Source organism: Hydractinia symbiolongicarpus, chromosome 6 (genome assembly GCF_029227915.1).
Source record: "Hydractinia symbiolongicarpus strain clone_291-10 chromosome 6, HSymV2.1, whole genome shotgun sequence".
In the NCBI taxonomy this organism is placed as follows: Eukaryota; Metazoa; Cnidaria; class Hydrozoa; order Anthoathecata; family Hydractiniidae; genus Hydractinia; species Hydractinia symbiolongicarpus.
The window spans coordinates 30898066-30970154 of record NC_079880.1 but is presented as its reverse complement, the minus strand read 5'-3'; the positions used below and the strand labels follow the sequence as shown (position 1 = coordinate 30970154).

Here is a 72089-nt window from a genome sequence, read left to right as displayed (position 1 = left end):
ATCAGCCATCAATCCACTAAAAAATTAAAAAATGATTTTGCTTCACGTCCATTACCACCCAGGTGCTAAATACAAGGGGCGTGAAGTAACTCAATGATGCGTGGAGCTGACGCCCGTTTCTTTTCTTTCTTATTAAACGCATATGCTTTTTTCACTTTCACGTTTCGATAACGTCAAACTGGGGGATTACACAGCCTAAAAAATGCTTCTGTTCAGAAACCCAAAAACTTTATGTTCGCGTTTTGAGTTTAAAATTGCCAGACTTGCCTGATCTATTATTGGAATAGCAAATATTAGTTATGCCACATGGAAATAGAAACAGGAAGCAATTTCTTCGTTAACTAAAGTCATCTAAGAGACGTTAGTAAAATCTTTTAAAAACACATGTTAAAATTATATTTTTAATTTATAAAGTAGCACGAAGCTTTTCGTAACTGAGTTGAGGACTTGAAAATGTAACTCAGCTACGAAAAGCTTCGTGCTACTTTATAAATTAAAAATAAAATTTTAACATGTGTTTTTAAAACTTTTCTTATTTATTTGTTGGCTGATTTATCATAATGTTAGTAAAATCAATACAGTATTACGTGCTAGCACAAAAGGTCATATTACTGGTGGTTTATGGTATATTATGTATCTTTGAATTAAAAAATGTCAACTCACAAAATCACCAATAGGCTCAAACAATAATTTTTCAAACCTTGTTGAGAAAATAATTAGTACTTCACTTAAGTCTGATTTTGCAAGGTGTAAGGTTCTAAATGATTATTGGTTTTGTTTGATCACAGGTGGATTTTATCATTTTTCTACTGCAAAACGTGTTACTTAAAATTTTAAGGAAACGATTCCAAGAAATCTTGTTAAATCATGTTCCCATGTTTCTCTCCTTTTCTACAGAAAATGATTCATCACCATTGGGTGAAATAACAGAGAACAACAATACGGAAGATCCACTTCAAACGCGACCGTTACTTACCGACGGCCGACGTGCAAGCTCTCTAAAAGACATGCGACATTTAACGCCTCCGAGGGCCACATTAACGTCTTGCCGTCGTTTGTCAACGAGTTATGAAGAACTGGATCCGCTGCCATTTAACGAAAAAGTAGGCGAAGAAAATTACCCACAATCCGTTAGGCATTCGTCAACAATAAGTCGGAGAAAACCGGCAATCCCTCATTCTCACAGCTGCGAAGGAATATCCTCAAACGATCAAGAAAAACCTGTCAGATTAAAACACGCGGAAAGTTTCGACGACGTGGCTGTTGGTCAAATGCTTGCACAAATGGTTAATCCTGACAGCAACGGCTTACGTAGTTACGACAGAGATTCGTTAAAGACGTCATCATCAAGAGATCTAACAGACCGGAATGTCAGAGACGTTGTGAAGGAATCTAAGGTATGGCTATCAAGTTGGAGAATAATATAAAAAGAAAGCAATTGAGATTTCAGTTTTTATATACATTGTTTGCACTTCTTCTTGTCAGACGAGTATTCACCTGCTTATTTGGTTTGTTGTTTTTTAAGTTTGCTAATGTGTTTATCTGCAAAACACGTCAAGTAAAAATGCTATAAAAAAAGACATATTTTAAGACTTTAACACTTTTTCAAAGCTAGCAAAATAGTAGTCACTGTGAGCCGCTTTTAGCTTTTAACTGTATCCTTCCTTATGTTTGAAAGTGTGCTCTAACTTTCTTTTACAAATTTTTCCACAAAAAGGTCTTCTACAACATTCTTTAGACATTACGCTCTTCCAGTCCATCATTAGAACGCAGGCTAGCTCAAGCACGCTTAAAAGCTATAAAACGAGACGAAACAATGCGCAGACTGGATGACGACTTTACTCGAGCAAGAGAGATCATGAACAGATACAAATCAACCGAGTCGTTAAATGGAGGTTTGTCAGCAGAAGAAGAGGACGATAAAAGAAGAACCTGGAGCAAATGACGAAATAAGAAAATTTTCTGCTCATCAGAGTATCGTTTAACAGACTTTATAAGTTTTTGCATTAGCTATAATACGAATTCAGTCTATAAGCTTTCAGGTTTTTTTAAGAAAATCACATTCTGAAATAAGGAGAATTTGCAGATAATTGAAAAAACTTCTTTGTTTTGCAGTATGCTCTGTTGGCGTGAAAAGAGGCCAACGTTAAACAGGAAAGCACATGGTTGCTGATCAAGCTTTTCGCCTGCGTCTAAAAAGCCTCCTAACATAAGCATTTGAACAAAGTACGTGGTTCCTTAATAAAAAAAGGTATATTAAACAACTCAAAAATTAGAAATGTATAAATTACTAGAAACTAATATATCTTACATCTTTTATTAGCATTTTTATTTCTTTTTACTTATTTTCAAAGAATACTTGTGCTAACCTGTACTAAAAAAGTAAACAAGTATCTTAATTTTAAAGGAGAGGCGAACAAAAAATTATTTTTTAGCAAGATGAAAAAATTTATAGATTTCTTAATTCTAAAATCTACTAAGATAACTACTCTAATAAGAAATAAATATTTTTCACAACTAAGTATCCATATATCTTCCTGGCAACAATTTTGCAGAATTTCTATGGCTCTATGGGGTTGAAATAAGTAGGTTCATTTTGGATGTACTTACCAGTACACGTCAAGAATAAGAGCTTTGACTGAAGATAACCAAGAATATTTTGCGTACTATAGTAGTAACAGCTTTTTATAACCTTCGTTTAAACTTCTTTGAACAAGAAATATCTGTCATAACCAACAACAATATTTTTTTCATGTTTTGAGTCCCTCTTCCACAACATTACTACCAACTTCGAAAGATGAAGTTTGTTATGATGAAATTGCGCCAAATCTGAATAAATATACAGACCGGACATATTCAACGACAAATCAAACGCACAATATGGAGGCTACATCTATATATTTACGAATCTTTATTTTCCCTATCATTTTTACTCACAAATTTGTTCAGTAAGTTCAGCATGTTGTTCAACATTTTTGCTATTTTGATCTTTAACTTTACCTTGTTTAATTATTTTGTGCGTATTGACTCGTGATCATCACAATAAGAAGAAATATATTCCATTGTTTTTTCATTTAGTCCCCGTTTAGCAAATGTGTAAAAATACTCAATTATAAATAATTCAGCACTCACAAAGATGTAAACAAAACTGGTATTTGTAACAGACTGATTCATATTTTAGGTCTAGTGCGTTGTCGTTCTGCAAAGTTTTAGGTTAAAATACCTTCTGCAAAACTCTGCAAAAATTTTCATTCTTGGTCTTTGTTTCAAGACTTTCTTTTTTTTATGATGGCTGTAACATGTAAATTAATTTATTTTGACGGTCTGCTCCATAATAAATCAATCGGTCAAGCCAGTCGGTCTGGTCTTCAAAATCAACATCAACAACAATCAAATCATGAATTCTTATTCAGCAGCCTTGCCGTGTGCAGTTCGCCTTGCTAATGTTAACACGTTTTACCCGACCTCTTGAACCGACCTCTGTTTAACAATATTGCTTTTACTAGCCGGGAAACCCGGCGTCAAACCACCGGGTTAAGCCACAAGTAAAGGTGTGACCCGGTGTTGAACACTTTCTGGAGCGCTTAATAACAGCCGTAAACTGTGCCAAACGCTCAGATGGAGTGCTTTAGTACAGGTATGCAGTATGTCGTAAATTGAGTGAAACGCATACACCATAATATTTTTAAAAAAGATAACTTTCCCGCAATGATAGCTTAAATAAAAACAGAGTTTAAAAACCGTTGTTACTGTACAATAGAAAAACGATCAGTCAGTATTACTTTATTTTGTGGAATAAAATTTTGTTAAAGTTAAAAATTTATTCGTGACACCGGCCTGATCGCTTAGTACAGTTAAACAGTGTTGCACAGCATATAGGGATAATACCGTTTTAAAATTTTTTTCTCGCTGACTCCCAGGACAGTTTAAAAATTAATTGTCACAGTGGGCTGACCTTAGTATATAAACCGTGTTGCACATGCACATAGGCGTAACAGCCTTTTACAATAAAATAGTCTGTTTTTAAAACTGGACTAACCGCTTAGTATAGTTGAGCAGAGTTCAACAGGCATAATATCCTTTTCCAGAAAAACTTCATTGCAACACAGTTTAAATAAAAACACATGGAACAGCCTGTCGTTACCCATCCTAAAATAATCGCTCAGCCATTTTATTTGTAGAAAACGTTTTCAGGGAAATAATAAAAGATGTAGCTACCTAGCTAATTGCATTTAGCATAAGAATTATTGCTTAAGAATATTGTTGTAGCCACACTGCATCATCTTTATATATACTCTCACTTTTCAGCCAAAGATATGAGCTAGCTAAATGGCTACATCCTCGATAAAAATCTCTTTTACCAAATAGAATAGTAATAAGTAAGGCTCTAGCTAACTACCTAGCTAGCCTTAAAAATATTCGTTCCTAGCCAAAAATCCTAAAACTGGTGCGTTTAAGATCTGTATGTAGCTAAAAAACGTGACAATACTTTATCTTAACACTTTAGAACATAAAAAACAAGTATTGCAACAATAAAGAGCTTATAGAAGACAAAAATGTGAAAAAGATCTACAAACAACACTTACCACCATCATTTTAAAAACTAAAATGGCCGTCATGTTTTGTTCCTCATGTTTTTTCTTTGGCATGCCCAGGCCGCGACAATCTTGGATTTGTTTCAGTAAAACCGTCCTATTTGTTTTCTGTGGCTCCTGAGCGGAATCGGCGATTAAAGTCACGGGCGTAAATTATTATTAAAAATGGTGTATTAAAATAATGTATTCATTTTAATCTTGAATTAAGGCTAAAATACACGGTAAGTTTAAACGGACCGTTTAGTTGTAAGAAAAAAACTTATAAGTTTCGTTGCAGGTAATATACCTGTCTACACGCTAAGATAAAAAGTATAATTTTTTAAAAAACTCTCTTTTTACAATAAATACCAATAATAAATACTGTTGCGGGGATTGTTATAGCAGCAGCAGGGCAAATGCTGAAAAAAAGCGGTTATGATTTAAAATTAAAAAAAATATGAAAAATATGCTCAAATCTTTAGTTTAAACAACAGCTCATTAGCTCGTCCAACTTTTATAAAACTTATAAAACCGAAAAAGGTTGTGCATCTTTGCTGTTTAAATATACCGCGCATATACCGTTCACTGTTGCGACTGTTACATATTGTTGAAGTAATTACTTTTCCAAGATACCTGAAATAAAAACAGAAATTACAAACTGTTGCAACTTTATCATAGCAAAAGCAATCGATGAATATTATTTTATTTTGCGGCATAATTTATTGCAAAAGTTAAAAAAACATAATCGTGAGACTGGGCTGAGCGCTTAATACAGTAAAATGGTGTTGCACAGGCGTATATAAATAATATCCTTTTTCTCGCAGACTCTGTTTAAAAAAACACATGAACAATTAAACATAGTTGAATTGACACATAGACAATAGTACCCTTTTCCAAAAAACGTTTATCGCAAATTCGGTTTAAATAAAAACACAAGAAACAGTTTGTCGTTACCCGCCCAGTTAAAAGTATCACTCGGCCATTTAATTTTGCAGAATAGGTTTAAAGTCATGATACTAACAATGGGTGAAGCTACCTAACTGCATTTAGCATAAGAATTCGTTGTAGCTAGGTAAAAACTGTATTTGACTATACTTTCACTTTTTAGTCAGAGGTAGCTAAAAGAGGAGCCAGCTAGCTAGGTAGACCCAACTTCAACATAAAAATAAATAGCAATAAACCAAACTAAATTAAACATTAAAAGAATAGGGATACATGAAGATACCATGCCTTTAAAAGCAGGATGCTGCCTTAAAATCTACGTTTTTAGCTAGCTAGAAACTTAAAATTGATTTGTTTAAGATTTATACATGGCTAAAAAACGTGATGAAATATTCAACTTAACATGTAAAAACACACAGAAAATAAATATTTTTATAGATACAAAGTATTCGGAGGGAAAAGTATCGAAAGGAGACCTGCAAACCTCACAACATCACTTCCAAACCAAAAATGGCCTTCAATCATGTTATCGTTGTTTATCCGATTCTGGCGTGATTCTGAAATTATTCCGAAATTAACCTGCGTTCAACCGAAAAATGGAGGTCCGTAAAATACGGGCCCCGAGATCATTTTCCAAAAAAAACAACCAAAAGCAACCATTTTGAACACACAAAATACGGCTATTATAATAGAGAATACCGTCTTTTACTTTTTGCTGGATTTAAGTCATATTAGTAGGCGGTTTAGGGCCGATTCCACCCTGCAATTTTTCGAATATAGCGCAGGAAGCTCAGAAGAATTGATAAGACTATTTTCGTGTTTATTAAATTTGCGTCCCTGCAACGTCGATGCAACGTCGTGCTGTATAAATCTGACGTCGGAAATTGCGACCTCTAACCGACGTCAGTTTAAAAAAGAAATGCAACGTCGAAATCGTGATCCAGTTGGAAAGAGCTTTCCAACTGACACAAAGACGTCTCCATTACGTCAAAAAGACGTCCTTCTATGACCAGGTAAAACGTTATTACGACGACATGTATTTGCTATAATTTCAATAAACGACGACGTCATTTACTGACGTCATAAAGACGTCTTTAAAAGGCATCATATGTGACGTTTTCAAGACGTTCCAATGAACTTAATGTTAAGTTTAAAAATTGCTAATCACTGCAGGGTCGCGGGTGATTCAGTGATGCCAGAAAGCTTCATTTTTTCAAACACTTTTTTACCTTTCAGGCCGTGCATTAAATAATTTGGCAACACTTCATCAGTGCTTAACTAAAAATTATACAGTAATTGATATAAAGAATTTCAAAATTTATAAATAAATTATATTTCAAATGCTGCCTTGTTCTCCGAATCTGCAAAATTCAGTCTATACAAATATATTCGGGTTAATTACAGTGTGAAAGTAATTCTGATGGTCGCTCTGACGTCCCTACCATCGAGTGTTGATGACGGCTTCAACACTTAAAAAATGATTCATGTGAGATGAATTATGTTAAGTTGCGTTGCAGACAATACAAGTCCTTTGGCATTCATTTTTAATCAATTTTTTCCGGATAGATAAACTGCGATGAGTTTTGGAAAAAGTGTATTTGCAGATAAAAGTTAATTCTCCTTAAATTAGCAATGCCTTAATGACCCATCGCAACGATACCTAATGAGTTTTCATAAAAGTAATCAGAAACATGCGGGCCAAATTTTTAGGTCTCATACCTCCTAGAGCGCCAGATATTTGATATTACTCTTAAATTTTTTATTCCTCTATAATCAGTAAAATATAACTTTTGTTAGCACTATGCTCAGAACTTGGAACTTGCAACTATTTCATCACAAAGAGTCATTCTAGAAAAGTTTTGAAACATTATAACCTGTTCAAATTTTCGGTCGGTCCTAATTTTTAGGCATTATGTCATAAGATACTTTTATTAAACTACCACAGACTTTAAACAGAATCTTAAAATTCGTTCTAGAACTGGATCAGAGCCCGAAAGAATCCTGACATTGAGAAAGCTTACAGAAGTTATTGAGAGGTCAGGGGGTTAGGGTACGCAGAAATAAAATGAAATATTATTAGTTCTTTAAACTTGCGACCTTCCGACTTTTTTTTAGTTTCCAATTCTTCTTATTTGTACATACCTCTTTCTTCTCAGAACATCTGAGTTTTAGCTGTGAACGTACTCCTAGTAATATTTTAACTGAATATACGAAAAAAGTAAATACACTTTGTGAATTGAGCCTCCCGAGCATAATGTTTTTTTACAGAGCACAATCATTAGAAAAATTTCAGAATTATATATTTGGCATAGTTTGGGAATGTAAATAATTTTTTTTATGTAATACGACCTAGAGCAATGCTGTGAAGTGATCAGAAAAGCCCTTGCATTTTAACACTTTAATACTAAGAACAAGGAGTGTAAAGTTCAACTTGTCAAACACACTAAGAAAGTTAATTAGTTAATGTATATCTTTATTCTGAAATCACATATGTGTAAAATGTGTGTTTTAAATACTGCTTAAACTACCCTTGTTGTCTCACTTCTCTCACTTCTTTCATTCCGACGAAAAATATTTTTTACCGTTTTTGTTTCTCAAAAATCACGTGCGTGGATTGAGCGAAAACATTTTTAAAATGTTTGCTATGAAATGACAACAACAACAATAACAGAAAATGATGTCGATCGAAGATGTTGGACTTTATTTGGAATGTAGCCAAACCCACTAACGTCAGCAGGTCAACCAGTTTCTAGACTCTGCCTGTGTTTTTGTAGATAAAGCGCTCACTATTGCTGTTGCTTCAACTGCTATATTACAGCTAGCTAACTTAGAAAGTCAACAACATCGCTATTGTGACAGTGACAAACATTTTTAACCAGTTAGCTTGCTATCTAGCTAAAAATGTTAGTAGTGAAAGCGCCTTAAGGATACATGATAACACCTATTACCCATATGGAGATACTGACTAATTTTTTCTAAACTTCGAAAAAAAATATAAGAAGGAATATACTTTCTGAAAGCCAGATAAATTTTCCATCGAATAGTGTTATTTTGTCATCAAATAATGAGCTTGGAAGACGTAAAGGCCAGGATACACTTGTATAATATCATTAAATATTAAGTAGATATACAATAGGTAAACATAGGTTATTGAGATTTATTAACCCGAGGTGATTTATATTCAACGACGCGCAGCGGAGTTGAATATAATATCACCGAGGGTTAATAAATCCAATAACCTATGTTTACCTATTGTATATATGTTTTATTATATACCCAAAAGAGATTGTTATAATTAATATTACTTATTTTGTTTTGTGTTTGTTTTGTTTTCGTTTCATTATCACAGTTAATTACGATAAAAATTAATGAGGCGGAAAGGATAAAATCAAAACATGCGTTTACGAATGTTTTGTCAAAACTATTGTTACGTCACAAGCATTGAATAATACGGGTGGAATACGATTATTTATTCAATGGCTGTTTTTGCTTACGGGTATATAATAAATTCTATAATACAGTTATAATTTTTCTACAATATACTTATAATTTGTTAAAATATCGTTATAATTTCATTTAATTTCATACCATCGTTGCCACAACAACGCTAGCAGATAATAGATCTATTGTCACACAAACTAACTAGGCATTCGAAACCAGATCACCACCAATATTATTAAAATCAAACTCGTTTGATTTTATTCAAGTATTATAGCCATGCAGCAAATTACGAGGTTATGACGCACATGCCAGGTGTTAAAATTATACATATTATAGCTATATTATAAGAAATTATAACCATATTTTAAACATATTTTAAGAAATTGATATTATAAGTAATATTTCAGTTATATTGTACAAGTGTATCAGGCCCTTAAAATATATTCGAACAACTTTTTCAAGTTCTGGTTCCGGAGCATAAAAGGTACATCATTTAAAGCATACCGTATAAAAAAATCACACAATTCAAATCTATTTCATTGAGTACTAAGACGTTGTCTCGGTTTTGTTTTTTAAGGTCTAGTTTCGAATTTCTAGCTTCGTGCTTTTTTGTTGTACCCTTTAAGCAGACAGTGTGTGAGAGTATGCTGCGACCTTAGAATCCCGCTCACTGCCAGGCAGTATGTTAGTGATGAACAAAGCAGTTCTTCTTCCATGTGACCTACACGGATTATACTCGTCCAACGATCGGAGGTCCGATCGGTGTTAAACATTTCCTGTTGAGAATTAAAAATACGCTCACTGTCAGGCAGTATGTTTGTGATGAATAAAGTAATTCTTCTTCAATATAAATTAAATTTTATTGAAGAAACTGAGAAAAAAATGTTGGTAATTATACATTTCCTCCTGTTAAAAATTTATATTATATTTAAATTAAAAAGATTTTCAATGATATAAAAATAAAAATTTTGTTTCATGTGTATTTAACACCAATAGCACTTTAAAGCACCTTAACGCTGTTAACACTATTAGTGTGAAAAAAGCCTAAAAAGTGTAAAATGATGGTGTTGATGTGGCTGGTTTTAGCGAAGCTGTAAATCTAGCTATAAGTGATTATTAGAAGCTGTTAATGTTGTAAAAGTTGTTGAAATTGTACAAGGTCATTATTAACTCAGTCTCGCTGATTTAAAAGTTTTTTTGTCACATTTTGTGACTGCAATAAAAAGAAAATTGCGACAAACCGCACAATTGATTGCTGGTACAATAATTGGGAAGTTATCCTTTTTTTTCTAAAACAATATTATAACTTCCGACAACAAAAAAAGATATAATAACTGCCAGGTAATCACAATGCGCAAGACTGTGTGTCTGATTTAACAATTTTCCGTCGAAGGATGAAAAGTCAACCAATTTGGACATTTAAGGCATTCTTCTTTTTTCCCTAGATTCAATTTCCCGAAACTTTTTACTTGCATTGTTTATGATTGCTGCGAACCATGTTATTCTAAAATAGATTAGCTTAAGAAAGACAAGACATTCCAAACAAGTCTGAGCTGTAATGTGAGAGTAAAGCGGTATTGTAACTGGCTAATAAATTATATATGTTTGACATATATTTTGTAACAGCAGCTTGCTAGCTAGTCAACAGAAGTGAACATATTTTTAAGGGAGTGGTAAAGTTTACATTGGGGCGTACATCGTCGTGCATTTTTCAGTGAGGTATTATAGTTAAAATTCTAATTGATTATACCACTTTGTAAGGAGAGATGATTGGGTGAAAAATAGTGAAAAAATCGCCGATACAGTACCTTTTAAATCGAATCAATAGCTTACATTATCTTATTTTCAGTGCCGTCGGAAGCTTAGCTCTCCTCCCTAACCAGTAATAAAAGGTAAAAGAAAGAAAATAGTTGTTTTCAACCTCTAACCCGCCCTACATAACTGCCTAAGAAAAATTTTCGACATCTTTCGGCTGTGGACTATTTGTCAGGTGATGTTTTTTTTGACATGCCGAAAAATGGCTAAAAAAACAGTCATGTTTAAAAATTAAGTACAAGATTGGAGCGAAACATTTAATTTCTGTTATCAATCATAATTATAATAATTTATATTTCGTATAGTGTTCAAAACACCAAACTGAATAAACAAAACAATATATATAACCCTTTATACCTTGGCAAAACTTTAAATACAACACCTCAAGATATTGACTGACCATGATTTTTTTAAAAAAATATACAAATGCCTAGATATCTTTCCAATCTCTTTCAAATAGCTTAAAAAGGGCGACGCAAGTAAAATAAACACAAGGAATCTTTAAGAACAAAAAAAATAATTCGGCTTCCCATTTGGCGGTTCAAGGAAACATTCAAAACAAACATCATACATTGTAAATATTTTTTTCCTGAAGGTGAAATAATTCTTCTTATAAAAAAACGTGCCAACACTTAAATTGTTTCAATAACCAACACATTTTTGTAAAATAATTCTAACAAAACTTCAAACGAAATTTTGTTCCTAGCAACAAAACGCCTCAAATTGTGACGTTACAATAGACATATCAGGTTGTTGCTATAGGAACTCTCACAGTAAGTTAATTCTATGTTAGATATGCTACAAACGCTTTAGAAATCGATAGAAATTAAGCGATCTGATTGGCTCTTTTGGTTGGATTTCTTAACTCAACATTTTTTACGATAATTTGCCATACACGGGTTACCACGACTTTTATAGGGATAGTGATAAAAAAAAGTTAAAATTTTATTATTATTATTATGGAATAATTATTTTTATAGCTTCACCATTGACTTCACTAAGGTAAGGTGTTTTTTACAACACAAGATGTATAAAAACACATCCTTTCGTACATTCGTATTGTTTTCCATTCGTACTTCTCTGTGGTAACATCAAGCATTAATTGATCCAGCGTGGCTTAAGGTCTCAGATCGGACTTCATACCATCAGTTGTAACGAGCAATTTTGTAAAAATAGGTTATTCAGGAATAAAACTTAACCAAAACACGTTTACTATGGATTAGATTAAATTTAACGAATCTTTTTAGTAAGCACAATTTTTGCGTTGTTGTTGAAAGCAAGTTCAAGCGATTACTATTTCAACCATCATCATCTTTTTTGGTAAGAAAGATGCCTTCGAATATGCGATATATGTTTCTGACAAGTTTAGTTGTCTCCTCGACATATCTTTACTTCTACTACGCACCTTACTCAAGCATTTCAGTCCATATATATACAAGCTCATCATGTGATGAGTATTTGCCACCTATGCAATGCTTAAAAGAATATAATGATCCATGTCAGACGTTCATTGATTGGACCTTAAAGTCAGACAATAAAACTCTGCATACAAAATTAGAATTTAGCGAATTCATGTTTGACATCAAATCAACTATGGAAAAGAGCTACATAAAAATTATTACTTACAATAAATTAAATCAAAGCAAACTGATTGGTGGAGACTTCTGGTGGATGAATGTGGTTGGTCCATCATCATTTCATGTTGAATTGAAGGATAACAACAATGGAACGTATGAAAGTTTTTTTAGTTTTGTAGAACCTGGTAATTATACTGTCACGGTTGAGTTGATTTGGAGTTTATGTGATGGTTTGAGAGACCCTCCTTCGTGGTGGTTTAAGAGTGGTAAGTCATAATAAACCATAAATAAAGATCACTTTTTAAATTACTTATTTAGTCTTTTTTAGTTCCCCTACCACAATCTATGTAGTTGTAATGTTATACCCGGGACCCGATATCCTGACAATGATACCCGGGACCCGAGACCCAATACCCTAATACCGATACCCGATACCCTGATTTTTTTGATTTTTTTGATTTTTTTGATTTTTTTGATTTTTTTATTTTTTTCAATGATGTTTTATTTTAATAAAAATCCTAATTTTTTCTGATTATTTTCTGGCTTTTTAAACGTAACAGAGATGATACGTTGGTTTATTCGAAGAAAAGCGCACGTTTGATAAGTGAATAATTAATGAGAACGTCCAACCTTCAACAACAGTGAATAAAACCAGCACCACCTGTGCCAACAGATAACGGTTATGTCTTGTTCCTTCTCAACTACACCCACAAAAATGTATCAACTTACTATGGTTGTGGAGGGAAATTTCAGTCAAATATTCCATCGGATATATACAAAATTGAATCGTGGTTTTGAAAAGCAAAAGGAGTTATTTCGATCCTACATCAAAAAAAAAAAAATATTATCTAATGAATTTAAAAAAGTCTATTATCAATTTAATCATGTTTAAGCAGACAAAATAATTTTTTTGATGCTAGTTGAATTGTAGTTCCTGGTGATATAAAACCATTGTTGAGCCAGCAGCATATTCACATATTACGTTTAACAAATATTCCCCTATTATAACGAAGAAATATACATATCAAAATGTGTTTTTATATCTTTTATATTCAACAACAACAACAACAAAAATGATAATAAAAAAAATCAGGGTATCGGGCCTCGGGTATCCATATCAGGATATTGGGTCTCGGGTCTTGGGTATCGGGTATCGGTGTCAGGGTCTCGGGTATCGGATTTTGGGTCTCGGGTATCACATAGGGTATCGGGTATCACTTTTCTCATATGCCGTTATGTACAACAAAAAACCACCTACGGCTAACAGGTAAAAAAAATGGAAAGGAAGATATTATTAAAAACCCATAGTCTTTTTATATAAAAAACGATAAACATAGTCGCTAACCTAAAGGCCGGGGCAAATCGAGGCACCTTTTTGAGCAACACTACCCGTCAACATTTGTTAAAGAACATGTTGACTCGATTTGCTATAGCCATTAACACTTCTGGCAACATTTTTCAGTATTTTCGAATTATTTAATTGCAAATTCGAATGTTCTAGCACGAATTTAAATGTTTTTGTTCGAGTGTATACACGACATGTATGAAAATAAGATCAAAAAATAGAGATTATTCACTTTGATAATGGCGGAAGTCACTACTTCAGCTGATCCTGCAACTACCACTGCTGGTAAACAAAAATTTAAAAGGAACGATGAATTATTGGAGAAACTGCTTGACCTGTACGAAGAAAGACTCCGTCCGCTTTCTTTTTTCATCGTCATCTATTACCAATGCCAGCAATAAACATGCTGCAGCTTCCTTCTCCGCCATTTTGAAAAAAGAGAATGAATGGTCACGTTTCAGTAGAATGTAGTTGCTCAAAATGTTGATGAGAATGTTAACGAGGGTATAGCAAATCGTATCAACATGTTGCTCAAAATGTTCACGAGAATTTTGACTGAGAATGTTGATCGATTTGCCCCGGCGTAACATATGTTTTTCACAGGGGATGAGCAAGGCAAATTTCAGAAGCGGGGATCGTTGGGTGTCGACACATACATAGGTAAAAAAAAAGAGTTCGCATTTACTATATCAGAAAGCAAAACAAAGAAAAGTTTGCATAACAGAAAACGAAACTTTGTCAAATTCAAGAGAGAATGCCAACCAATCAATTCTCCTTGTGGATATTGGAAAAACCATCAGCAATTTATTACACCTCACAATCCTAACATCGTTTGTCAGGATAATATAAAGCCTCCAGAGAATTCGACAATTTGGTTTTATGGTGATTCCATGCAATTGTTGACGTATCGTTACTTTATAAACAAAACACTTTGCAAGAAATTCTTCAAATGTGGTGTTTCATATAATTGGAACTACCCAAATCCTCCTTCCAAGGGTATTTTTGATAACAAAGACTTCAACAAAAGCATTATCTTAAACTCCATTGGAAATGTCCTACTGCAAAAAGATATGAGGCAGCGTTCAAGCGTATTTTATGTCAACTTTGGTGTGCATATTTTAATGGCTATACCTTTTAAACAAGCTGTGGATCTGTTACAAAGTTTTGTAGAACTTGTCCAAACTTTAAAATCAAAGTTGGGTGAAAATTTCCCAAGGATAATTTGGAAGACAACTACTCCGCCATTTCGACGGGAGTATTATAAGTACAACGAAGATTTTAGAAGATTCTTAACAAAACAGGTTAGCTTTTTTATTCCTTACATTTCTGACACGTTTCGTGTCTAGGTTTTTACAGCATTCTTTATATATAAAAAGGTCAAAATTTATAAGCGCTTTAACAGAATTAAGTTTTTGTTGTACAAGTTTAAAATGTAAGACGGAAATTCAAAACTACACCCTACTCCTCTGCACACAATTCCACACAGACACAGTTGGTTTTAGCAGAAGTATTTTTAAACCCTAAGAAAATAACAATGCAGCGGGTCCATTGCTAGTTTAAATAGGTGTGCTTATAAACAAACGAACGTCGACGTTAATTTGACGACAGCAATTGTTTATGTCGTGAAATCATTACGGTAACCGTTTCATAAAGTTTTGCTAGTCCGAATTTTTACTTTAAAAATTTATGCTTCAAAACGAGGTCAACGTCAAAAGTTGTTAGTTGCATTTTCCTTTAATTTGCAGCTCTTACATATCATTTACCTCAGCGATCCTTCAAGAGGGAATTCTATAAAGTCTATAGGAGCTTTTCGAAAACTAAGAAATGCACGAACATCTAAAACTCAAAATCACCGCGAAATTTAACTTTTGGGGTTAAGCAACTTAGAAAATGAGGTTAGATTACCGCAAAGGTTTTTTCTCTGTTATCAATAACGGTTTTGAAATTGACAGAAGAGCAGCCACCTGAGAAATCAGTCCCATTCTCTTGTTGAACGCTAAGCAGAAAGGGTTAATTCACACTTTTATAGTCTCTGGCATGACTAGACCGGGGCTTAAATCAACTTCAGTCCTGGAAACGAACGCTCTACCACATGGCCGTCAGTCGGTAAAGCCTTCTTTCTCAAGTTATTTGGAGCAGGATAACTATTTTCATTTAAAGATGCCACTAATGGATACTTTAGCATAAATGTTTGCACTCTTCATTATTAAACCTTTATTTTAATTTCAGAGAATGATTTTATGGAACACATACTGCAAAGAAATGATGTGTCGAGCAAATATTCCTGTCATAGATGTTTATTACGTCACAGCCTCGTTTACACTTGGAGCAAAAGATGGTCTACATTTTGCTGATCATGTATACGAAAATGCGATGTCAGCATTTGAATCTTATGTGTTGAACAATAATGGTTACGTGGAATGAACCAGGTTTGACAATGTTCAGCTTAAAGGACATATTTCTTATAGACAATTTTACACTTCATGGTACATATTTAAAAAATATATATAAAGTCCATTCTTCCGAGTTGTTATTATATTGATTTAAAATAATTTTTATAAGTAATTATGAATTTAAAGAAACCCAGTTGCAGCTAGTTTAGGGTGTCACGATAACCACACTTTTCCAAAAAAACACGGTCAAACTCTCATAAACAATATCATACACAATTTCACAACTTTTCGTCACGCCTCATTGCACAAAATTCCGCTAATAATCATAAAAAAATCAACGCATGCGCAGTAAAGCTCATTGCTATCATACGCAAGTGGAGTAAAATCCCTAATAGCGGTGCTTAGTCATGCATATCAAGGGTAAGTCCCTAACGCAAGTGGAGGGAAATTCCCGGCTTGCTCGGCAAAAAATTAAGCAAATGCCAAAGCACCATATTTCAAAAAAATCAGCAAACTATATAGCACCGTGTCAGCACCAGTGGTAGCAACTCGCGACGCCCTTGCCGATCGACTACAGAGTGTGTGGGATACCGTTGCCTTCTACTACAACAAGGCAAGGGAACGAAATTCGGGAGGGACAACGCTTCACGACGAGATTAAACAGGAGGCAGGGGAGGACTACGTGGAGGATATTGAATATCAAGGCCCCGAGGACGATATCCAGATGTTGGAGGATGGAAATAGGATTAAATCATGGCCTTTCAGCAAGCATCTAAACCAACCTCTTAAGGACGCGATTATCCAAAAAATTACACCACACGTGGACATGCGCGTTAAGGTTGTGTACAGCTTTAGCTTTTCGCTGTCAAGTATAGCGGAAATCGAAGCGTTCGTAGAAAAAGCGAAATGAAGCGCCTCGATCTGGAGGATCACGAGTTTTGGACTAAGGCTTATTTATCACCCATTAGGACCACCGAGACCCCTGGGGCATATGAGGGAAAAATTGTCTTCGATCACGTACAGATCAAGGTGATAAGCACGCGTGTATCCCTCTTTGGATGCAGCCCTCTCCCGGATTGGTTGCGAAAAAAAAGGTACATTTACGCCATGGATGGTGAAGATGCCAGAACGGACAACCTATGCTTCTGGAGATGTCTTGCGCTAAAGAAGCGGGTGGATGTAGTAAAGGGAACAGAACGTCTAACAAAAACAGCCCCCGTCTAGCCCGAGAGTACTACGAGAACCCTAAGTTCAAGCGTAAGGACCTGCGCCCCACAAGGCTGGTGGATTTGGAGGGCGTTGCCAAACAATTCAAGATCAACATCAGGGTCTTTGAACCCAAGACAAACTCCAAGAAGGCACCCTGTCGACTCGTCTATAGGCAAAAGCAGTACAAAAAGAATTATATGGCATCAATCTAGGTATGCTGGACGGGTACTGTTTCTACATCAAGGATTTAGACATGCTGGCCTAACAGAAATGGAAATGTGAGGTATGCAAACAACTGTTTACCAAAAGCAACCGCCTCACGCGACATAAAAGGAACGAATGCGAGGGCGTCAAGACGACGATCATTTGCAAAGGGGGGAAGGTCAAACGTATGCCGGGAAGGGTCGAGAAGGTCTTTTACGATGGGAGTTTTAGCTATGATGCATCAAAATGGATAGGATACATGTCAAAACAAACCGGAAAACATATTCTTCATGCACTCTGTAGACATGGTGGTGAGCGCGATATACGCGATGGTAAGAAGGAGTGGAAAGTGGATGGGTATGAGCCTATTTCAAACACCTTTTACGAGTACAACGGTTGTAAGTGGCACGGATGTCCCTGTTTGTCCGACAGACCAAAGCGGACAGGGCTCATTACGCTGCAACCATGTCTAAGAAAAGGATGATACGGGAAAAGGGCTACGACAAGAGGTACTTTTAGAAGGAATTTAAACCCTACCCCACTACCTGGTATTTGAAGCCCTCCTATCACCTTTAAATTACCTGCAAACCTTTGATCTGACGTATCTTTCAAGACATGTTCCGATAAGTGTTGGTATTGGCGATAGTTTGAATAGTCACCCGACGTTCATCGGTCACGAGGACCCCAAGATCCTGGTTAAACAATCTGTGGAGGAGCTGGAAAAGAGGCATGCCCTCATTGTGAAAGAGGTCGAGAGAATGTACCCGAAACCTGACGATTTTGACATGCTCTCCAAAAAGAACCAGGAGTTGTGGGGTGAGTGGGTAAATCAAGTAGCTGTAATTGGGTTTAATTCCGACAAGTACGACATCAACCTGATCAAGCAGTATTGTGTCGAAGAGATTGCGCAAGGCGATAAGATCAAGCCGGCTAAGTGGGAAAAACACAGTCGAAGAATACGAGACATTCCGCGCCGAGTTTTGCAGTTTTTACTGGTTGCGTGAGTACAACAGAGCCGATGTGAAACCCTTTATTGAAGCCGTGGACAAGACAAGGTTGCAGAATTACGATGACGAGATAGATATTCTGAAGGACACGGTCAGTATTCCGGGAGTGTCGATGCGCTACGTATTGAACAAGTCTCTACGGCTGAACCCAAAGTTAGAGCTATACGCTCCGGCAGACCCATGCAGACATAGGTGTAAGGACTCTTGTTATAGCAACACGTGTAAGCCCTGCAAGGAGGTACGGAAAACATGTGAAAAATGTACGAGGAATGAGGTCTACGAGCTCCTATGGACGGGGATGATAGATGGTCCCGCGATCGTATTCTGTAGATACCACGAACGAGACGTGACGGGTATCAGATCTCACGTGTACAAGGAAATGCACAAGTGCAAGACCATTATAGGGTATAATGCAAACATGCTCTACCCGAGAACCCTGATGCAAGACTTTCCTTGTGGGAAAAAAACAGCTGATCAAAGCGGCCCTTTAAATGGTTCCCGGAAGAGATTGCCGATGCACGACGACAGGCCGATAAAGACCCCGACAAGCGTATTGCGGGAGATACGGCAAAGTTGAAAGGCAACAGCTTCTACGGAAAAATGATTGAAGATTTGGCGAGGCACGCAAATATTACGTTTACGAGGGATAAAAAGGAGGTTGATGAGACCTGCAAAACCCGTACCTAGATGACCTTGAAGAGATTGGGGATGCGTATGAGGTAAGAAGGGGCAAACACAAGTGTACTATCGATAGAGCCTACCAGTGCGGTATCGCGGTATACCAACTCGCGAAGTTGTGCATGCTCGAATTTTACTATGATTTTCTCGACAAGTACGTGGATTGTCGAGACTTTGAATAGTTTTATATGGACACTGACAGTGCGTATTTTGCCATCTCTGGAGATGAGTTGAGGGATGTCGTTCGCTCCAAACTGCTTGACGAATATGGTGAGGATGTAAAAAACTGGATCGTCACTGATAAGTACCCAAGTCGAACAGGAGGGTTATTTAAAGCGGAATTTATTGGCTTTCGATTGATTGCCCTGACAGCTAAGTGTTATTTCATCGAGGGTAAAGAAGGTAATAAATTCTCATGTAAGGGCATGTCAAAGAGCCAAAATGCTGTGACCTGGAGTAGATACCTTGGTGCGCTGTGGGTTTAGACATGACCAAAAACGTAGGTTTTCGGGTACATGAGCAGGGTATGATCACGTACGAACAAAACAAGCTTGGGCTCTCGGCGTTTTATGACAAGCTGGTTGTACATGACGATGGTGTACATACCTCTCCGCTTGTGGTTTAAGCATTTTTGAATAACGAGGTTTTCCAAAAGCTGACCAAAGTTTTGTAAAGGTAGTACTTTACAAAACAAAAACAATATGGAGGGGACCAGAAAATGCACGAACTGTAACCAAACCCTACCACTATACAAATTCCAGGTGATCCAACGTAACGGACAACGAATGAGGACATGCATCCCCTGCCTCGATATCGACAAGGCCTCAAGGGAGCGTACCAAATGCCTACATAAAAAACGAAGAAAACAATGCCCCATATGCTATCACCCTACCTATCAGGATAAGATTATTTTGAACAGGGTTCATAATGCCGTAAATTATGATATAGAGATAGCATCCCAGGAATATATAGGGTGCGATATTATAACATTCATGAAGCACATCTAGGCCCAGTTTAAAGGCAGGATAAACTGGGGAAACAGAAGGCAGTGGCAGTTTGATCACAAGGTGCCACTAAAGTACAGGGAGAACGGGGTATACCCTAGCGAAGAGGTGCAAGGTTTCAGATAACCAAACGAAGGGCCATCGTTATATTTCTGAGTAAAATGTAGCCTAGCGCTGTTGATCAAACACACTTGCTATAAATTGAGGTGTGTGTAGTAATCGCTATTTTTCTGGAGGACGGCCTTAAACTTGCCGGATATATGATGGCAGCGATCTTGTCGCTGTCGCTGATACCCCCAAAACAGACCGAATGATAAAGTTTCTATATCTCCTGGAGATATAGAAATATGGAGGAGGCTAAATATTTTTCCAAGTGTTCAAAAAATCTCTCCTCTTGAGCCAGTTCAAGATCAAACGAGACGGCAAAACAACGAGTACATGGATCTGCCCCAGACGCCGCATCTATATGCAGTCATTACATTACTTCATAATTGTACTCCAGGATCATATAAAGGCCCAGTTCTCTGAAGGGATGTGAGAATTTCGAATTACATGTACATCATAAGACACCCTTTAGATACCAGAAAACATTTAAATCTCCAACGTAAAGGACCCGCACACGGCAATCTTCACAGGGCCTACTTCTTGCGGAAAACACAGCATGTATCGGATCTACTAGAAAATGAGTATAAGAAGCACTTCCACAATATTGTCATTTTGTGTTCAACTATACGGTACCGTCGAAAGGTCCTCACTTTAGAAGGATAATTATGTGTTCCTTGTAGAGCCTAAGGAATAACTCTTCCAATGGAGTCAAAAACTATCCTCATTGTTTGCGGGTGAGGAGAGTCTCTTCATAGTCGACGACGTCATAGCTGACGAAGGCCTTGACACGCATCGGCAGTCCCTGCTTGAATTGGCTATTTCGAGCCGGAATCACAAACGCAGTCGTTGGCTCTTAACGCAGTCTTATACCGCCTTGCCCAAGAACCTCAGGAGGCAGAAGAAGGCCCTATTTTTGTGGTACCCCCATGAGCGCAGTGACATGAAAATGATAGACGAGGAGACGAATTTGATCCCCGACTAGAGCGAGATCAAGGCTAGGCTGAAGGGGTCCGGGCACGCATGCTTGTACGTGAGATTGGAACATCCGAGAATCTGGAAATGTCGTTATGTTAAGTTATGTTCAACGCAGGAGCCATTGAAATCCTGGCCAACAACCAGGATCAAACTATGTTTAAACGCCCCGATTTAAGATGTTTCCCGGCCACAGAGAATCGTTACCTAAATCACTTCACGTTACCCGACGGTGATGCACGGGATCTATTCGAGGGAATATATGATGGAACATCTATGGACCGGCCGCATATCATTGATATTGATATGTCGTAAGTATACACTAATTTTCACTATTCTTGTGGGTAGTAAAAACTGTATTCAAAAGTGGGGCATCTCCCATAGCCCCCTCAGGAAGAGGGAAAAAGCCTCATTTAGTGGTGGGTTCCCAACCCCTCCCCCATTGACCAGTTTGGCTTAGAGATATAAGGTGTTGAAATATCAAAAAGGTGGAAGCCTATGTACAAAAAAAATTTGCAAGGGATTATGATATTCATGGACCTGTACTGCGATGCTGTATAAAGGCACCAAATTGAATACCCTACCTACCTAGACCTTTTAAACAGGGTATGGTCAGGAAGGAAGGCATGGGGTGCGTTTGCAAGGAGCGAGATTGATTGATCTCCAGGATGATATTCAAACCCTAGGACGGTTAAAGAGAATAAGTATGGGGCACTCTGTTACGAGGTTATCAAGGATAAGGCGTTGAAGTTGTCGGATTTGGCCGACTTGACAATAATAAGCAATATTCTCAATTTTTCTATACCAGATAGGCGATTGGTTGATATTGATTTGGATATTGAGCCTGATGTCATCAAAGGTATCGTTTGTGGGTACCCATTCTATACCGAGCCCCCTTTGCTGTATATAAGAGATCCAAATAAAGAGTTGGAGGATAAACCCTTAGAGGTACTCTTGAAGATACTCTTTACCAATCCTTCACATGCTCCGGATGCACCTGAACATCCTCCGGGATCAGCATGAGTTCTTCCGAAACAAAGCTCCTTTCGGATCATTCTTTAGGTAGTACAAAATACGGCTACCCGATAATATACGGTCCAACCTATACATTTTCCTGCTCCACCAGGCGTCGGTGGCGCGTCTTCTTTGATCACCGTGCTCTTCCCCGGGTTGCAGAAGGTATAAGTACAATCCATCCTCAGGTAGGGGTTTCTCTTCGGGATATTCCTCGCTTTATGCAAGTGGTACCTCGTGGAATTTGATCGCCTTGTTAGGTTTCATGCCAATAATGGTAGTCTTGGTATTGTTGAAACCCTTCACGATGGTATACAGATGCTTGACCCAAATGATACTAGTCTCATCAGAAGCCAGCTCCTGAGCATCTTGAGGCTTAAAGAGCTTTTCCGCAAGGACCTTGTTGTAAGATTCCACAAAGGCCGTGAATGTATGGTGGTACTTTGTGGTGGCCCGCCTAATTTCCACACCCTTGTCCTCTAACAGTTTTGTCACATCCGATTTGAATTCAGAGCCATTGTCACATTGAAAAATTTTGGGTAGTGTAAGGGTCCGGCTTTGTAAATGTCCCTGATCATGTCGGCGACTTCGCTGGCCTTCTTCGTTCTTTATACCTTGAAGCTACGTCAATCCCTGTGAGTATGTAAGTGCGGATAATCGATCTTTTTCTAACCTTTGATATGCCTTATAAATAAGTGTTGCCTACTCAGCCAATGAGTAACCTTCTATTGGAGAGGCCAGCTTCTGCAGCGAGTAATTTAATAGCCTTGCGGCCGGTCCATAGATGTTCCATCATATAAATTTGGCTTAGCTTTTCGGCCTCTTCTTCCGTAACGATATGTGATGCTTTTGACATGTTTATTATATATGTCGAAAACGTTCTTACAGATACTTGTAAGCCACGAACCCTAGCAGAGATAAAGAGCCAAGGATGAAGGTCAATTCACCATCTTGTTGCTGCTTCGAGGGTGTGTAAAAATCTTTCAATTGGGAGGGGGGGGCTTCTTTTCTGAGGAGATGTAAAATTTGTACATGTCATCATCGAGCTCGCAAAAGGCTCTTACCGGCCTTTTTCTGGATCTCCCTTTGCCTGGTAAACCCGTCAAGCTTATCCTACCTTTTGGGTATCCATTGGGCCTGAGCCCCGATAAGCTTTTCAACGGCCTTGTCATGACGCTTACGCTCTGCCTCACCATGCCTGAGAGCTTAGGAAACAAGAAGTTAGTCCCACTGAACGCCAATACGTTGATTGCCGCACCTGCCACGATTACGGCTATAGTTGCCATATTTATTTCAATACTCCACACGATCGAGCCTACCACCTAAGATGTTCATTTGCACCGGTTCCATCGGCCTTTTTGGTAATGTGCAGTAATGTCCCATCGGACAGACGTTGTAATGGTCTTCCAGAACCATGGAGTATATCGTCAGGAGAAATACTGAAATCGATGAACAACGCATACCTCTCATTGAAGAATTGCTCAATGGTGACGCTACTATCATGGGCACCGAATATGTTGACGACTTGTTCGAGCATGTCTTTGGGAAGCATCGCATGGGAATAAAGCTCATTGGGCTCTCCTTTCACCGTCACTGATATCTTTTCAATTTTGGGGTTATAAAAGACTTCATTGACACCAGCATAGGGCTTCACCTTCCCGGGGTCTATGAATAATAGCAAGACGCCCTTTAAGGATTTGGGTCAGAGTTTAAGTCTGATGTGACCAAGCTGTTAGAAGCCAAAGGTGCCAATATTAAAAGGGCAACTACTAAATATCACTACACGTTCACAGCGTTCGTGGAGTCCTACAACAAAATACTCGCACAAACGCTCTTCAAGCCCCAAGATGCCCAGGAGCTTGCATCTGACAAAACCAGTACTACATGGTTCAAACACCTATACAATATTGTAAAAACCATGAACAATTCCAAGACAGCTATGATCGGAATGAAACCTTCATCTGCCATCAAGCTTGATGATGTGCCACTTGCAAAAAGCGAGGAATGTCCTGAGGAAAAGCCTTTGCCTGATGATGGCCTTTACCTCTACCTCTTGCAACCTGGTGAGGAACATGGTGAAGCCAAAAGACGTGCAACGGATGCGTGGTGGAGCAAAAAGACGTACAGGTTGGATCATATCGTAACTGGTACTCGTCTCCTATACTATCTCGACGGAGGTCCTGATCGTAGTTTCGTGGCAGAGGAATTGCTACTGGTACCCGAGGGTGTTGAAATACCCCCCCCCCCCCCCCCGAGCATGTGAAAGATTGGTAGGGCTATTTCACCAGTTCCCCCGTAGCGGGGGAACCACTCAGTTGATACTTAATGTGAACTAATGGTTCACATTAATACCTAGCGAGCAAGATCCCTTTAATCATCAATCGGGTGAAGTCGTGTATAATTATAAGGATGTAGGGTGTAGTATGGATAGCCATAGACGATTCCCTTGATAACATTTGGCTCGCTGCCCTCAACCCTATCACCTTTGCAAATGATCTTTGTCTTGATACCTTTGCATTTGTTATTCTTGTATCGTGTGAGATTTTCGGATCTGGTAAATCTTTGTGTACAAACCTCGCATTCCCAATGCTGCGTCAATACATCCATCTTCTTCATATAGAAACAATGACCCTGCAGCATACCAATATTGATCGTGTCTAAGTTTTTTTTGTTGTCCATAGACAAGACGCCATGGAGCCTTGTCGGCGTTTGTCTTTGGTTCGAAGACTCTGATATTAATTTCAAATTTTTTAGCGATGCCCTCCAAGTCCACGAGCCTCGTAGCACGTACATCCTCCTTCTTTAGATTATGTTCCTCGTAGTACTCGCGGGCTAACTTAAGGGCCTTTTGCGTAATATGTTTTTCACGTTTCTTTCGATTCTTGCGGTAATGAACGGCCAAGCATCTCCAAAAGCATAAAAAGCATAAAAAGCATAAAAAGAACGGACAGCTCGTTCTTTCGTCTGTCTTGTCAGAACTATAAATGCACCTCTTGATGCGCAACCAGCCTGGCAAAGGTCCACATCCAAGTAGGGGTTCCCTCGTAGAAATTATCTTGATCTGAACGTGCTTGAATATTATTTTACCTTCATATGCTCCTGGTGTCTCGATAGTTCTATCTGGTGGCTAGTAGGCTTTCGTCCAAAGTTCGGCATCTTCCAGATCCAGGCGCTTCATCTCGCATTCATCCATAAAAGCCTCGATTTCAGCCATGCTTAAGGTGTTGGAGGAAAGAAAAGTACCTATAATCACTCCCTACTACTACTCAACACCTGACCTAGTATTTTAGTTTTGGTGAATACAACAAGTGCTTCTTCATATTTCTTTGTATTAATTAAACATTTTCCAAAATAATATTGACTAATTAGCGCTTCATGATTTCTCTCTTCTTTTCTAGTTTCCCTTAGAAAGATTTTGTGAGCTTCTTGGACCTTACCAAAATCTAACCAGCAGATGGCTCGATTAACTTCTAATACTGGAAAATGGGGTGTGTTGGCACCATACGATCTTGTCAAAACCTATATGCAGTTCTCATACATTGAGTGTTAACGTTGTGTTTTTGATTGAAATTTTTTCTCAAACAGGTAACCCACTAATTATAATTGCTATCTGTCTGCCTTCCATACCTTTTTTTATCGATTTATGGACTTCGTTGACAGGGTCAAGATGGTAACAAAGGAGCAACATCAAACCAAATTGACTTCACAAAACAACTTTCTAGTTCCTCTAGCTCTATTGCTAGCTCTCTGTTATTTTGTTCTGATGCTGTTAGATTTACGATACTCTGCTCCAACAGATGTGCACCGTTTTTATTTTATAATATTGTTGATGTACTTCCGGGTATAACCGAGCGCTTCCATAGATCGTCCGACAGAGTTTAAATGCTTTCGAAAATCTGCCTCTTTCTTCTTCAACCTACTATGCGAAAGTTCGTTACGAGAAAGATGTATACGAACCACGTGCGCAGATACAGATTGGTCAGTTGTTAGTGGGTAACTATACCAGCCAGTTTTAGGACGTGGTATCTTTATCACTACTCGGAGTAAAGCATACAACAAACCAACATCATACATATCCGGATCTGTTGCGCCAATTGGAGGATACAATATCTCGAATTAACTTAACTCTCATTGTTGACTTCCAATACCTTTCCAAAAATTATTGCTTTAAGAGGTTGGTGGATTCGTCCAACAGTTTCAGCAATCTTAAACCTCTTTCTTCTTTTTCGCCTATCAAATTCATTTTCTGGGGAAACTGCTAAAAGAATACCAATTGACACAATAAAATAAAAACATTCAAAAAAAATTTTAATGGCATCAAGTGCACTGTCGTCAAGGTCTCTTCGCTGCATCATGGCACCTTCTGGTATTAACAGATCGTAGAACTTTGTTTGGATTTTCACAACTTGTTGAATTTGAACTACAAAAAATCTTTTATTTTGTCACCATTGCATCAAATTTTTTAGAGCGCAGTTACTTACCCTGAACAAACTTTAACTGTGTACAAGTATCTTGATGTAATGAAAACTTTTCACTTTAGTTTTTTGTGTTTTGAAAAAAAAAGCTTATTTTGTCATAGTTGTTTTTCAGGAATTACGCCACGCTTCGTCAATCAAACTTGTGTCGTATTCTTTAAAACACAGAATTCTAATTTGAAGTTTGCTTTTAATTATTGCTTATAATTATTGGTTTTAATTATATTAACATAATGTGCCACTCTTCTCTGTTCTAGCCATAAACTTATACAGTGTTACCAAGGTAGTCTCTAAGAATAGAAGTTAGAAAAAAAATCGATCAAATAAATTCAATAGAAGTTTAAAAAACAGAAGATCAACCAATTAAATTTAATGATCTATAGATAAAACAAGGACGAAAGAGTGTTTTTTTTTTCAGATAATAGTTTCAGCATACGGCAAATGCGGGACCCGGGATCCAGTAACCCAACATGGTGAAATCTAGGTAACAGGGCAAATTTTTTATAAATAAAAATATTACGAAGAACAGAATGCTACATACGTAAAACATGGCGAACACTAAACTTTGTTTTATACAGTGTTTAATTAGTAAAAAATATAATTATCGATACGATAGTGCCAAGAAATTTACACACGTAGGTAAAAATGGATAGACTTTTTTAAATCCACTAAAAACAAACAATGGAGATAGCAGTGCAAAACGAAAAACGTCGAAAGCATTAGTGTAGTTAGTTTTACATAAGATTGTTAAAAGAGATTGTTTTAGCTGGACAGGGTAACGGCTGTTTTCTGTGTTTATATATTTAAACTGAAATTGCGATAAGGTTTTTTAAAGAGTACGGGTATTACGCTTATAAGACCACTGATGCAAGCGCCTTGTACACAGATCTTCGACATGGTTTACCTGTATTAAGTGCATATCTCAGTGTCAAGATTAACTTTCGAACTTTCACGGAAATTATTCCGCAAAATGAAAGAATGCTGATCAACTGTTTTTACTATGGTTGGTTTATTAGAATCTAGTTTATTTGAAAATATATTTTATATTTTTTATAAACCTATTTTGGCCAATATTTAAGAACACAATAAGACCAAAGACCAAAGAAATTTTTTATCATAAACGGGACAAAAACGGGGCAGCAGAATCACAACAAGGAAACATCTTCAATACTCGAAAATTCGAATTAGACTCTGCAAATTTTCGAACGATTTGAAAGAAACATTTTCCGCTCGATTAAACGACTAACTCGAAACACACGCTTTTTGTTTTCGTTTTGCGAGGAGGAGCTTTATATTTTTTAAACATTTTTTTCAGGATTAAAAATATTTTTTTAACAGGTAAGTTTTTCTTTTGTCGACATCATGTGTTACATATTTCTTGTTAATAGATATTAGTTTTGGTAGGGCTGTGCTGTATTCCTAAACTTCCTTTCAAAACAATCTAGTTTATAAGAACTTTGAAGCCAGATTCTACAAGAAATAAAGAACGTACGTACTCGGTCAACAATAATGAAATTTCCATAATAACTCCACCAAATATTCTCGTCGGGCAACTTTTTTTCAAGGGCTCTTTGTCGTTTTTACTGTGGGTCGTGCTGAGAGCTTATTTTAGAATTAGAAAAGATATATTTTGGCTTTTGTCACAAAATTCATTAAATTCGTGACAAATTTATTCATGCAATAAACTTGAAATAATGTGGAATGAATTTTCGCAATAATTTTGTAATGGAAATTTTAATGAGAACGCAAGTTTAATGTTCTTTCCGAAGTTTTGAGTTAAAGCAATCATCCTGGTTTTTACATAAGTAATATGTTGTTAAAACAGTATAAGCAATACACGCTTTTTATCTAAGCATATACTCCACAAGGATTTCAAGTTAATAATATTCTAAGAATATGATCAACTTGAAATTCTGATTGGGCTGCATAAATAACAGCACCTAAGGGGGGGGGAGGTCTTTCAATCTTAACTGGGCAATATCAGTGTTTTTTTTGTTCCAAATTCTTATACAAAAATGTGTGCACCTTGACGTTTAATGGGATCATTACGGTGTGTGTGGACTGGTGTGAAATGATAAATTGATAATAACACGAAGAAAAGCAGAAAATATTATACATTATAAAATGTAAACATGAAAATTGAATAAAGAAAGCAATTATGTTCGTAAGGGTAGGGTAAACTTGATTCGAGAATAGAAACCATGTCATCATGATAAATTCAAGTTGTTTTTAATGACGTTTAAAAATTTAAAACAATAAATCTTTTCATGAGCTTAAATAAACAATAGTAGTATTATTACCAGACCCCTATATCACAAATGTGTTTAGACACTTCTCTATTGATGTTATTAACTTCAAATAAAGCGTAACGAGCCATGGGAGAAAAAGCTCAATGGCGGAGGGTGTAATCATAATATCAAAAAAGTTCAGTAACGTTTTACTGAAGACATAGGTGACAAAACGTACGGACATTTTCTAAAAGAGATTTATTTATATGTAAGTTAATAATTTTGGTTTTATTCTATTTTTATATAAGTTTTAACTACATTTATTTATATTTAATTACATTATAAATAGTTCTTACCTTAGATTTTTTAAAAATTTACCAAAATGGATTTTTACCCCATGAGCATTAAATATTTATAAGTTTTTTGTCGCATAATTTTATTGCAATTCACATTGGCAGTTAAAAGTTTTGCTTTGTGTTATCTCAACTAAAAAAGTTTGGCTCGCTAGTTAACTCACAAAACATATTGGAGATTGAAATAATAAATAAACTTAATCGCTAGAGTCGAAAAGCATTTTTAGCTAAAACTTGTACTTTTTTTATAAAAACTAGGAAAGTTGCGCTAAGATGTTTTTATTTTTATTTTTTTTTGATATTATTGGTATTTCTGGACCTTTTTAATTGTTCTAAAACAAATTACAAATAATTGCCACGTATAATCCAATTACAAGTTTCGCAAAATCGCAACAATTGATTCATTTATTGTGGGGGTTTTCAGTAAAATTTCAACCTCGCCATTGATCTTTTTTGGCACCTATTCTCCAGTAATTCTCAGCCTCATTTCTCTAATAAAATTATCCTTTTAAAAAGTGTATAATGGGGTAAAGCTTTATTGATTTTCAGAACAAAAACGTTTGTACATACTGTATTCCTTTTTTTGAAAACATTACAATTCTTATATAAAAACAATATGTACGTACTCCATTCTTCGCTTTTTTTTCAACATAACGTAAGTTTATCAGAAGGTCAAGGCTGAGATTTTGGCAAAAACTGAAAACATTTGAGAATATGCTCGACCTGAATTCTTTACAGAAAAAAACAAATAGAGTCACCTGTTAACCCTATTCGGTCCGGGGGGGGGGCGGATTCCGCCACCCCTGACGGTTTTTTTTTAATAACTCCTGATTGCTTTCCTATATGGCTATGATACTTACTGAGTTTCAACATTTATCTATTAGACACCTGCATGCTAAATTTTTAGGTCCCATACCTTTCGGAGGCTTTAATATTGGCCATTACTCGAAACTACCTCTAAAATCTCTATGAAATCCTTATAATGGGAAAAATATAATAACTCCTGTTAGGATTATCCTTAAAACTTGAAACTTGCAACACAACTTTGTTTCATCAAGAAGAATCATTTTGAATAATTTTGACACGTGACTAATCCGATTTCCCGATTTTGTCGGATTTTACCCGAAAATCGGAAAAAACGGATATTCGGGCAATTTTTGGCAATTTTTTTTTCTGATCAATGTAAAAACCGGAAGATATGTCAAAAAAAATTTATTTAGCTTTCAGAAACTTCAAACAGAATGTAAAAATTCACTCTAGAACAAAAGTAATTATATTTTAAGCAGATAGTGGCATTTTTAACAATTTTCAAGCTTTTGATAACGTCACATGGAAATATGCTGACGCAAGCAAAAATTTATTGCCGCCATTTTGTTCCTTTTATAACGTACTATAAGTGTGCCAAGTTTGATTCAATTTGAACAATCCTATGAAAAGTTATTGAGGGGGGGGGGCGGAATCCGCCCCCCCCCCCCCCCCCCCCGGTCATAGTATGTTCGAAAAACCCCGGACCGAATAGGGTTAAACAAATATTTTAAAGAGTTCCATCTCTTTAGAAATGTAATTTTGTTTAATATGTTTTATTTCGCGCATAATGAAGTAGTCAAATATCCAAAGTTTTTGCTTTTTTAAAAAAATAAACGAACAACCGAATAAATAAAAGAATCCCTCTTGAGGATAAAAAAAAACTGACCACTATTTAAAGCTTACCTCCTGCGAAAACTGCGAAAAAAAAGACGGATTCATATGAAAGACCTTGGAAAGTTGGCTACGGATATTTTATTTTTTTAAAATATTTCGATCGGTCTTAACATTTTTGACTCAAAAGTTTTGATAATTATATTAATTAATGTATGACATCATCGATTAGAAAAAATGAGTTCTATCAAGGTATGAGGTGGTGCCAATATGTTTTTACCTATCCAGCTATAGGTATTCTGAAATAATAATTTACATGAATATTAATTCTTAGTTACCCTATTTATCATTCATACCAGCAATTCTTCCTAAGCATCTAATCGATGATGTCATATATATATATATATTTCCGCATAATTAATTAATTTTCAAGATTTATATCTCGAAGAAAAATAGCTTTTATAGCTTAGTTAATATAAAAACAACTTTTTTTTCACGGGAGGTAAGCTTTAATAATAGTATTCCGTCTGTCTGTTTGTGCCCGAGAAAAAAATTCGTGTTACGGAAACACGAAATGCGATATATAAAGGACGAGTGAGTGAACCCGTGGATTTCTACACGGGTTACCGACTAGACATAATTAAGTAACTCGGTTCCCAGAGCAATTTTTTTTGTCGCAGCTTCTTGTGTACCGGTGTAGCAGATTATCTTAACTTCCTGTGTCAAAATAGAGAATAATAACTCCCCTAGAGTAGAAATAACCTAGTAAATAATGACTTCCCCAGTTAATAAACACTCCCCTTTTTTAAAGAGAAGTTCAAAGGCAGAGCCACTTAGTGATATTAAAGTATATTTGAAACCAAAAAAATATCCAGATGGAAAATACAGCAAGCTTTGTCACTCCCCGCTGATTAACTTCGAAAATTGTTAAATTCTACTAGATCCTTTAAGTCACTTAAACCTTTTTTTTTCAATTCAGGTTGCAAGAGGGTCATTAATGTACCCCGTCCAACCCATGCTAGCATGGAAAACAGACGTTAAGCCGAGAATGATGATGATGATGAATTCAAAGCACAAATTTACGTCAAAAAATGCAGAAAGAGTTTGCTAACAAATGTTTTAGTTAAGGCAATAAATTCGGGGAAAGATCTTGGTCGGGTCATAAAGTCGGGTAAAATTTTGGTCATATAAATTTTAGTAACTGAGCTGACTTTCTATCGTTCTATCTAAAAAGAAATATAAGGGAGTCAAAATAAACTGGGTGAGTTATTAATTCCTAGGAAATGTTGACTCTATGGGGTAACAATTCACTAGTTTATTATGACTGGGGAGTTATTATTAACTAGTTTAACTTAACTAGGGGGTCATTATAAACTAGTTTATTATGACTGGGGAGTCATTATTTAAGGTAGTTAAGAATTTCGGTGACACCGATATTGCTGAGCATAATAACTGAAGAAAAAATTTGTAGTATGATTATGTCAGACGAAATGAGTTACGCATATCAAAGATTGAAATGGTTGAGCTCGTGACCATTAAAATTTTTATTGATGCAGTTTATTTATTATAATTCATTAACCAGGAGGAGTCATTTAAATCGAAAGTTTTATTTAAAATTCCAAACTTATCACAGATCACAAATACTTTTTGAATTAATTCTGATAAAATTGTAGGAAGAAACATATTTTCTGAAGTGGTAAATTTTAAGCCTATCGCCTTGCACTATTCGTTATGTTGACTAATTAGTTACCGTAATTTTCTACGACAAAGATGATGTAATATTATATGACAACAAAAGCAAAGGATCACGACCTAGTGACATGCTTAATCAACTTGTCAGATAATCATTAATGCACGCGTTTTATAAGAACAACTTTATAAGAACATGAGTCTCAAATTTTGCTGAAAAATAGACCTAAAATCTTTTTTTTTTTTCATAGCTAAAAACAACCGAGCATTTTGACAGAAAATAATAACAATCTAGGAAGTATAGTTGTTTTTTTCTCTAACTCTATTTTTTAAGAATAATAGAGTACCATATTAATAACAAATAAACCTATTTTTTATATAAAAACACAAAAACTTCAACGACATTTTAGGAAAAAATTCTGAACTTGTGTTCTTACCATAAACAAAATAAAAAAAAGCCTCAAAAATAAAAACAACCAGCCCCTGGTCAGATTATATAGGTTCTTACAAAAAAAAACAGATTTTTACAAATAAGCTATTTTCAAACCCATGTTTACATAGATCACTTGATAAAAACGTTCCTGTCTCAGAAAGAAGTTTAATCATGTAGGTCTAATGAACTCAAATATCAAATTACTACTAATCTTCTTTTTTGTCCAGCCCTCTAAAACAGCTCCCTTTGAAAAAAACCTTTGACACAAATTAGAAATTCCCAAAAGCTAAAATGTGTTTTATCACAGTTTTGCTTTTATTTGAAAAGTGTCTTCATTTGATGGGGTATTTCCTGTTCTCATTAAACACTGCGTCAGCAAGATAAACAATAGCGTCTTGATAATCTACTTCATCGCTGGCTTGTTTGCATTTACGTCATCATCTGTTAGAAGGCACTGAAGCAAATATAGACAAATTAGTCGTTAGCCCGTGGAAAAATCCACGGGTTCGCCGTCCTTTTTATAACGCAATGCGTGCGTCTCGCTACCTGCGCAGCTAAGCTACCATTTTGCGTGACAGACAGACGGACGGACGGACAGACGTATACGGGTATTATTATAGAGATAGAATACGAATTGGATACTAACTTCTGCATGTATTCTAGAGCACAGTTCCTTTTAAATAATATCTATTGTCATAACTTTTTAATCGAATGCGTGCTAGGGAGGGGAGGAAGGGAGGCTGATTCCCCCATGTTAAACTTTTTTCCTAACTTTTTATGGGCTTCGAAACCTTTTATTTAGCTTTAATTTTCCTAAAAACTAATCGCGCCTTATAGCATTGGGGAGCGCCTAAATAACCAAGCATGAATAGGGTTAACCCTAATGCTAAAAAAGCTCTCTCCCAATTATTTTTGAATATAACTTTTGAAGTATATACTATATAGGGGTTAAAAGTCGAATCCGTCATTTTTCTTTACATACATGGAATATACTCTATACTCATACCATTGGAACCTCAAAAATATCCGACATAAAGAGGTTTACTTTACACTAAGGATTTTCTCACATTGGCTTGTACGTTATTTCTTTGTTCTATTCCTTTCAAATCAAGGAAGGATATGTAATTTGATGAATGTGAACTTGTATTATTCATACGCTCTACTGTTATACAAACAAAGAAAATATCAACTAACAAATACATTGTGTTTTATAATCTGCTCGTAAAAAACTCGGATTGAAGTTTGTTTTCTTTTTGATATTTGGAGATTTCCACTTTTTTCGTAACTCATGACAGCATGTCTCGACTTTCCTTTAACAAGTGGTTGTTTTTTTTCATGTGTCCGCTTTACACAGCGCTTTTTCAAGGGAGAATGTCATTTGGTGCGAAAAAATGTGTCCGTCTTATAAAGTGTCCGCCTTATAACTGTCCGCCTTATAGAGATTTTCTTGTGAGAGTTTGACCTGAAATCAGTCCGTTCCAAGCAATAGTGTCCGTTATATAGAGGTGTCCTCTTCAGACCATGTCCGCTTCAGACCATGTCCGCTTCAGACCATGTCCGCTTTAGAGAGATTCCACTGTATTGCATTTCTGCATATTAACTATTTTCAAATCAGAATTCCTTCGGAAATAACAACAAAAAACAGTAAAATTCAGGGTTTTAAAAAGTTTTTAGATGCCTTTAAAATGTCTTTCCGCGATCAATTTGTTTCTTAATAGTTTGTATAATTTTTTGTACTGTATAGCAAACATTTTTTCGCGAACGTTCAAAAATTAATACGAATAAGGTACTTGAAGGCTACGTTGTAGCTATGTACCCGACAACCACCTGGAAACAAAACACCAAACAACGAAAGTGTAATCTAGCCTGTGTTGGCCAGTAACACTGCAATATCTTTTCAACAAGTAAGCTGTCTTTATGACACTAAGTACTACTTAACAAAAACCACAAAATAACATTTACAAGCCAAAACATTTATAAAGATAATATATTTTAACTATGCCTCTTGCATGCTTTACTTATCAAGTAGATTGTTTGACTTATCAAGTAAAGTTTACTTATCAAATTTCATTAAAGTACATTTAAAACCGCTTTTGTGATAACAACATCCATTTTATCTTTTTTACGTTATTATAATATTTTCAAAAGTATATTTTTTCTTTTGTTAATTATTCACTTAATTGTCTAAAGAAACTATTTAACGGATTAAAAAGTGTGTCTAGGTCCTCTAGGTTTCCAAGCAAAAAATTCTACATGTCAATTTTAGTTGAAACCAATTTCCCACGTGTTTTATTTTGTTCAATCAAACGGTTTCATCTTCGCCAAAGCAAAGAAGGTTTGATTTCAAGAAATATGATCCCGTACTTTTCTATTAAAAATATCACAGTCAGTTCCAGACCCAATATTTCACAGGCCAACGCTAGTACAATTTCTTCGGAATCTGACGGACAAAAAACTGGTAAAACAATTATTTCTGAAAGTTTAACCTTGTATTTTGTTACTATTGGTGTTAAAATAGAAATTATTATTTATTATAAACAAACATGATATCCGGCATTACTATGCCTACCCGTAGGGTAAAAAAGTTGATTTCCTGACCTAATGTCTACTCCGCTGGTGTCAGTGACATTAGCTACAATCCTTCAGAAAAATTGTGGCTCCCCGTTCTCAGTGTCCATGCTGAAATTGCAAGTTGGGACTGGGCGTTGTGGTGATTATGAGGGAACAAAGAGTTTTATCTGTAGAATATGGATGTCTTTGCAGATTTACTAAAATTTTTGGTCCTTTGTTTTTGGCTAAAATTACCAGACATATTTTATGGAAAATTGTAACTGGCTGGCGAGATTGTGATGTACAGTTCTGATCAGAGCAAAATTATCTTACTTATTGTGTATAGTATGTGTAGTTCGAAAATCTGAGCCTGTCACAAACTATTTTTATGCAAGCTATGTATAGTTTTATGGTAGCTACGAAGCTAGTTTTATGCCGTCTAAGTAGCTTCTTTTATGCTAACTAGATATAACTAGATAGCACATTTAATGCTAGCCAGCTGTAGGTGAGCCTTCGAAATTTGCATCAGCGAGGTAGAGGCTTAGAAAGGTTTCATTATAGGTAGAAAATAGTGATATACTAGCTTCATAATGTGGCTAGGATATTCAAAAAATACCTTTTTTTCTTGGAGAAGTTCCTTCCATCTTTAAAAAACAACAGAAACACTAAATCGCTAAAAACACCACGTTAATTTGCTTAATCAGAAATTTAGGGAAAAATGAATCTTAAATCACTGGAAAAATGAGTCAAATTATACGGTGATCCAATAGAAATTATATACACCTTCCACCGTACGTGTATTTGACTATTAAAATGATTAAATGTGCTTCGTTTTTAAAACTAAAAACATTTTTTTTTAAAAGCAGATAAAATACACTCCAAGCTTCACTAACATGCTTATCTAGAACTTTTGTTAACTACAACAATTTCTTTTTTATTTCTTAAGGACAAAACAAGTGTAAGTTTTTAAGTACAAGTCAGTTGGAATTCTGTTGAAAGTATATGCACATTTTATATAAATGATCGAGTTAAAGGGGTGGAGACTTTAATAACAGGCCAGGATAAAAATTTTTAAAAAAGTGCAATTAAGACCTGGACAATTTAACAAACAGCATTTTTTGCTCGAAAAGAATAACATTAAAGTGTAAAAATAGCAAGTTTAAAACTGAAAACGTGCCAACTTTAAATAATATGCTTCTCAGGGCATACAGTATTCAGTTTTTGCCTTATTCGCGTGCTTACAGGCTAACATTAAAGTTTTGCACTTTTGAGTAAATTTCGACTTTTTATTGATGATTATTCTCATTATAATTTTGTGCTTTTAAAAAAATAGTGTACATTTGATGAGAAACTACTACAGATTCAGAATTAATATCAAGTCTGATGAGTAATGTTGTGAAAAAGCATAGCAATTAACATTTCTTTTTTCATGTCCAGGTAACATAGCAACAAACTACTAAGAACATAGTTCAGAATGTCTATGGTAGCTACCGACATTAAAGATCTATTTAAGATCAAAATAAAACCACGCCATGATAGTTATTCCGATCAATATAATCGTATTTTCATGGTGAAAATTCTACTGGCTTGCACTATTGTGCTTGGTATCAGTTGGTATAGCGATAAATTTAATTGTGTTGTGCCAGGTAAATATTATTAATTGATTTGTTTGTTCGTTCGTTTGTTCGTTCGTTCCAGGTAAGTATATCTTTTCTTTCTTATTTCATTCGTTTACATGTAATTTTCTTCTTTATTTCTCCATAGATGAGCAAAAGGCAGCAGAAGACTTTGACAAGTTTGTCTCTAATGCATGCTGGGTACAAGGAATGTTCGTTTATAGAGAACTGATGGACAAGCTTGGTAAAGTTGCATATTATGGAGTTCCTAAAGACTTGGTTGACAATGGTTTGATGCCGGGAGGTCATTTATGCAACGCTGACAAAGAGCAAAAGGGACCGTTTAAAAACAATCCCAATTACGTGTGCAAAGAAATGACCAAAACGTTTTTCATACAGGTTCGTTATTTCATTAGCCTTATTTTTGTTAGAAAAGAACCCACACGGCGTTGCTTTGATTCTAAAACTTTTTGACTTTTATCTTCTCTTAATTCACGCCGAAATAGCACCCCCCCCCCCAAAAAAAAAAAAAAAAAACGAAAAAAAACGAAAAAAAACGAAATAATTGTCACGCCAATGATTTTCTTTTCTCTAATTCTATTAATAAAAATATTGAAATTAATGCACCTAAAAAACAAAACTGCACTCATTTGTATATAGGACGCATCTGCAGCCATTTTTATATTGCGAATGTCAAAAAAAAATTTAATTAAGTCTTTTTCCTTAATTTTTATCTCCCTCTTCATCTCGGCTCCTTGAGGTCCTGCGGCTCTTTATATTAATTTTGAATTAAAAGCCATCTTTTTTGGAGGTGATCTTATACTTAACTGTCCTTAACAATAAACTATTTCAAATCTTTCACAAGAACCACTCAAATTATATTAAAGAGGATAGATTTACTACATATTAGCAGGATAGCACTGTTAGGGCTTCTTTGATTTAATGTATTTAATCTTTTGTATGTTTTTAAATCTGACATTTAAAGCGTGGAATGGACTCTACGTTAACGTTGTACATTTGATAAGTTAGAGATAGACACTATGGCTGTTAAGGCTGCTAAGCTTTCAAGATGTTTATTAATGTATATTCATTTTTTTATCTAGTACCAGTACATGCCGTTCTATGTGTGTGCATTGGCATTGTTGTATTACCTGCCATACATGATTTCAAAGACGGTCAATCATGATCTAATCAACTTGCGTGAAGCTATTAAGAAGAATGAAACAGATATTGATGGTATTGTCAAGTATTACTTTAAAGATCGCAAGCAACGAGGAAAATGCAGTAAGATGCTGACAGCTAAACAGATTGCAAATATAGGTGTTAAAGTTGCCTACATCATTGTCAATTTCCTTGCCTTTTTTGGAACAAACTCAGTTCTAGAAGGTGAATTTTATGGTTACGGTCGCAAATGGGTGGATTGGGCTAGAAAGAACAACACTATGGCTCATGATTACATGGGATATAGAGATTTTCCCAAGCCAAGTAAGACTATTCCACTTTATTACTAACTATATTTTTTATATTTCATACCCGTGCACTTCAGAACTCTTATTTAGCGAAGTTCATTTTTTATCCAGGTAATGAACTGCTTCCACCGTTCGGATTGTGTGAAGTTCACAGCTCAGCAGAACACCTTGTTGAAACTCACAATAACGTACATGTAGTTTTGTGTGAAATGTCTCAACATATCTTGTATCAATACGTGTTTATGTTATTGTGGTTCGCTATGATCATTGGAATTGTCGCTTCCCTTGTTGGTCTTCTCATTCTTTTGTTCAATTATGTCATAGGACTGGTCGGAATCAGGTTAGTGATTGAGTGTTTTGTTTGTTATATTGCTATATTTTTATTTTATGTACATTTGATATTTTTCAGATTTCTTTCGCATTTCATTTCCATAAAATATATTCTAAACCATTGCCATTCAATGTGTTAACCATATGCAACAACCTCATTTTTTTAGACGATTGGGTTCGAACAACTCAGCCAAAAGAATATTTGATGTTTTAACCTACAGAGAAGTGGAATATCTTGAATTCATGCGCAAGAAGAACCAGCTGGTGTACGGAGACGTTCTGGAAAAATTAAGGGAGAAGATTCTTGGTTCACCTGCACACAGCATCGATTCAAGTTTCGATAACCCAAAATCTGAGCCTCCTCGCTATCCAATGAAAAGAAAGCCATCCAACGGAACATTCGCACTTTAAAAACTTTGTGATGAAGTAACTTGATATGTCGGACTTGTTTTATAAAGACCGGTAACAATTTCTACAGGGTATTTTTGTACGAGAAAGAAAAATTGTAAATAGGATTTCTAAAGTTGCATCAGTATTCTAATAATAAGTTTTGACAAATAGCATAGTTAATTTTTGACGTATTTGTAACCAATCTGTGAGTTTCCAAATGCAACTTTGACAGTCGAAACAAGTTGGTAGGAAAAAGACAGAGGTATGGAAAAAAAGTTCTCAACCTCTAAATTTATTTTTCAGTTTTATGATCCTGGAGCCTGTTGACAAGGCGATTGTTTTGTATAAGTCTTCCTTGTAGTAGTTTCGATTTTATAGTCATGATAGGTATAAGACTCCTTTTGTTTTTTTGTATTTCGCAATGTTCCTATAGCAACAATGTTTTTGTAAACCATGCGTTGTATTTCTTATGATGTTATTTTTAAGAAGAGCATGTGAAAGTCCCTTCACAACCATTTTTTATTGACAACATGTTTTTTCAGCCATAATGGCACTTGCCAATGGAATGGCGCAATTTAGAAGGGTTATCCAGGTGTGCAAAAAAAGGGTAAATAAAAAAGGTGAAAGGTAAGTGAGGAGACGTTCACGTGATTATTTATCGAATCTGAGAAGGTACGCTACGTCTCCACTTTCTTTTGGAAGACGTCTTCTGTTGATAAAGATGATCATGAAAGAGATGAAAGAGATATAATAACTCTCTCCCGCATTTTATACTGTTTTAACTGCCTTCTCCCGTCGATCGTTTTCAAAACATTAAAACAGATATACGTCCGAAGGAAAATAAAACAAATGATAAAATAAAACAAACAAATCTCACAGATGTTCTATTAAGATAAATAAAAATATTTAGAAAAACTAAAAGAATAATTCAATAATTTTTAACTCAGTCTCGTTTCCATCGTCATCAACATCGTGATCACAAACAGAATAACAGAAAAAATAACAGTGTTGAATATTGCTGAAGAAGTGATCGACAACGAGGTCAAAATAGCGAACATTTTATGCTTGGTGCTCGTTTAAAATTGTAAGCATATACAATTCAGCTTGGTTTCCATCTGGCGTTAATTCGCGTTAATCAGGTGTGCTAATTGGAGTTAATTTTTTTACGCCTAATGGAAACGTCGAAGACTAAATTTGCGCATCTGTTGTAACTCCAATTAGCGCGCGGGCTGAATATAAAAAAATATATTATACTAGTCGTTAGCCCGTGGAAAATCCACGGGTTCGCCCGTCCTTTTTATATCGCCTTGCGTGCTTCTCGCTATTGTGCAGCTAAGCCACCATTTTCAGTGACAGACAGACGTACACGGGCATTATAATATAGACTAGTCGATAAGGCCCGTGGAAAAATCCACTTAGGCAGAAGGACAATGGAAAAGTAGGTTGTTTTAGATTTTTTGCTGACGTCAGCAGTGCAATTACAAAAATATTTGGCGAAATTTAGTTTATTCGTTGCCTGTACTATGCAGATGTTAATACGCTGACCAAGAAAATGTATATGATCATATCTTTTTGATAAGCAGTTAATGAGACATAAGGGTTTTAACATTTTGCTGATGTCAGCAATGGCCAGTCAAACCCCCCAAATTTTTTTTTTAGAAATTTGTATACCTGCTGCCTTCATTGTATAGGTCTTGAAACGCTTATCAAGAAAATGTATAATAGGATCGCGTATTTTTGACAAACGGTTGCAGAGATATTAGGATTTGAAGGTTTTTCGATGACGTCATCAACCTGTCCATTCCGAAACGGATTCGGGGACCCAGGTTTGGGAAAATTACCCAAATTGGTCCTAGTTGGTCCCTAGTTACCCACGCGGTGAAAAATCATTGACGTCACCACCTCGTTTCCAAGTTATTTGGCCTCAAAGTTTTAGGTGCACTGTAATGGCTTTATTAATTTAATATAAGATATTGACGTTAAAGTAGTGTTATTTTCGTCGCGTCGTAACGTCAGAAAATTTAACATATTAGACATGCATTTTTCGGCAACATCAAAAGAAAATGAAGACATCCACTTTGCCTGTCACAGACACACAGACAGACACACCTAGCGTATTATTATAGAGATAACTAGTCGATAAAGCCCGTGGAAGAATCCACTGAAGCAGGATAAAATTGAAAAATAAGCGTCATATGAATTTTGAGGACGTCAGCAACCCATCTGCAAAAAAAATTAGAACCTTGTTTTTACGTTGCCTTTATTGTGTAGACCTTAAAGCGCTGATCAAGAAAATGTATGTAATCACGTGCTTTTGATGAATGGTTAATGAGATTTACGGGTTTAAAAATTTTGCTGATGTCAGCAAAGTCCCTAATAAAGGTACAGAAAATTATTTTTCCGAAATTTGTATACCCGTTGCCTTCATGTTATAGCTCTTGAAATGCTGATCAAGAAAATATATAGGATTATGTACTTTTGTCCAACGGTTACGGAAATATTGTGGTTTAAAGGTTTTTTAATGACGTCATAAACCCGTTCATTCCGAAACAGATTTTGGGATCCAGGTTTGGAAAATTACCCAAATTGGTCCCAGGTGGTCCCTAGTTACCCACGCGGTGAAAAAACATTGACGTCGCCAACTCGTTTCCAAGTTATTTGGCCTCAAAGTTTTAAGTGGACTGTAATGGCTTCACTAATCTTAATTAACTTTCCTTTGACGTCAATACTATTTAAACGTTAAAGTTTGGTACATTACAGAACAATTTTATAGGCAATGTTTTATAGAATTTGTTAAAGAAAATTGTAAAGAATATAATCCACTTTGCAAAAGTCACAGACAGAACTGGCGTATTATTATATAGACTAGTCAATAAGGCCCGTGGAAAAATCCACTTAGGCAGGATAACAGAGAAAAACAACCGTTATTTAAATTTTGCTGACGTCAGCAGAGACCTGTCAGAACACCAAAACATTTTTTTCAGAAATTTGTATGCCTGTTGCCTTCATCGTATAGATCTTGAAACGCTGATCAAGAAAATGTATAGGATCGTGTACTTTTGACAAACAGGTGCAGAGATATTAGGGTTTAAAGGTTTTTTGATGACGTCATTAACCTGTCCATTCCGAAACGGATTCCTTGACCTAGGTTTGGGAAACCTACCCAAATTGGTCCCAGGTATTCCCTAGTTACCCACACAGGAGATGACGTCAGTTATTTCCACCCGTTTCCAAGTTATTAAGCCTTAAATTTAAAAGTGCAATGCAATGGCTTCACTAATCTTAATATACTTTCCTTTGACGTCAATATTGCTTTAACGTCAAAAATTGCTAATTTACAGAACAAATTTATAGGCGATGTTTTATAGATTTTATCAAAGAAATTTTATCCACTTTGCAAAAGTGACAGACAGACACACGGAACTGGCGTATTATTAAATAGACTAGTCGATAAGGCCCGTGGAGAAATCCACTTAGGCAGAAGGACAATGGAAAAATAGGTTCTTTTAGAAGTTTTTCTGACGTCAGCAGTGTATATACAAAAAAATGTTCTTAAAATCTTACACAAAATGTCAAATATCAAATCACATTAAATCCTCCACACAAATCTTACACAAAATAAAAAAGAACAGCTTGCAAGGTGTAAAATCTAGTTGATAAAAAGTTACAACAACGACACTCACAACATCGACACTCACAACACTAAACTCACAAAACCGACAGTAAGAAGACCGACAGTTACAACACCAACAGTCACACCACGGATAATAACAATTTCAAAAATAAGGCATCTCAAATATTTACATCTTATAAGTGATTATGTTGAAAACCCTCAGTATTTTATTCTGAAGTGTCAAAAAGGAGGCCTCCAAGAGTTAGCAAAAATAAGTTTTTTACACATTTTAAATATTGTTTTTCCCTTACGCTTATACAAAAATATGAAAAAGCCGTAGTTTGGAAAACATAAAATTTAGAAATCTAGAAAAGTCAGTCATTTTAGTTGCATTACCATCCTCTCCCACAAAAATTTACACAAAATGTAAAAATCAACCAGTTAAGAACACAAAAATTTTCTCTTGTAGTTCCGCACTGCCCTTTACCAACAATTTTAAACATAAATGTCAAAAAATCAATGAGCAAAGAATAAACTTGAATCAACAAAGATTATGTGTAGAGCTTGAAACACTAATCAAAATAATGTTAGAATCAAGTACAACACTAACAATAATAATAAAGTCAGAAATAACACATCTCAAATATTTACTTCGTTGAAAACCTTTAATATTTCAATCAGAAGTGTCAAAAAACATCAAATTTATATCTGGAAAACATTTATTCAATTACATACTATCCTGTTTCCCAAAAATATACACAAATTGTAAAAATTAACAGGTTAAGAACACAAAAAAATTTTCCTTTGTATGATGATCTGTAGTTACCTTTACCAACCATTTTAAACGTGAATGTCAAAAATAAATAAGGAGTAAATTTGAATCAACAAAGATATTACTTTTGGAAAACAGAGTGTATATACGGTCCGTCCTCACACAAGTTAACACAAAATGTAAAACAGATCGGTTTTTGAGGAGCACATCCAAATCAACAAAAATCAGTTCATTTAGCATGTTCTATATTGCTATTGCCCATAAATCTGCCACAAAAAGGTTATGAAACACATCAAATTATAGAAAAATCAGGCATTTCATAAAATATAAAAAACAAAAAAGTTTTTTCATCATCACCAAACACAGTTATATATTACCACAATTATAAAATTCTTAACAAAAACGTGAAACCATGGAATTTTCTTCCAGCAAAAATGACATCACATACAGTTTAGTTCTCCCCAACAAAAGTTTATAATACGAACTATGAAAAAGCTATTAGCTTACACAACAGCCTTTAGTGGAGGGCAATTCTACAAAATTTGTGCTTTCAGTATATTGCATGTGGTCTTTTTCCCACAAAAGTTTACAGAAAATTTTAAAAAACAGCAGTTTGCAACACAAACAAAAACACGAACAACCTTCCCGAACCGAACGACTCTCATAAATTAAAATAAAGTCAAAAACCCATGTAAATTTCCAATCAAATGTCTAGCTACACCCCCCTGTAAAAATAACCTGGCATTTTACATGTAGGCTGACGAAAGTTAAACAGGATGTCAGAAACAAAACAATAAAAAATAACTTAACACACACGCTTTAAATTCTGGAAAAAAAAATATTCCACTTGTCATACTGCACGTGGTCCCTTTGTAAAGTTTACAGGAAATGCGAAAAGAAATATAAAATACATCTGCAAAAGTTCAAGTCTTTAAAGATTTTGTAGGTAGGTAGCTAGCTAGCTTGTTACATCATAATTCGTGCTCATAAAAGAAAAGAAGTTTGGACACTAAGGTAGCTAGCTATAGATAATTAAAAAAGAGGAATAACAATATAAGTCATAGGTTAGAGCTAGCCCATGGAGGACAACATTAGCTAGCTAACAGTAGCTAAGACCCCCAGTTAAATATACTTAAACTGGGAACACTTAGCTAAAACTAAAGCTAGCTATTTATGCTTAGTAAAACACATATAAAGAGAAACAATAGTAATGTAAAAATAATACCATTACAGTGATCAGTAAGTTCAACAAACCAAAGTTTTCCGTTTGTTAGTCAGCTAACAGCTTTATGTAGCATTTTGAATTTTAGGACAAACACATTAGTTACGCACCAGGGGATACATTAATTATGCAACAAAAACATAAACAAATATGGTGGCTAGGTTTGTTTTTAAAAAAGCGCTAAAATATGAAACTTCAAGAATTTGAGGCTTTTCTTGGAAAATGCGAGTCTGCTTGCTCCAGTGACATAAAAACTAAACGTCTAAAAACATCAAAGTTCTTACTATTTGTGATTTCAAATCCACTTCAACCTCTAGCTTCTATTTTCTTCTTCTAACTTTACTACTTTACTTCTAGCTCTAGCTACCACTTCTCACTTCATTTCTTGGACTTTTTTTTCTCTGAATTACTTTTTGCAATTTTTCAAGACGAAGGGGCTGTTTTCTTGTTGTTGCTTTTGTGTCGAGGGTTACCATATTTCGGGAGTTAGCCGTTAAAATTTTTTCAGCAAATCAAGTTGCTTCATTTAGATCACGTGATGTAAACAAAGTAAACCCGCTGGCAAAATGGATATAACTTTTTCGGAGACTTCAAAGGAAATTTCGGCTACATCAAAGAAAAATGAACACATCCACTTTGCCTGTCACAGACAGACGGACACACTCTCCGTATTATTATAAGAGACTAGTCGATAAGGCCCGTGGAAAAATCCACAGAAGGACAATGGAAAAGTAGGTTGTTTTAGATTTTTTGCTGACGTCAGCAGTGCAATTACAAAAATATTTGGCGAAATTTAGTTTATTCGTTGCCTGTACTATGCAGATGTTAATACGCTGACCAAGAAAATGTATATGATCATATCTTTTTGATAAGCAGTTAATGAGACATAAGGGTTTTAACATTTTGCTGATGTCAGCAATGGCCAGTCAAACCCCCCAAATTTTTTTTTTAGAAATTTGTATACCTGCTGCCTTCATTGTATAGGTCTTGAAACGCTTATCAAGAAAATGTATAGGATCGCGTATTTTTGACAAACGGTTGCAGAGATATTAGGATTTGAAGGTTTTTCGATGACGTCATCAACCCGTCCATTCCGAAACGGATTCGGGGACCCAGGTTTGGGAAAATTACCCAAATTGGTCCTAGTTGGTCCCTAGTAACCCACGCGGTGAAAAATCATTGACGTCACCACCTCGTTTCCAAGTTATTTGGCCTCAAAGTTTTAGGTGCACTGTAATGGCTTCATTAATTTAATATAGGATATTGACGTTAAAGTAGTGTTATTTTCGTCGCGTCGTAACGTCAGAGAATTTGACATATTAGACATGCATTTTTCGGCAACATCAAAAGAAAATGAAGACATCCACTTTGCCTGTCACAGACACACAGACAGACACACCTAGCGTATTATTATAGAGATGCATTCATTTTTATCACCAAATTTTTTTTTTCTTACTTATGGCAATAAATTAAAGTAATTCAATTAATTAAAAAAAGAAAGTAATTTTTGAAATTTATTTTAATCAATAATAAGATTTGCGATTAAACAACCCCCTGGTTTCTAAAAATCGCGGAAAGATCAAAGGAATATCGCTAACCCTTTTAAACAGACAGACAGACGGAATACGGCTATTATTAGAGAGATTTTGATCCGAATTAACGCGAACACACTTTTGTATAAAGCCTCACCTTCGCGTGTGCATACAGAGGAGCAACAGAGCAATCTATTGTTTTGCAAATGAAGTATTGCGCAATGGTGGTGTCGCAGTCTTGTCGAAGCGATGAAACTTGCACACGACAAAAGTAGGATTTGGTTCTACTTTTGTCGCATGGTATTAATTCGTTGAGTTTTCGACCAATCAAATTGCACCAAAAACGTAAACAAACATTGAGAAAATTTTTGTTCGCAAGGATGCAATTCTTATTTTCAAGATGGCCGACTCTTTGCAGCAGCACGTTGTTAATTTGCAGAAGTTTGTTGACTCTCGTGTTAATGGATTTATAAACAACAGAAACAGCTACAACTTGCAGAAGAAGCTCGAAATTTATGCAGCTAGAGTTGGAGAGGAAATGGAATTTCGTTCTACTGCTGAAGGGAACATGGAAGTGGAGAAAAAAATTGACGATAAACTTCTAATAAATGTGAGCAATTAAAGGTGTCTTGCGCGATAAAAGCACCGGAGCTTTAAAAGACAACAACAACAAGAAGGAAGCCTGGAAAATGATTGCACCAAAATCTAATGGTAAGAGTTTCCTGTTTTCTCATGATTTTTTCCAGCTTTCAGTTCATTCCTCTCCTGGTGCTTCAGAGAAAACAAAAAAAGCTTTTTTCTTGTTGGGAAAAGGTTGATTTTGTAAATGGAAATTAGCTACATTTATACTTTTTTTCTCATACTTTTCGAATTGGAACTTTCAAAGCGTTGGAAAAATCTACAAGACGGGATGATGAGATGTATTAAGAAAATTCATCAGCAAACAAGGTCTGGGACAGGATACAAAAGAACTCCAAGATGTCAACATTTCGATAGTTAGCTCTTCATCCGGGACAATGATGCAAATAGGGAAACAGATAGTAATTTAAGTCTTAATCTACATCAGAAAATTCAGATTTCCAGACAACAGAAGAAACCTTGATTAATAGTATAAATATTCCAAAAACTCCAACCAGTAGTGCCAGTAGCCACACACAAAAGTAACCGTTAACAACAATTCTGGTGGTAAATTAAAAGTTACAGCAAATGACAATTTCACAACCACTACAATTGACGATTTAATTTTAATTAGAAGACTAACTCTCTCCACCAAAAATAGGTGGTGGAACAACGAAAAAAAATCGATGATTTGATTGAAAAAGTGGCAACCTGCCTTCCTACGGCTAAAGAACCAGTAGATGACGATGCAAATACGTTGTTTGTTAAAAGTTTAGTTCCAAACCTTATAGGCATAGTCGCAAAGCCAACATTATGGTAAAAATAGAAATGCAGCAAATGCTAGCTGAATTTGGATGATTAGTTAGTTAAACAAACCATTTGCTTTCTCATAAAATTTTGTTGTTGTTTTTCTGGTTGTATTGTTTTGTATAATTGAACCTTCAAATAAGCATATACTTGAATGTTATATGACCTTACCTTATGTGATTCTTAATGTTGTTGTGTTTTTTTGTTGACATAGTACATGCTTTTCTTAATAAGCACTGTTTTCACTGCAAAAATGGACTTTCGTAAAAGTTAGCATATCAACCATGTAAAAAGTATCGTTTACAAAGGTAATAAACATGTACTATGCATGATTTAATATTTATTACTTTCTGATAAATTTTCAGTTAAAGCCCTATGGATCTTTCTACATTGCTAAACACAAGCAATGTTTTTATTCTTCGTTGAAATTTTTGAAGTTCATGAATTTTTAGTTGAGATTTTTTTTTACTTCCATAGTATATTTTCAATTGCGATATATTTAACTTTTTTAACTTTTAACTCTTGTAAAGAGCTTTTTTAAACAAATTTATTTTATAAAAGTCTAATGTAAAAAAACTTCCAAATAAATGGGTACTAATTCGGAAAATTTTTTTACAATTACAGTTTTGGATATTAATTATAATATAATAACTTTTTTCCTTTTACATTTCAAGAAGACAGGCAAAAAAACTAGTTTTGATTAAAACAGTTAGCAGTGCTTCGAGCCACAGATGATTGTCAACATACACTGCCCTTATATCAATGTTACAACATACGTATCTTGAATAAAGAAAAAAAACGACTATTTTTTGACAATTTTATGTACTCTTTCGACCGCTTCCTGATTACACACATTGCGTTATACAAATTCATCACGTATAAAAAATTGTGTCAAAAGAGCTCAAGAGGCATAGACTTAACTGACACTGCCCTTAAGAGAGATAAATTAGTTTTTGTAACCGTCCCAACTTTCTTTTTTCAAAATCTGGTGGGCAATAACAGCTGCGCCATACAGAGTTATTTCTCATCAAATAATTGTGCAACGCAATGACTACTTTCGTAACAAGGGTAGCAGTGTGTACATTCGCGAAAAAAAAAATCTTTAAAGATTCGGAATTGAGAGGTCGCTATTCTCTACAATTCTCCTTGCTCGTGACATCCGTTAGTTTGCAATTCTATCTTCCAGATACGTATTTTGTGCAGGGCATGGCGCATCTAATCAGGTTTCAAAAGAAAAGCATCATCTCCAATGAACGCGTAAAGATATTCTAAGTTTGAATGGTTCGATTATCGTGCTGGAGGGAGATTTAAACACCTTTGATTAATTGCAATCCCCAATTTACTGATATCTTAATACTGGAAAATCTTTAGGAAAGTTTTAGTAACTATAGGCCAATTCTGAAGATTCTCACATAAAAAGCAACATACATACAAATCCTACTCATAATCATATGTAAACATGACATTTTCATTAGTTTACAGTCTGTAACAGAGCATTCTTTAACATGCAATTCTTGTTTCGATCTGTATTGTTTTATGTGAAAATCATTTCTATGATTTACTTGAATATTCACAAGTTATTTTGATTGATTTTTTAACCAACTTTGTGGATTATACCAGATATATATCCATTGTTTACAGTTTTCTAATATATATTATAAGGATTCAGAACTAATCTTCTGTGTTCTTTAATTGATGATGATTTTCGTTGTCAGAAGAATATTCATCATAGGTACTATGGTGACATCAAAATATCTTATCCTAAAACAAAATTATATACGTTGTATTGCTCACCAAGATGAGAATAAGAAATATTATAAAACAAACTTGGACTATTCTTAGATTAGGTATTGCTTCATTCTTTTGTTTTTAGCAATTTTATTACAAATAAATGCAACATGTGAAAGTTAAAAAGATCTTCTCATGTTCTTAAATGTTTTAAAATGAGCAGTGGGATGTTGTATATAAAATGCACTGTTTAAAAGTTCCCACAAAGTGAAAGTTCTTAGAGACAATCACAATAAAAAAGTATATGCTAAACGTATAAATTTGGCGGTGGGACGAGGTGGAATCCTTTGAAGTTTAAGTATATCTCATACTGTATACATCGATTTCTTAGACAACAGAAAGTTTTTTGAACTTGTAATATGTACCTGCTTAACAGGGACACATGGCCGACATTCAAATATTACCTTTTCTGATTTTGATTTTTAGGGGAAGGAAAGGGGATCTGCAGATCTATTAACATTTAGCTTGGACTTTTGCGTTCATGAAAGAGCTGTCTCTTAGTTATCTTACAAGAATGTTTTCTCTCCCAAACAGCAACAAAGACACACAGTTGCATAAACGTCTACACGAAGCTTACACGAAGTCTGTGACCTTAAGACGTTAAACAAAAAAACTAACAAAATTCCAACTAATACACATACAGGTAGGTAGCTAATAATACACTCTATACCAAATTTAACATACACACCAAAACATCTTTTGACCGCCAAGACAGTGTTTACATAAATTGCCTCAGTTATCTCGTTTAGCATTGGGCTTTTATAAACAAACAATACATTTGATCGAGGTCAAGTTAAAACCTTTTGTTTTGATAAGAAAAAGATTTTAATCACATGTTTTGTAAGAACTATTCTTAAAAGTGGTTTACCACTTTTAAGAATACTTCTTGACACAAAAGTGCCTAAAATTCAGGAGCTGCTAAAACTAAAATATTTGCTTACTTTAAATGAATTTATTGTCTCTTGCAGAGGCAGATGAATGTTTGGTTTGAGACAACAACATGGCACACGTGGCTAAAATATTTGTTAGATTGCCGCCATATTTGTTTTTGTTTGCTAGACTCTCGGTGCCGTTTAACTAGAACGGCATTAGGACTAAAGATGGTAGAGTTAAAAGTGTAAAAGAAGAAACACGTGTTTGTTGATTTTATATAGAAGAAAAACCATTTTCGTATTTGTTTATTTTATTACCCCCAAGTGGCTGAAATGGCTGAAATGTTCACAGGTTATGGGCCCAGTCCACCAAGAAACCAGTGGCAGAACTTGATTTTTGATGGGGATGAACGAAAATTTGAGATATGGGAAACAAAGATTTTAGGTTACATGAGAGTCAAGGAACTTAAAGACACTTTAGTTGGAACTAGTAGTATCGAAATTGATCCAGATAAAAATGAACTTGCATTTGCTGAACTTATACAATTTTTAGATGAACGTTCTTTGTCAATGGTCATTCGTGAAGCAAAAGATGATGGAAGAAAGGCGTTCAAAATACTAAGAGAATTTTATTCAGGAAGTAGCAAACCGAGAATAATTACCCTATACAACCAACTTACAACATTGTTGAAAAGTGACAATGAATCAGTAACTGATTATATGATGAGGGCAGAAAAAGCTGCAGCCACATTGAAAACAGCTGGTGAGAATGTCAGTGATGCTTTGTTAATTGCAATGGTACTCAAGGGACTCCCCGATCAGTACAAAGCTTTTGTTGCTATTATAACACAATCCGAAACTGTAGACACATTTCACAAATTCAAGCAAGCTCTAAGAAATTTTGATGAAACTGAAACTGCCCGATCTACAAAACCAGAAGCTAATAAAAATGAAGCTATTATGAAAGCACGAAATGAATATTTATCTAAACAACTCATTTGTTACAGTTGTGGAGTTGCTGGACATAAAGCGAGTGAATGTCGGCGACAATGGTGTACCGTTTGTAGATCTTCATCGCACTCGAACCGTAACTGCCGAAAACAAAACCGTGACCAGGCCAAGTCGATGAGTGATAATAATCAGAGTCATTCTTTTGCATTCAAGATTAATGATGACTTCAGTATGAAAATTAATGGTAGTGAGACACTACTCGTGGACTGTGGAGCAACAACCCATATAGTGAATTCTGAAGAAAATATGATTGAAATTGATAACAACTTCAAACCAGCTGAACATTTTATAGAATTGGCAGATGGGAGCAAATCAAACAATGTTGCATTGAAAAGAAGAAAGTATGTCACATACTTACGTACAGAAAGTGGAGAACTAGTTAAAGTTAACCTTGAAAACGCACTGTATGTACCAACTTACCCTCAAAATATTTTTTCTGTTCAAGCCGCAACCCGTAAAGGTGCTGTTGTCAACTTCTCCAATGATCATGCTAATCTCATTGCCCCAGATGGAACAATCTTTCCAATCGAACAACGCCAACGACTATACTATCTGTACAAAAATAATGTGAGCCAAAAACGCATAGAAGATTTGAGAACATGGCACAGAATATTAGGACACTGTAATATTGATGATGTGATAAAATTAGAATCTGTAGTTCAAGGAATGCACATCAGTGAACGAGAAAAATTTGACTGTGAGGTATGTACACTAGCAAAGCAGACCAACACTCGTAATCGTCAGCCAGACATCCGTGCCACGACTCCTTTCGAACTTGTACACACCGACCTAGCCGGACCAATAGAACCAGCGTCACTGAATGGCTTCAGATATGCTCTTGTTTTCAATGATGATTTCACAGGATGTATGTTTACTTATTTTTTAAAACAGAAATCTGATGCGTCCCGTGCATTAGAAAAATTTTTAGCAGACATAGCGCCCTACGGCAAAGTGAAAACCTTTAATTTTGACGAAGAAATTTTTCCATTTGGTGATGTAAAACGAATGCGATCGGATGGGGGTGGGGAATACATATCACAGGACTTTAAAACTATCCTGACAAAACACTGTATCAAACACGAAATCTCTGCTCCACATTCTCCTCATCAAAATGGCACTGCAGAGCGCAGCTGGCGCACCCTTTTTGAAATGGGAAGAGCATTGTTACTTGAAGCTAGCTTACCTAAACATTTATGGACATATGCTGTTATGGCTGCTACACATATTCGAAATCGTTGTTTTGTAGACCGCATCAGAGAAACACCATATGGTCTTATCACAGGACTAAAACCTGACATCTCAAGATTACATGTTTTTGGTACAATATGTTATGCATACGTCCATAATCAAAAGAAACTGGACCCAAGAAGCCGTAAAGGAATTTTTGTCGGGTATGACAAAGAGAGTCCAGCCTATCTAGTTTACTATTCCGACAGCAGGACTGTATCAAGACATAGACTTGTGAAATTTACGGAAAAATTTCATGTCGAAGAGCCGAACACAGCCATCAGCAACGACTTATTTTCAAATGAAGCCAATACTAAACCGGCTACAAAAAGTAGTTCAGAACAAAATGAGAACCCAGAGAGAAATCCGGAGGCTCGATACCCAACTAGGGAACGCAAAGCTCCACCACGATATGCTGATTATCACTGTAGTGATTTCGCAGACACCGATTATGATTGTTGTTATCTGAATGTTCCAAACACATACAATGACGCAATTCAACAAGATGATGCAGATCAATGGATAAGCGCGATGGAAGAAGAAATCAACTCTTTGAAGCTCAACGATACGTTCACCGAAACACCACTACCCAAAAATAAGCAAGCAGTGGGGGGGAAATGGGTGTACACCATCAAAGGAAATTTAAGCAACCCAATTTACAAAGCGCGTTATGTAGCAAAAGGATTCAGTCAAAAAGAAGGAATAGATTACTCAGAAACCTTTTCACCAACTGCTAGAATGGAATCTATCCGTACTTTACTACAGGTAGCTGTTCAAGAAGATTGGAACATTCATCAAATGGACGTTAAAGGAGCATATTTACACGCTCCAATAGAATGTCAAGTTTATGTTCAACCAGCTCCTGGGTATGAAACAGCCAATAATGTTTGGAAGTTAAATAAATCTCTTTATGGGCTCAAACAAAGTGGACGCAATTGGCACCAATTGCTGCATGATTTTTTATGTGATATTGGTTTTGTCCAATCTCATGCCGATCCATGTGTGTTTGTTCGTAGACAATGTGGTTATACCATTGTGTTACTTGTTTGGGTGGATGACATTATTATTACATCAAGTAAGGACGAACTGCTCAACACTGTCAAGATCCAGTTGAAGAATCGATTTAATATAAAAGATCTTGGAACACTCTCATCGTTTCTTGGAATTGATTTTGAGAGGGGGATTGACTACGTCACCATGTCCCAGTCCCGTTACCTTAAAAATGTCCTTATCCGATTCAGTCTCAATGATTGTAAACCAAGGAATACCCCATGTGAACAAAACCCTGCCGCATATATATTAGATGAGACCAGTGATACTGAGAAGACCGATAACGACACCAAACTATATCGTCAAATGGTGGGAAGCATTGTATATGCCATGACTTGCTCCCGACCAGATTTGAGTTATGTTGTAACTAAGCTGTCTCAACACTTGTCAAAGCCTGAAAATTCAGACTGGATTATGTTAAAACATGTATTTCGATATATAAAGAATACTGTGAGTTATACATTCACTTTTCGTAAACTAAACCATGAAGAATTTCGTCTCTATGCATTTTGTGATGCTGATTGGGCTTCTTCTTTGGATAACAGAAGAAGTATTACCGGTTATTGTATCAGCATCAATCCGAGTGGGCCACCTATCAGTTGGAGGTCGAAAAAACAAGCGTCTGTGGCACTTTCAACGTGCGAAGCTGAATATATGGCCCTCTCACTAACAGCTCAGGAGACCGCCTACCTAACACGACTTATCAAAGATTTAACAAATTTTGACCTCAAGCCGCCTGTGATTAAAAATGACAACCAAGGTGCCTTAGCGTTATTAAAAAACCCCGTAAAGCACATGAAGGCCAAACATATCGATATCCGATACCATTATATCAGAGAATGTTTTCAACAGAATCAGATAGCTGTAGAATATATACCTTCAAGTGAAAACAAAGCGGATATATTTACAAAACCGCCAAAGAAACATTTGTTGACAATGTTCAAACAATATTTATTTGGAGAGTAATTTTTAATGAGAACTTTACGTCAAGTGGGGGTGTTAGATTGCCGCCATATTTGTTTTTGTTTGCTAGACTCTCGGTGCCGTTTAACTAGAACGGCATTAGGACTAAAGATGGTAGAGTTAAAAGTGTAAAAGAAGAAACACGTGTTTGTTGATTTTATATAGAAGAAAAACCATTTTCGTATTTGTTTATTTTATTACCCCCAAGTGGCTGAAATGGCTGAAATGTTCACAATATTACCCTCCAGCATTTCCAATCCTTTCAATATCTGAAAGGGTTTCCAAATTCAAAACTTCTTCATTTAACTTCGGTAGCATGCAAATGCTTTGATATTCTAGATATTTGAAGTGCTCCCTGCAATTGGACCTGACCCAGGTAAACCATGTTGAAAAAGAAACATCCACTTGTCCATGTAACCATACTTGTGGTCGTTTTAGGCGTTTAAACTTTTTAACCCACGGACGTTTTAGGCTTTTTTATTTCACATTTCAGAATTTCATTCATTGGAACTTGAAAACCCGCGGACGTTTTAGGCGAATCGACACTTTGCCTAAGATCGCCCCGGGTTTGCTTTATTTGAGTGAAATATAAAAAATCGATAAAAACGCCGCATCGTCATAAAGTCGAAATCGGCGGATGCCAAAAATGAATTTATAAAAATAATTTAGTTTTCTTATAGATTATTCTATCTATAGATTTTTTTTCTCTAGTAGGTCACAAAATTAGGCTTAGGCAATTGCCTAGGCTGCCTAACCCTAGATCCGCCCCTGATGATGGCTTCTCTTCTCGAAGAGTCTTTAAGAATAACACGGTGCAACGAATCCAAACAACTTTTCGCACGTACTTGGTTGTCACTAAGGAAATTTGTAAAAAAAAATTCCTTATCCACCATTCTTGTCTGTTTCACTAACGAATTAAATTCCCCTTTTAATGATCTTTCTTTGAATACTTGTCGCACCAAAATCTTATAGTTTTAAACGAAAGATAAGTATCAACATCTTTTAATTGTATTTGATACTTTTTTAAAAGGAACAATACCAGAAGTCTTCTTCTTTTGTCGGCAGAAATCTTTGTTCTTTTGTTTATATTTACAAAATAAAAAAATCGCACCCTTTTGCTTATTCCATTGTGCTTGTTATGACTGGAGATTAGAAAAAGCTTCCCGGCGCGGCTAATTAATTCTCTTGTTCTGAAAACAATAGACCGCTCTGTCGCTTCGCTTGTACGCTCAAGTGGAGGTGAGGCTTTAAACAAGTTGAGCATGTTATGTGTGCAAAAACCATTTCTACAAACATTTTTTATTTATAACGGCGGGTAAAAAAGTTTATCTTTAAAACATTATATATTAATTATTTCAGAAGACGGTAAAATTCTACATATTGCCCTTGACAGACCTAAAATCTTGGCCGTTTTTTTTTTGTTGCTTTCCCTTTTTTGAATTCCCCTCGAAAAATTCATATTAGAATGTTCTCCTCGAGGTTATTACACAAATTTCGTCAACCAAATAAAGTAACTTTGCGTTAATTTTACTTGTAATGAAAACGTCATTGCGCTAAACATTCAATACGATTGACTCCGAGGTCAGAATTTAGCGTGAAAAATTAACGTACTTTAGCGCCAGATGGAAACCAAGCTTAAGAGCGCCCATTAAAGATACTCTTTGTTTGCAACATGCATAGAACACTTTATACCAAAAATTAAAATGTTGTTCACACTAGTATGTAAGAAAATCAAAAATCTTAATTTTATGGTTCACAGCAACCTGACTATAAGCTTCATTGATGATATTAAGTATGTCTCATCCAAAAGCTTAGAGCCAGGATTCAAACCAACCAACAAACACAAAAAATTATATGAAGCAAACCTCTACTTCAAACTGACTAATGACGACAAGGCCAGCGTTTCTTAATTAAAATGCGTATTTGGAAAGGCGACTTGTACTCTGAACGTGAAAGCTCCCTAGCCATCACTCTTATTAAATTATATGGAATTTCATCATGAAGTAGGCCAGTGTCTGAAACGAAAAAAAAAATTCAAGTTAAAGAAAATTTAAAATCTATGAAAACTGAGAATTCGAGAAACAAAAGTTCCAATAAACCCGAACCAACTTAGATTAAATGACTTAGTTGGTAAGAGACATGTATCGCCGTGGATATTCTGCTACTTAGGGATGATGATATGCTAGAATTTGAATCTCATTCGAAATTGGCTGGCAACTAAAAAGCAAAAAGCTAAACCTTGTGAATGCGCTTCTTCATTCAACGTCGAACATGCATTGGACTGCAAGAAAGGGGCTTCGTCTCGTTTTGACACATCTCTGATACATCCCTGCAAAATAGATGCTGTATAAAGATTAGGTTGAACCATGTTGCAGCCTTTGACAAAAGAAACGCTAAAATCACGAAGCAACATCAGTAAAGATGTAAGACGCCACATCCCTGTAAAACGTTCTGGAAATCACAATAAATGGATTTTTTAGATATTAGGCTATTTAATCTCATGGCTAAGGGAAATTTCAAACCAGGACATGAGAAAACGTACTAGATCAAAAAAACAGGAGATGATAAGGCCTTATAATGATATTATGCAGCTTAAGCACGGAACGTTCTGTGAAATATCTTCATAATTGCCTTGCACAGATCGTTAAAAGAGAATGTCCATGTAACACAATTGTTAGGAGGAAAATATCCATTTCATTAATCAACGCGATTACAATCTGTTTGGGTGGTAGTGGATGTGCATAGTGAAGAACTGGAAACATTTTAAAGTCAAGATTGGGTATTGGAAAAAGCAAATTTAGGAAAAAGCAAATTTAGGACGTATAGTGTACTGAAACAATATGTACCCAAAATGTAATTATGTATATGAACCCGGTTAGTCGGACTGAAATCGGTTTGCTATCGCATGAAGTTTTCTTAACCCGGATTGGAAAATAGTGAACTAAAATTTATACTTTTTAATTCAGTTAATTTTTATATATTTAATGTTTCTAATGCATAAAATTATTTTTCATTAAAAAAGGTTTTGAACAACACCAAAAAAATTTGTTGATAAAAATTTTTTTTTAAATATTTTTGTTGTTATGCAAAAAATATGCTTGAGAAAATGGAAGTTTCCCCGAAGGCAAATTTAGCTTGGATACCAACAACTTAGCAGCGTCCATGCTCTGCGCTGTCTCTAAATTTATATATCTAGCATCAGGCGATTTTCCCGTTGCGGAAAACAAAAAAAATCCGCGGCCGGTTTGAAATCACACCTAGCTACGGCACAGTTAACTTACATTTGGCTCATTTACATGATACAGTTAAATTTCTTGGCAAAAAAACAAACAAATGGAATAAAAAATAGAACTTTTGATTACTTTATCTCTTTAATAATAGCCGTATTCCGTCTGTCTGTTTGTGCACGAAAAAAACATTGTGCTACGGAAACACGAAATATGCGATGAATAAAGAACGCGCAACCCCGTGAATTTTTCCACGGGTTAACGACTAGTCTCTTTAATAACAGCCGTATTCCGTCTGTCTGTTTGTGCGCGAGAAAAAAGTCGTGTTACGGAAACACGAAATATGTTATAAAAAGAACGGGCGAAACCGTGGATTTATCAACGGGCCACCGACTAGTTTCTTAGAATTGTTTCTAATTTAAATAATATGATTTCTCTACTTTGTGATGGAAATATTAAATATATAAAAATATAAATTTTGAAAATTTGTTTGATGTCATTATAAAATTATTCAGCAAACTTTTTTATCGGAATTTATTTATCTTATTATGGGCCATATGCAAACACAATTTTATGTTGATGGATTCTCCCGAGTATGTTATAGACATACATAAATCCTACGAAGCATTTTTAAGAAAATACTCACATCACTATAACTATTTTTTTCCTCTGAAAAAAATTACAATAAAAAATAAAAACATCCTTTCTCCTTGGATGTCTAAAGGTCTAACAAAATCTGCAAAACTAAAACAAAAACTCCATATAAAGCAGCTCAAATCGAAGTCAAGTAAAGATGTTGAGACATATAAAACATATAAAAATCTTTTTGAAACATTAAGAAACAAAATACAGAAATGACATTAAAAACACATGGTCTGTGATAAAAGAAATTATAGGAAAAAAACAACAACGCAATAAGTGTTTTCCTGACAAGTTGTTTGTAAATGGTGAACTGCTGTGTGGTGATAGAGAAATTGGTGCTGCCTGTAATGATTTTTTGGTGAATGTAAGACCACAACTCTCAGCAAAAATTAAGACAAAAGTAGATTATAAAAATTATTTACCAAACTGTAATTTCCAAATGGGAAATGGGAGTTACTTTATGAGTTCAAAAGCTTTAAAAGAAACAAATTTTCTAAGCATTAATAGCAATGTCAAAGATTCATTTCCAGCTTTTAAAAATGTGCTTTACAATATTTCCTGACCAACTAAAACAAGCAAAAGTGATTCCAATATTTAAATCAGATAATTCAGAAACGATGTCAAATTACAGGCCTACTTTCATTCTACCCATATTCTCAAAGATTCTTGAAAAAATTTTGCACAACAGAGTTTTTCTCTTCTTCACCGATAATTCTATCTTTTGTAAGAAACAATTTGGATTTAGAAACAGACACTCCACAGAACATGCGATAATGCAACTTGTGGACGACATTCATCAATCTTTTAGTGATGGTAAATTTACTTTGGGTATTTTTATTGACCTATCTAAGACTTTTGATACCGTTGATCACAACATATTATTAGGTAAACTAAATGCGTATGGAATAAGTAGGGTAACATTAAAATGGTTTAAAAGTTATCTGAGTGAACGAACACAATACATAGATAATGGCAGTGACAAAAAAACTAATAAGCTAACAATTAAATGTGGTGTTCCACAAGGTTCAATTCTTGAGCCACTCTTATTTTTAATACATATTAATGATCTAAGCAATTGTTCTGAAATCCTAAATTCTATTATGTTTGCAGATGACACTAATTTGCTTTACTCCCATAAATGTATTAATACTCTTTAAAAAACTGTAAATACCGAGTTAAACAAATTATCATAATGGTTCTCTGCTAATAAATTATCACTAAATATAAAAAAAATAAAGTATACAATATTCCACACACCACAAAGAAGAAAGGACTTGCCTGTTGCCCTACCTAAACTGGAAATAGAATGAAATCAAATTTCACGGGAGATATCCACTAACAACTTCTTAGGTGTGATACTTGATGAAAATTTAAAGTGGCACCAACACATATCTATGATAAATTTGAAAGTTTCAAAATCTATTGGCATCCTTTACAAATCTCTAATACAATTGTATTACTCTTTTATACATAGTCATACTAATTACGCTAACATAGTTTGGGGTAGCACTAATAAAACTAAAATACAGTCACTTTACCTTCATCAAAAACATGCTGCAAGAATAATCTTGTTTTAAAAATAGGCTGACTCATTCCAGGTCATTACTTCTGTCAATGAAAGCCTAATGAAAGCGAATTAATAACACACCTGAAGCATTTTCTAAAACCTTTCACATTTCTCAAAACAAATACACAACAAGGTCAATACTATCCATCAATTAGGAAAATTAAGAACAGTCACATTAGGAATAGCTTTAACAAAATTAAGAAGTCAATTTTTGTATCTGCTTCGGAGAACATATTTCGATGTAAAGTGAAAAATCTTTTTTACAGCAAAATGAAGGGAGATTACAACTCTGCGAAAGACATACCTCCGAAAGAAGATGTCTAATCTTACTGGAAAGGGTTATGGTCAAAAAAAGTCATGCATAACGATATTGCAGCATGAATGAAATCTAAATGTGCTTATTTGATTATAGAACGTGGGAAAAAAAATCACAGACGAAATACTTGAATTGAACAGTGCCAAGATACAATCGATAGATGAAGATATGACGTGCAAGTACTTAGGTGTTGCTGAGAATGCGTTGTACAAAGGCTCACTCAACAAAAACAGAATCCAAAGTAAGTACTTTAAAAGAGCTTGAAAAATATGGTGTAGTGAACTTAGCGGATATAACAAATACATCGCTCACAACTCATTTGCTTTACCTGTCCTCACACAAACATTCGGCATTCTAATGGACTAAAGACGAAATCAAGGCGATTGATATAAAAACTAGAAAAGTATTAAATATGACTGGTAACTTTCATCGTAACTATGATGTGGATCGCACCACGGAAAGAAGGAGGCCAGGGTCTCAAGATGATCAAGGAGGCATATGAAAGCCGCATAATATCAATTAATCAACAGCTTCACCAAAGCACACAACGTAATCCCTATCTCAAAAAGGTTGTGGAAGGAGAAAGCGAATGCATCGTACGACAAGCTAGAGAGTTTTTATCAACTGCGAACATCGATGTTGAAGAAAACTGTACGCCACAGAAACTATCACAGAAGTACTTACAGCACTGTGAAAAACAGAGATTACAACGATTTGAAGAAAAAGCTATGCACAGCTATATCTGGAGAAAGATATCATCACAAGAAAGTGTAAATATCGCCAAAGCAACATCTTGGTCGGCGAACAAGTATGTGACTTCGCATTTTGAAGGTTATGCACATGCACTGTACGAACAAGAAATCAATACGGAAGACCTTCAATATCGCCGCGATATACATACAATAAATACATACATATACATATATACATATATACATATATACATATGACGAAAAGTCCCTAAAAGGTGCAGCCTGAATAGACTTGTAATAGTAAATTGAAAGTGAAAGAGCAGGATATGAAAAAGAAACTGAAAATAAAAGAAATGTCAACGAAAGGACAAAGTCTCACGCGATTGTATAAATAAACAACCGTTACTTTTGTTGTCGTAGTCATTTTAAAGTGATTACATGGCGTAATTATTCAAGCTTACACTTTCGTCTTTTTGTGTGTGTGATAAGTTTGAAAGACAGAGGCAATAACAAGAAAAAGAGTAGCGTTACGGGCAGGGAAAACGTCCAACAAAAGAATTATTGTATATTAATATTAGTAAGTAACTTATATTCAAATCTTTTTTCGCGATACCCGACTATTTTATAATACACATTGTTTCGTGTCCGTTGAATTATATGGCTCGAATCTTTCAAAAGTTAAGAAAAAAACGTTCACGGTGGAGCTCATCTATTCCACTGACTTTGTTGCACAGAAAAACATCAACATAACTTTATTTATCTGTATCTACGGTGCTGGAAATTTCATTTAGTATATCTAGTTTTATGTAATTTTTATGTTAGAGCCATGCCAAAAGTTGTGCATGCTCGTCTGACGCGTTTTCTGATTTCTTCGAATGATTAGGTTTTTAAAGTTTAGGATGCAAAAAAGCAACAGGCAATTCTTGCCAATTCTTACAGGTATTGTAGAAACAAAAATTATATAGAAAGATGTTAAAGTATTAACTTATGGTTTTAAGTATTATTTCTTCATTCTGTTCCCCTCTTACACAGGAGCAATATAGATTGCTCCTGTGCCTTTTGTTTACCTTTATTTTTATATGCTGAAGTGTTGCCATGGCAATTTTCGAGTTGAGTATAAATTTTAGATTTTTTTAAAAAATAAAATTTATATAGATTTTCTAAGATCTAGGGGAGTTCTTATTATAAATTGTTACATTTTTTTTGTTTGTTACATTAGTGTGACTAAATATAAAGCAATATATGTGACAAATTAAAGCTATCTTTTTCCCATTTCAGCGCATGATGATGTCATTAGCAAAAATGTTTACACCAGCAATTTTTTTGACGTGCTAAGCTTCATGCCTATTTTACAACAAATTAAAGAGACGCCGGGGAGCCTAGGAGAAATAGGGTTAAGGATGTAGCTATTTTTCGTTTCATTCTTATTCGTGCTTTCTAGTTTTCTATTTGTGGTTGCGTTGTTAATTTTTTAATTATTCGTATTAAACGACCTGATATCATTAATAACAAGTAAATTTGCGTAAGAAATGGACAGCTTAAAATAACAATTTTCCAAGGTTTCTCTTTTAATCAATGATTGGAAATACTTGGCTTCACGATATCTTACGATGGTTTTCGACAGACTGACTTCGAAATTTAAAATGTGTACGCCTGTATAATACGTCAAGTCGATTGACCTTAAAAAGAGCTTTTAAATTTACCCTGTCTTAACCTATTCATGAGATTCAGCCGGGGAAAGTTAAAAAAATTTCCGTCATAATACTGAAATTAGGAAATTGTCTCTGTAATAGCATTTTTATGTGCTTAAGGATGAACCTTCGAACATAGACCCACCCAAGTACCTCCCCCACCCCACCCTTCTTAGTAAAGGCGTGCTATTTATTTCAGTTCTAACGTTTACCATGCGAAAGCCCGCTAGTGTATATGCACATTGCAGGAAAAAGAAAGACATCGAGTGAAATATCAAATGCACACCTTGAATAAGCAACATCAAAAATAATTTATTTTCTTTTAACTCAAGGGGCTACAATAGGACTTGCATGAAGGTCGAGCTTATGACGGGGAAACGTTTGTTGGCAATAAGGCCAAAAACAACATCTTAACACTATTTGGTCCGGGGTACTTTGAGCATATTATGACCGGGGGGGGGGGGGGGGTAATAACTTTTCATAGGCTTGTCCAAGTTGAATCAAACTTAGCACACTTATAGCACGTCACAAAAGAAACAAAATGGCAGCAAAAAATTTTTGGTTGCGTCGGCACATTCTCTGTGCCGTCATTAAAATCTCGAAATTTGTCCAAAATGCCACTATCTGCTTAAAATTCAGTTTCTTTAGTTTCCGAAAAAATCAGTAAGTATTGTAGTCATGCAACGTAGCATTAAAGAGTTATTAAAAAAGAACCGTCATCTTAGAGATCATGTTGACGCGCAAATATGAACTTTTACTTTTTTACTTAGCTCTAGCTATTTTTATTTCGATTCTGCAAATACTGCATATGAAACCATTTGAAGCAACAACAATAACTTCAAAATATTTGAAGAGGTATTAATTAAAGCTATTTAGTATAGCATTTTTAACAAATACAATCCATTGTGTTGTCTTGTTTTCTCATCAAAACAAACTTTCGATTTTAACTATAGAAATGTTTGTTTCATCAATAAATTGCATAGCGGGTTCTGTTTGTTTTTATGTCACATTATTTGCTTGTTCTGCCATAACAAGTTTATTGATTGGTCCCTTAATCATAAGTATTCTTTATTGTCGTCAGTAATCTGAATGTTTGTTTCGATTTTTCTACCAAAAATCAGATGATTCGGAGTTATTGGTTAAGATACTTGATCACATAAGTACGTAATAGGTTTTGATAACAAGTACGGATTGATGGTATCATAAGGGAGAGGTGCGTTCAATTAATGCATAGTTAGTTATAGTTCAATTAGTACAATTAATTCTTTTTGGAGAAAGAATTAACTAAGTTTGAACGGCTGTGATGCAATAAAATCCAAAATTTCACTAGCGTGTATAGTCGGCTCTAAGCGATCTTCGTGAACTAAAGTGGACACACTAGCCTGTATAGTCGGCTGTAGGCGATCTTCGTGAACTAAAGTGGACACACTAGCCTGTATAATCGGTTGTAGGCGATCTTCGTGAACTAAAGTGAACACACTAGCCTGTAACTAATATATATATACACAAAGTTCGTAAATAAACTAAAATATTACATGTGAGTATATAATTATTTATTACGTGTATTTTTGTTACCAGGTGGTTACTAAGGTGTTGTTAAGGATATATATGTATCATAGAGATAAAATACAGACGAGATTTGACGGAAATATCAATCCGGCGAAATATTGTCATTTGTAATTAAAATAACGTCATTAAATTGTTAACTTTACCTGGAACATCTATAAATGCCATTTTCCAAACATGTAGCAACTTTAATGACATAAGGATCAACATTTCGGGAAAAAAAGGATCTTTTTACCTTTATCGTGAAAAGAAGAAACTATCGTACGAATATGACGTCACTAGTTACGTCATCAAAGTTCCTTTTTTAAAGACCGTATGTTAAGACCAAAATTAGGAAAATGACTTTTTTGTGCATGTGTGACGTCATAACGGGCGGTGCTTATAGGGTTGAATCTGAGCACAATTGTACTTCTATAAACATTTTTGTCGGACAAAATTTTTTGTAACTTTCAAGGAATTTTCTTACTATTGGCGGGAGGCTTACTGAATGAATGAACATCACGATGTTTTAAAACTTTCGATACATTACTATCGAAACTCTCTAACTCAAAGTGTCGTTTGTAAAACATTTTAATGTCTTTTTCAACGAGTTTTTAATTAGTCGTTCTTTGACATAATCAGACCACGTCGCCAGTTAAACTTGATTAGTTTGAAAGTAAAAAGTATTTCGTGCAACATCAGCATGTTGTATGAATCATGTTCCTTACTTATTAATGTATTTATTTTTTATGTAATATTTATTTTGATAATTGAAGATGCTATGTTATGTTTTGCCACTGACAGGATATATTTGACTTTCGGTAAACACTTCTTACTGGTCAGGCAGTGAAAAGTTACTATAATTATACTCATTTTTTAAATGACTTTATTATTAATCAGTATAACTGACTTTTTTCTTACAGGTCTGCGCATTTAAGCTTTTTCACTATTTTGTACTAGACTATTTTGGAATAGTAACATAGATGAAATAAATTTCGTGAAATGCTGAATGTGAAACAGTCAGTGAAGCATGTTGAGTTTTATGATATGTCGTAGGTAAAGTGGAAATAAATTTTTTTTTTGTCCACAATTTTAATCCTTTCTAAAAGAGCAATTCCTCCACTTATTTTGATCAATAAGATAAGAAAATTATATTTGTCAACATTGTTATAGCGGGAAACGTCTAACTACATAAGTACTGTGTGATTCACACACGCGCATTTGAAAGGCTTTATTTTTATGCGTTTATACATTGCTTGTTACAGTTTAGTCATTTAGCCATAGTTCGTTATTTGTTATATTCTATATTTGTTATATTTGTAATATTCTATGAGTTTTCTATGTCATAGCTGCTACGTCCTTAGGTAGCCTTTGCATGAAGTCTCATTTTAGGGGCAAAATGCAAATTTAATTTCGGTCTCTCGTGTAGTCTTTTTAAAAGTTTGTAAGGTTTTAACCGAAATGAATCTCGTTTTAATGTTGATTTCAGTTCGTTCTTAAAATATCATGTAAACACGATTTAACCGAAATGAAACCATTGCGCATGTGCAAAAAGTTATTGCGCGTTTGCAAAAAGTTATTGCGCATGTGCAGTTTGCACAACCCCTTTGTGAAAGACTCCCATGTAAACACAACTAAATTTTATTGAGGTTTCATATATTAATGCGTCTTGAAATGTAATGCCAGGTTCATGTAGAGGCTACCTTGCTGTATCTAAATTTTAATTCATGTTTAACGCAAAGTTGGTATGATGTATTTCAAACGGCATGATGGATCACTCTGTTGTAAAGTGAGAACGAACATGGAAACAGCAACAGCTTTTTTTGGCTTAACACATATTTCCAGTTAGCTTTTTTACACAGTTACCTTGCTACATTAGCTTCTTAGGATTTGTGTATGTCCCATTTTTGAGAAAGCAGCTGTTTCATTCTACAGGAAGCTAAAGGGCTTAAGGTTTTGTTTTTGGTTCGCGTGCGCTTTTTTACAGAAAATAAAAAATGCTCACGAAAAAGCTGAACAAAGAAAATAAAACGTATTTAGAGCACTTACTGTAGTAGAAAAGATGCTTGTTTTGTTTTAGAATACTTTAGTCAGTTTTTCCCCGTAGATAACACGGTATACACACGGCTAAGAAGATACTTCAATATGTCTATGATAGCTACAAATATCAAAGATCTATTCAAGATCAAAATAAAACCACGTCATGATAGTTATTCCGATCAATATAATCGGATTCTCATGGTAAAAATTCTACTGGCTTGTACTATTGTGCTTGGTATTAATTGGTATAAAGATAAATTTAATTGTGTCGTGCCAGGTAAATATTACTACTCGTTACACTGAGGATGTCTTTGCTGAATAACACTGTTATTCTTGCTTCTATATTTTCTATTACCTCCTTTGTTGCTGATACGGTATTGTTTCATAGATAGCCAAACAAATTCCAAAGATTTTACAAAGTTTGTATCTCATACATGCTGGGTGCAGGGTATGTACGTTTACAGAGAAATGATGAACAAGTTTGATTCTGTTTCATATTATGGTGTCCCGAAAAAATTGCAGGACAATGGTTTACGACTTGGAGAATATTTATGCGACGCTGATAAAAAGCCAACTGGTCCGTATGCAAAAAATCCTGCTTACGCTTGTAAAGAAATGACGAAAACGTTTTTCTTGCAGGTTCGTAAAAGTAAACATCCTTAAATATATCTCTTAAAGATATTTCTGCCAAACAAAGTGGTTAGTATAATATTTTGAGAGTGGAATTTTATATCTTTGAGCTACTGTTATGTTACATTTTTTAAAATAATCATCAGGGTGACGTAGTATAACAAAAATGATGGTCAAAATGTTGACAAAAATTGATTACTTTAAAGATTTTTTCTGTCACATTAATCTTGCTGACACATCAGTTTATTGTTTCTTATTTTCTTGTATTGTGTATTGTTTTTTGTATTAGTAGTATTAATAAATTAAAAAGCATCTTTTTATTTCTAAAGGTTTAGTTAATAAACAAATAAACTGACAGCAGTTTCTCTGTTGTTGTTTTTATCTAGTACCAGTACATGCCATTCTTCATCTGTGCATTGGCATTGTTGTATTACCTGCCATACATGATTTCAAAGACAGTCAATCATGATCTAATTAACTTGCGTGAAGCCATCAAAAAGAAGGAAACAGATATTGATGGTATTGTCAAGTATTACTTTAAAGATCGCAAGCAACGAGGAAAATGCAGTAAGATACTGACAGCTAAACAGATTGCAAATATAGGTGTTAAAGTTGCCTACATCATTGTCAATTTCCTTGCCTTTTTTGGAACAAACTCAGTTCTAGAAGGTGAATTTTATGGTTACGGTCGCAAATGGGTGGATTGGGCTAAAAAGAACAACACTATGGCTCATGATTACATGGGATACAAAAATTTCCCTAAACCTGGTAATGTGTTTTTATTGTTTATTCCGCCATCTTTCTTAATTGATTGTTTTTCTATTATTATTATTATTACTATTTGTGTTTTATTATCATTATTTCAGGTAACGAACTCCTTCCACCGTTTGGTTTGTGTGAAATTTATGCTTCGGCACAGGACTTGGTTAAAACTCTTAATAACAAACACGTGGTTTTGTGCGAAATCTCTCAACATGTTTTGTATCAATACGTGTTTGTGGTACTTTGGTTTGCTATGATATGCGGCATCGTTTTCTCCTTTCTTGGACTTTTCTATCTTCTGTTCAATTATGGCATTGGATTAATCGGAATCAGGTTGGTAATCCAATTTAGTTTATCCTTTCTGTATTTATTTATTTATTTATTTATTTATTTATTTATTTATTTATTTATTTATTTATTTATTTATTTATTTATTTATTTATTTATTTATTTATTTATTTATTTATTTATTTATTTATTTATTTATTTATTTATTTATTTATTTATTTATTTATTTATTTATTTATTTATTTATTTATTTATTTATTTATTTATTTATTTATTTATTTATTTATTTATTTATTTATTATCGATTTCGTATATTTTTAAGTTAAGATATTACTCACGAGTAATATCTTAACTTAAAGCATCGTCAAAGTACGTTTTTAGAAAAGTAGGGAGACTGAAAGCGCTTATAACAAAAATTATAAATTATTACAAATTATATTTCAATTTGACCAGGAAAATGTTTACATTAATTTTATTATATATATCTTCTTTTATAACATTTTTTCTTTTTCTTTTTTTTTACTTTTTGAACTAGCTTTCTATTTTTTTTCAAAACACCTCCAATACTTTTCTTTTTCAGAAGATTAGAATCAAACAGCTCAGCAAAAAAAATTTTTGATGCTCTAACATACAGAGAAGTTGAATATCTTGAATTTATGCGCAAGAGAAATCAACTAGTGTACGGAGACGTTTTGGAAAAATTAAAAGAGAAGATTCTTGGCTCACCCGCACACAGCATCGATTCAAGTTTCGATAACCCAAAATCTGAGCCTCCTTGCTATCCAATGAGAAGAAAGCCATCTAACGGACCTTTCGCACTTTAAATATTTTGACGATGAAGTATGACTTGTGTCCGACTTGTTTTATCATTTTAATAACATTTTTTTACAGGAGATTTAAGTGAATAACGAAATTGTACATCATCTAAATTTCGCTTTGTAGCTAAGCCTTTTGAATAAGCTTCAAATGTTTTTTATGAAACCTGGCATCGAACACCATTTCATCCGTTATTGCAGATTGTAGATTGGAGGTGAGGTTGCAAAGGTTGTAGAATAACAGCAAGCTAAGATAACAACATAAGGCAAAATTATGATGTTTCAGAGCAAGACAAATGGCCTGTAGAGGTTGAAAATGGCTTTCAAAAAGACAAATTAAAATAATGTCGAAAAAATATATTATACACGCAAAAGTCTTCTCTCATCTTCTTTGTCAACGCGTAATATAATTTCTGTGAACACCTTTGATAATCAAAAACACTGAAATACTCAGAGTGTTTGTGGAGTGACCCTCTTCTAATTTGTTTTTTCTGAAAGGTTTCCGTAAATGAAGTTGAAAGTAAAGTTGTAGATTAAGAGTTATAGGAAAAAAATAGTAGCACTTTTTTGCTTATGTTAGCGCTTTTACTTTGACGTCATCAGAAGCTTAAAATGTGCAAAACAGCTATGTGTCTTTTTTCAATAATTTTTAAAGTTCTGTTTGGTGATTTTTTGTTAATAAATAATAAAATCATTTAATCTTTTCGAATATGAGCCAGCAAAATCCGATTTTTCTCTAAATCTTACAAAACCAGAACAGCTGGCTAGTCACATGTAAAAATGATTCTGCTTGGTGGTAAATAATGGTAATGTATATTTTTAATATGTAAGCACTTTTGCTGTAACGTCATCAATGGAATGAAATTTGTACAAAATCACCAAAACTATTATTTCATATCTGTTTTTGCTCCACAAAATAGACACGCAAAGACAATAAAAAAAAAAGATGTAAGCAAATTTTTAGTTTGCAGCGAGCTAGTGTACACAAGGGTTAGTTTGTCATACAATGTAATAATTAACATTTGTTAATAATTTGGGATAATAGTATGTCAGACACTGGACCATTCTTATGGTTGTTTTATTGTTTTTGGTGTAAGGCAAAGGCACTTATGGCTATGGTGTATTGGTGAAAATACACCAAGATAAATTCGGCTCAGAAAAGTTAGGGTGTGTCGCTGTTAGTCCTTTTATGAACTCTACGCCCGACGTCTTGACAAATCCTGATAATACCGTGTGCATGCTCACTGCGTATAAAACTGGTTTTCGGAATTGTCAAAAAATATAAATTGCCTTTGTCCTGCAAAATATTGGATTTTTCGTGTCACATCCAGTTTTATTATTTACACCAGTTCTGCTGGTGTAAGCTGCCTATCTGGCTGGGCTAGAATTTCTCAGATGTATTTTTCCAGTGAAGCTAACTGCTGTTGAATTCAAATTGTGCGGCAGATCGATCCAGTACTAATATTCCGAGGAGTAGCACGTAGACTTCATAACAGGGCTCAGCACGTAGACTTCATGACAGGGCGACTTTGGGAACTGTAGTAAGGAGGAGCGTGAAGGAGGAGCGTAATCTTTGTGAAGTATCATAATCTTTTGTAACTTTTAAACTTGGTTGAATACATTTGTTTACATTACTTTGTAATTTTTATATCATCTTTTTATATCTTCCAATTTTGTTGTTAAGTTGTAATGGTAGCTAATAATATAATATTTAGAAAGCGAAAGAGACAATAAAAGAAATATAAACACAGATGTAAATTGGATCGCGAAGAGCAATTTTCAGTCAATTTTGTAGCGAATTAACTAATATAATGCCAAGTAGATAATGTTTTGTTGACCTATTTTCTAGTGTTTCACAACTAGTGACCACAAAATTTCTTAAATTTTTTTTGCAAAAGGTTTTCAAATGGGCACAAAGCTCAATTTTTTTGTTGAATTTTTTAACGTTTTCCATGACAGAATAGGTTAAGGTATTTAGTGATTTCCATATACATAAAATTTGCAAATAAAATTTACTTTTGCTCTCATGGTGATTAAAAAGTTTGTTATGTGTTTAAAATAACCTGATTGGTTTAAATTCTCGCAAAATCAAGTTTATTGGTTTAAAAATCAATGCCTTAACAGAATTAACCGGGACTAAACAATAGCGCTTGGTTTTTTCAATCTTTGATTTTTTGAAATTTCGCAAACGTTTGCAACGACAAAATTTGTGTGTTCAGTGGTATCAAACATAAATCTACCATGCACAATGGTGACAAAACTTACGTCCACCGATCATAATGTCCAAGAAAAAAAAATTAATGAAGATGTATTACTGAAAATTGAATAAAACTGAACCTCAAATACAGAAATAAAAAGTTTTAGAAAGATTTGAACAATTCTGCAAGATTAATTTTTATTATTTTATGAGAAAACAAAATACATGCATGAAAGTTCTTAATAAGAACATCGATACCAAGATTTTGCCAACACAACATTTGCACAGCTCAAATTGACAAGAAAAATATATGTAAAAGCATCTTCTTCTGTTGTCATTTTACTGGATAAGAATAAAAAAAACAGTGTTTTTTAATACCATATTATGTCACATTACCTACAAACTGAAGTATAAAGGTTAACCAAAACAATGCTTGATGGAAATGTACGATTACTTACAGTCGATAAGAGACAAAGAGTGTGCCAGTTACATAATCACAACAGCCATTGTAAATCTGGCTTTTTTTATTATTCTTGATCCCCATAAAGTCAATGTTGCTAGAGTGTATGTGTTAGCAACAACTAAGCATATTCCATTCTTAACAATGACTTGGAGAAAGGTGAAGCGCAAAATCAAAATCCCAATATATTTTTCCATGTATGTGCCTTAGCTGACTACTTGCTGCCAGTAGCTATTATAGCTAGCTAGCTACTAGCTAGCACGTTTTATTTTCTTGAAATGAGCATTAGTA

General features: G+C 34.8%; 4 protein-coding genes across 7 annotated transcripts in view; all 4 read left to right on the top strand.

Annotated features, from left to right (window-relative positions):
* LOC130648183 (uncharacterized) overlaps positions 1-2319 on the top strand; it is an 8162-nt gene extending 5843 nt beyond the window's left edge. Inside the window, exons 4-5 of the mRNA XM_057454221.1 lie at positions 898-1397; positions 1739-2319. Of these exons, the coding sequence (XP_057310204.1) occupies positions 898-1397; positions 1739-1945 (707 nt within the window). The 3' untranslated portion in view covers positions 1946-2319. The remainder of the gene's footprint in view (positions 1-897; positions 1398-1738) is intronic.
* A 9315-nt stretch (positions 2320-11634) lies between these two features.
* On the top strand, positions 11635-16400 carry LOC130648168 (uncharacterized). Its single transcript, XM_057454206.1, has 3 exons — positions 11635-12615; positions 14298-14995; positions 15924-16400. The coding sequence occupies exons 1-3, from the start codon at positions 12102-12104 to the stop codon at positions 16116-16118; spliced, it is 1407 nt and encodes a 468-aa protein (XP_057310189.1). The 5' UTR covers positions 11635-12101; the 3' UTR covers positions 16119-16400.
* A 12697-nt stretch (positions 16401-29097) lies between these two features.
* On the top strand, positions 29098-39956 carry LOC130648155 (innexin inx3-like). The gene is made up of 6 exons (XM_057454192.1): positions 29098-29251; positions 37084-37292; positions 37411-37661; positions 38366-38747; positions 38843-39071; positions 39229-39956. The coding sequence occupies exons 2-6, from the start codon at positions 37121-37123 to the stop codon at positions 39470-39472; spliced, it is 1278 nt and encodes a 425-aa protein (XP_057310175.1). The 5' UTR covers positions 29098-29251; positions 37084-37120; the 3' UTR covers positions 39473-39956.
* Positions 39957-61806: 21850 nt separating this feature from the next.
* Positions 61807-70904, top strand: LOC130648154 (innexin inx3-like). 4 transcript variants are annotated; one of them, XM_057454190.1, is made up of 6 exons: positions 61807-61947; positions 66714-66923; positions 67035-67285; positions 67663-68044; positions 68143-68371; positions 68907-70904. In XM_057454190.1, exons 2-6 carry the CDS (start codon positions 66752-66754, stop codon positions 69148-69150), a joined length of 1278 nt encoding a protein of 425 aa, XP_057310173.1. In that variant the 5' UTR covers positions 61807-61947; positions 66714-66751; the 3' UTR covers positions 69151-70904. The 4 variants fall into 4 exon arrangements, with proteins under 4 accessions (XP_057310173.1, XP_057310174.1, XP_057310172.1 ...); XM_057454191.1 differs by lacking the exon at positions 61807-61947 and adding an exon at positions 64122-64274; XM_057454189.1 differs by lacking the exon at positions 61807-61947 and adding an exon at positions 66313-66450 and having other exon boundaries at positions 68910-70904.
* The last annotated feature ends 1185 nt before the right edge of the window (positions 70905-72089 follow it).

Excerpts from the sequence above, each read along its gene's own strand:
- LOC130648168 (XM_057454206.1), top strand. The coding sequence starts at position 12,102 with ATGCCTTCGAATATGCGATATATGTTTCTGACAAGTTTAGTTGTCTCC. Across the intron at positions 12,616-14,297 it reads TTCGTGGTGGTTTAAGAGTG|GGGATGAGCAAGGCAAATTT; the intron begins GTAAGTCATAAT and ends TGTTTTTCACAG. Across the intron at positions 14,996-15,923 it reads GAAGATTCTTAACAAAACAG|AGAATGATTTTATGGAACAC; the intron begins GTTAGCTTTTTT and ends TTTTAATTTCAG.
- LOC130648154 (XM_057454188.1), top strand. The coding sequence starts at position 66,354 with ATGATGTATTTCAAACGGCATGATGGATCACTCTGTTGTAAAGTGAGA. Across the intron at positions 66,451-66,713 it reads TGGCTTAACACATATTTCCA|ATAACACGGTATACACACGG; the intron begins GTTAGCTTTTTT and ends TTTTCCCCGTAG. Across the intron at positions 68,045-68,142 it reads CAAAAATTTCCCTAAACCTG|GTAACGAACTCCTTCCACCG; the intron begins GTAATGTGTTTT and ends TCATTATTTCAG.
- LOC130648155 (XM_057454192.1), top strand. The coding sequence starts at position 37,121 with ATGTCTATGGTAGCTACCGACATTAAAGATCTATTTAAGATCAAAATA. Across the intron at positions 37,293-37,410 it reads ATTTAATTGTGTTGTGCCAG|ATGAGCAAAAGGCAGCAGAA; the intron begins GTAAATATTATT and ends ATTTCTCCATAG. Across the intron at positions 38,748-38,842 it reads TAGAGATTTTCCCAAGCCAA|GTAATGAACTGCTTCCACCG; the intron begins GTAAGACTATTC and ends TTTTTTATCCAG.